Source organism: Schistocerca serialis, chromosome 4 (assembly GCF_023864345.2).
Source record: "Schistocerca serialis cubense isolate TAMUIC-IGC-003099 chromosome 4, iqSchSeri2.2, whole genome shotgun sequence".
NCBI classification, from domain to species: Eukaryota; Metazoa; Arthropoda; class Insecta; order Orthoptera; family Acrididae; genus Schistocerca; species Schistocerca serialis.
Genome location: NC_064641.1, coordinates 190989830 through 191061918, shown reverse-complemented (window position 1 = coordinate 191061918; position 72089 = coordinate 190989830). Strand labels below are relative to the sequence as shown.

The 72089-nt window shown below is 43.2% G+C and overlaps 1 non-coding gene across 1 annotated transcript; it reads left to right on the top strand.

Annotated features, from left to right (window-relative positions):
• Window positions 1–2096: 2096 nt before the first annotated feature.
• Window positions 2097–2171, top strand: Trnas-cga (transfer RNA serine (anticodon CGA)). Its single transcript has one exon. It is a non-coding gene; the product is annotated as a tRNA-Ser (tRNA).
• Window positions 2172–72089: the final 69918 nt, after the last annotated feature.

Sequence of the window (72089 nt, the reverse complement as noted above, 5' to 3'; positions counted from 1 at the left end):
ATTGTCATCGAAGGCAGCCGCCTGTGCTTTTCGCTAATTCTCTAAGATGGTTCACAGTTTGTTGTCTTTGCTAAAAAGTTGTCTTCGTAGCTAGTGGTTCATGTGAGCAGAAACGAAAATGAGAGAAAGCCGCGTTCGGGCTGTATGGTCAGTGACCAAACACTTTTAATCGAAAACGCTTCTTCACGTCCTCATTGGCCCTGTAGTGTGCGGACGAGAATTCTCAAAAAGAAGGATATGCATGACAGTTATGTTATGTGGGCTGCATGACATCAGGCGAGGTCTCTCACAGGCACTCATACTTGGCGGTAGACACTACCTATCTAGGCATCTGTACATGCTCACTGGGCGCTCGGAACTGTAAAGAGCGACGTGACGCGATCGACAGACATACTAGATACACTTCCCAACACATGTGTGTAAAACTTCGTCAGGATTTCACTGTGGATTCCTTTTCGGTCCTGCTTGGACCTTACTTTTTGAACAGCCTCGTAGTATTACTGTAACAAGAGCAGTATGTACGTCCCGCTGGTCACAAGTTATCAGTTTCATCTGCAGCATAGATTCTCTAATTACATACTTCCTCTATCAGAATTTTTCTTACATGCTAAATAATTTGCCAAAATGCTACAGGCTTCGACAGTTAATAAAATACTAATATTATTTTTAACCATTTAGATATTTAAGATTTATTGCATGACCATAAATATTTCTCCTCACTACTCTGGGTGAGTACGTCCTATTAGATCAGAAGAGAGATTCTACATTAAGGGGGGTAGGACATGAAACTGGCCGACCTTATTTTACAAATAAAGTCATAAAACTTTGTTAGCATGACCAGAAAGGATTCAGGATTCACACTCATATCAGAGGAAGTTCAAAAACATAACGAAACAAAATTGTTTTACATGTGAAATTTCATCATTTTTTCACTTGGTATTGGCTGCATTTGTTGCTGTAGGTACACTTTTCTTCATAAGTAAGAGAGATTCTTCGATGAATTTTGCACAGCATACAAATCATACCTACAGGTATATGAAACTCTAGAATTTCCCAAATCTGTTAAAAACTGTGGTAAAAATTGAGATAATTAACTATAAAATTCGAGTTTTCTCTAAATACGAAGTTTAAAACGTAACAGCCCATTCACTTTTTCCATAGATTACATAAACTCTAGAGTATCATACACCTGTAAGTATGGTTTGTAAGCCGTGCAAAATTCATCGAAGAATCTCTCTTACTTACGAAGAAAAGTGCACCTATAGCAACAAATGCAGCCAACAGTAAGTGAAAAAAAATCATGAAATTTCACATTTAAAAAATATTATTTTTTCGTGTTTTTGAACTTCCACTGCCATGAGTGTGAATCCTGAATCCTTCCTGGTCATGCTGACAAACTTTCATGAATTTATTTGTAAAAGTATAGACAGTGCAAATTAAAATGTCCTGTGGTGCCTGTCCTTCTCGAAGTCGGCCCGTTTGACGTCCTACCCCCCCTTAAAGCCACTAAACGAGCAAGACAATTGTAAAATAGGTGTGTGAGACAACACGTTATCCTTACAAACAGAATAAAAAATTTCGACAATCTCTCAACATAACTTTGTTAAATAGGGGCGTGAGGAGTTTTACATGCCAATGCTTGTCTCGTGGACCCTGTACATGAGTATTTACAGCTATGGATGTTTATATCGACATCTAAGAAATTTATGACTGGAATATGTATCGATTCCACATTTGGTATTATGACTGTCGTAGATCAGTGTGAAGTAAAATATGAAACTTCCTGGCAGATTAAAACTGTGTGTCGGGCCGAGACTCGAACTCGGGATCTTTGCCTTGCATGGGCAAGTGCTCTACCAACTGAGCTACCCAAGCACGACTCACGCCAGGAAGTTTCATATCAACGCACACTCCGCTGCAAAGTGAAAATGTCATTCTTGAAACGTCCCCTAAGCTATGGGTAAGCAATTTCTCCGCAATATCCTTTCTTTCAGGAGTGCTAGTTCTGCAAGGTTCACAGAATGGCTTCTGTAAAGTTTGGAAGGTAGAGACGAGGTACTGGCAGAAGTAAAGCTGTGAGAAAGGGGCGTGAGTTGTGCTTGGGTAGCTCAGTTGGTAGAGCACTTGCCCCCGAAAGGCAAAGGTCCCGAGTTCGAGTCTCGGTCCGGCACACAGTTTTAATCTGCCAGGAAGTTTCATATCAGCGCACTCTCCGCTGCAGAGTGAAAATCTCATTCTGGCAGTGTGAAGTAGTTTACACAGTGTCGTACCTCAGGGATGGAATCTGCGAACAGTAAAATCTTTGGGAGAAGGGGATTGGTGTAAACTGGCACTACTTCGAGAAACAAGCGAATATTCGAGACAAAGCTATAGAGTCTTTCATTGTCAAGGCGAATACTTTTCTCCTTGTCTTAATATTTTTCAGTAGCGATTATGTTTTGTGCAGATCCTCATCACCAGCTGCGCCTCTCTCTTGTCAGGAGAGCGCCGACCCTGCGTCGTAAACAGCTAGCTTTCTATTCTTAATGTGGCCTAGTCAGCCAGTTACGACTTGTAACGCGCACTGTGCAAACACAGCAGAGTGGGCAGGTTTGTCGACGCCCTCAGCGGCGTTATAATTCAAAGCGCAGACCGGCAGGAGGTGTTCCCCCGTAATTACATTTTTGAAAGTCCACTCGTAGACTTGTAATGCCGTTAATTTTCAACGACGTAGTCCGTCATATTGAAAATAATATCTAGCTCGCTTCTTAATGTTTCAATCGAGAACCAATTAAGTCAATTAGGCAATTTACCAGCCGAGAGCGTGTAACTGCCCCTAACCCTGATTAAAATATCAGGGCGTAGCCTCCCATTGGCATTCAGTTAGGAATAATGAGCCTCAACCGGAAAGAAATGTGGACTTGTCCGTTCTCCCATTTACTATCGGGCCGAGTTACCAGTGACATAAATATTTAACAGTAGCGCATCTACTAGCAACAGAATTAAAGACACTACTTCAGTTTACCTTCGTTAAGACCGCCTTTTACGAAACATCAGAAGTGAGAGTAATAAATGAAAAGCACCAGTTTGCTTTTGTTCTACAATATTACTTTTATTGTTAACCAGTTTTCGGCTTACAAGGCCATCTTCAGACATTTACTGGGTATTATCACCAAAGAAGTTAAATGTTAGCAGACAACAATGGAAGAGAAGTAACACATCTAGACTGAAGTAGATACATACAGTAAGTAACATCTTTGCAATGAAAAAGTAAAAACTGAACAGTACATAAATAACAATGAAGTAGACAGGAAAATCAAAGCTTTGATTGTAATGTTAATGTTAAAATGCAGTACCACCACACTCTCAAACTGTAGGTTCCCTCAAACACCTCCATTTTCCTGCAGTTATTAATTTCTGTTTATCTTATTGATATTGCTTAAGTTCCCAATGTATTCTGTATTTACCCTGACAACTGTCTCTTCTTTTAATTGGTTGCGTATCACTCTCCATGTTTCATATCTCCTGATGAAGCCTTGTCTAGTACTAATTTTATTTTACTTTATTAGTTTTGTTTATTAATAAAAACTGTTATGTAGGCATGCTATTCCTATTTTGTGCTAAGGGTTTTCCTGTCTACTCCATTGTTATTTATGTACTGTTCAGTTTTTACTTTTTCATTGCAAATATGTTACTTACTGTATGTATCTACTTCAGTCTATATGTGTTACTTCTCTTCCAATGTTGTCTGCTGACATTTAACTTCTTTCGTGATAATACTCAGTAAATGTCTGAAGATGGCCTTGTAAGCCGAAAACCGGTTAACAATAAAAGTAATATTGTAGAACAAAAGCAAACTGGTGTTTTTCATTTATTATAAAGTTGTTCTACCAAGAACCGACGGAAGATTCTGTTAATATGAGTGAGAATAATGTTCATTTGATCTTACAAAAGTTCCAGACGTTACCTCAGGTTTCTGTTTGTATAAGAATAAGATTTACTTTCGTTTAGAACAGTTTACAACACTCTAAGGTAAAGAAACGAATTTTTGGACGAACAACAACACCTAAAAGGATTTCACATCTTCGTTCAGTAACACACAGCCAAAGTTCAAATCGCAAAGAAAATGTAAAAAATATAAACTTTACAAAACTACTATGAAGTGACAGTATTACTTCTACTCGTATATTAATCAGCCAGAACATTACCACCAACTACCTAATAGGCAGTATGTTCACCTTTGGCACGGATAACAGTGGCGACGCGATGTGGCATGGAAGCAAGGAGGTGCTGGAGGGAGTTGGCACCGCCTCTGCATACGCAAGTCACCTAATACCCGTAAATTCCTGGGAGGGTGGCGATGTGCCCTGACGCCACGTTTAATCACACCCCCAGATGTGTTCGATTGGGTTCAGATCTGGCGAGTCGAGGGATGAGCCAACGCCACCTAGAGAGAAGGCCTCAGCGCTCCCCGCGAACAGCATGACGGGTATCCAAGAGTGGTCATAACAAAAGGAAGCGACAAGTGTCTTATAAGGTTGTGCTGAGCATCGGAGTATGTGAATGCAGCACAACGTAACTACCAACGGAGTATGTGAATGCAGCACAACGTAACTGTTTTAGAACGTTTTTAACGTTATTCATGTGATGCACAGTTCGAATTTGTGTTAGTAAGAGACAAAATGCCGTACAGATGTTGTGTGACCGGGTGTAAAGGCAATTACCCGACGGGACCGATAGTGCAAGTTTTTCCATTTCCAAAGGAAGAAAAATTATTTGAAAAATGAAAATGGGCTATCCCAAGGGAAAATTTAACAATCAGCAGAAGAACAAAGGTAAGTCATTTAAGTTCATTTACGATTATAATGTAGTACAAAGTAAACAATGTGAGCCATAACCTTAAATTTACACATCCCTGCCACTTACTGGGTTAATTTTTTGAGAGTGTTGCATTATTATTGTTATTAACGCCATTAATATACCTTAAATTCTGTAAGGGGAAATTAAACACCATTCATAAAGTGTGTCCATTGAAATTTTGATTTTCTATATTGTCGCTCAATTCACAGAAGTGACAGGACACTAAACGCCAATTTCTCTTTGATTATGAACGTAACACTAATACTTACTTACTTGTTTTTATTTCCTGTTCAGTTTTAGTTGTTTGCTTTCCATGAAAGAGAAGCCTGATGGAACAAGAGCGAATCATTATGTGCTTCCGCGTTTTCCACGTAATATGTTTAAAGAGATTGTTTTGTTATTGATTTAGAGTACACATCTTTAAACCTTAGAAGAAACTGAATAAAGTGGTACAAATTTCAGGTCTGCAAGTCAAATGGTTTTGGGATTGTGCCTTTTTAAGGTTTCAGAGCAAGACAAAAATGGCAGAATTTTGGTCATTTTAAAAATCAATAACTCTAAAATAAAAAGCATAAAAAATTTTCAATTTTGGATTTTTCATCATTTTGATAGAATACAATGAAATATGCAAAATTCTGAATCATCAATGCTAAATCAAATTTTGTACTGATGGATTTCACATGTAAAAATCTGATGTTTCATTATTAAAAATGCTAATTTGTGTGTAGTTAAAAACATGTTATAGGCCTCATGAAGCCATCAATCCCGTTAGAAGTTTGGGATTTGCAGTGTAGAAACAAGTAAGTTTTAATGTATTAGCGTGTGAAATAATCAATATAAGAGAAATTTTGTTGAAATAGCGATGTACGACACTAGAAATATAATATGTAGCCAGAGAAAAGCGTTTCTAGAAGTGCCTGCCAGTAGAAGCTGCTCTTGGATGGAAGGAACTTGTATGACTGCTCTTGGCAGGCGAGCTGCTCAGCGCACAGGCCTTCTCTCTAGGTGGTGTTGGATGAGCCCAACAACTGGAACTCGCCATGTGTTCCTCGAACCGCTCCATCTCACTTCTGACCTTGTGACACAGCGGATTGTCTTGTTGAAAAATGCCACTGTCGCAGGGAAACATGATAGTTACGAAGAGTTGTACGTGGTCTGCAACCAGTGTACGCTCTTCTTTGGCTATCAAGCTGCTTTGCACGGGTTCCGCTGGACCCGTGGATGTCCACTAGAGTGTAATGAAGCCGCCGTCAGCTTGCCTCCGTCGCGCAGTACAGATGTTAAGGAGGTGTTCTTTATAAGATGACGGATTTGCACCCTCCCATCGGCATGATGATGAAGTTATCGGGATTCATCAGACAATGGAACGTTCTGCCACTGACTACTGCCAACGTCCAATGTTGATGGTCATGTGCCCATTTCTGTGGTAGTTGTCGATATCAGGGTGTTAACATTGGCACACGCATGGGTTCTGCGGAGGCCCATCGTTAGGAGTGTTCGGTCGACTGTGTGTTAAGACACACATCGTAAGTGAGAGTAATGTTCATTTGATCTTACAAAAGTTCCAGTCGTTAACTCAGATTTCTATTTGTAAATCAGACTAAGAACAGCCGACCAGTTGCAAAGGATAAAGTAATCTTTACCTAGGTTTCAATAGATATAAATCTATCTTCTTCAGAAGACGGCAGTATTATAATAACATGAAGTGATATGTCATCGTTTAGGCAAACATCTGCATAGTTACATTAATCATGTAAAATATAGCCCTGAAAACAGGGTTTGTCAAACAAATAAAATAGGTACATAGAAGTTGCAGAGCGCCTAAGCGCTGCAACTTCTATGTACCTATTTTATTTGTTTGACAAACCCTGTTTTCAGGGCTATATTTTACATGATTAATGTAACTATGCAGATGTTTGCCTAAACGATGACATATCACTTCATGTTATTATAATACTGCCGTCTTCTGAAGAAGATAGATTTATATCTATTGAAACCTAGGTAAAGATTACTTTATCCTTTGCAACTGGTCGGCTGTTCTTAGTCTGATTTACGTGGAACCGTTGCTGTAGCGCAGCTATGTTTAAAGTACTGATTTCTATTTGTGTAAAGTTAAGATTTACTTTCGTTTAGAACAGTTTACAACACACTTAGATGAAGAAACAAGTTTTTTGACATACAACAACAGCCGGCCGTTGTGGCCGTGCGGTTCTGGGCGCTACAGTCTGGAGCCGAGCGACCGCTACGGACGCAGGTTCGAATCCTGCCTCGGGCATGGATATGTGTGATGTCCTTAGGTTAGTTAGGTTTAATTAGTTCTAAGTTCTAGGCGACTGATGACCTAAGAAGTTAAGTCGCATAGTGCTCAGAGCCATTTGAACCAAACAACAACACGTAAAAGGATTTCAAATTCTTGTTTCAATAATACACAGCCAAAGTTCAAATCGAAAAGAAAATACGTTTGTTGGGTGAAATGTGTTATAGATTAAGACAGATATAGACATTAAAACTAGATAAATGCAAATTCGGGTTTAAACAACTCAAATTAGTCCATACTGTCTCAGAAGAAGGAATCTTGCCTGGTGAAGAAAAACTTGAACCCATTGCAAAATTTCCTACCCCCAAGACTAAGAAATAACTTAAATCATTCTATGGAATTTGTGGCTACTACCGGAAGTTTGTCAGCAGTCAAACCTTAAATGCGCCATATTTGAACAACTTGCTGAAGAAGAACATCATTTGGGTATGGGATAAGGATTGTCAGGAGGTATTCGACAACATCAAAAAATAGATGTGCAATAGTAAAACGTTATACAGACCTGATCTTACAGAGCCATTTTGCATCATGACCGACAGCAGTGGCTACGGACTGAGAGCTCATTTGTTCCAAGAAAAGATTGTAGATGGTGTGATAGATCAATAGATTTTGCCAGTAGAACTTTACAAAAGCATGAGAAGTCATATACTGTCACCGAAAAAGAATTGTTAGCAGTCTATTTGGCTTTCATCAAATTCAATAATTACTTATTAGGACATCAAGTAGTAGTATACACAGACCATAAGGCTTTAATCTATATGTAAGAGTGTACTTCGCATCACAGCAGGACAACAAGGTGGGCACTATTCCTTCAGCAGTTCAACTATACACTAAAGTATATAAAACGTGAAGAAAGTCTAATTGATGATGCTCTATCAAGATTTCCAATGGGAAGAGGAGGTGAAAATAACAGTGATGAGTGTGAAAGGGAATTTCGGATTACGTATCTAAAAGAGGTGGAAGATGAGAAAGAAATCAGGAAAATTTGTAATGACATTTGTAGGTATCAGAACCATTATTCCAACTGGAAGTTAGTTAAAAGTTATCTGGTTAAGAGAGGATACGATAAAGTAGAGCAGTAGCTATTGTGCACAAGGGTATACTTTTCAGATCTCTGCCCAACGTTAAAGTCTGTCCAGCCTACGACGTACGACATATGCAACGAGGGGCGGCCGCCCAACCCCACGACGTCTGGACGTGCTTTCACCTTGATTTCACCATGTGTTGAGGAGACTCACCACATCACTCCTCAAACACCCGCAAGTCATGAAGTTTCCAAAACGCTCGTGCCGAGCCTCCAGGCCGTCACAATCTGCCCTCGGTCAAAATCAGATAGATCGCGCGCCTTGCCCATTCTACACACGGGCAGCACGCTACTGATACTACATGCACCGTGCGTGTGTCTGACTAGCAGTCATTCCTCGTTGGGTAACGCTGCTGTCGCCTGGACGTGTTTATATCGATAGTAGGTCAGTGGTCATAGTGTTCTGGCTAGAAGAGCTGAGTTTTTAACCTTTGAAAGCATCGATCCACATTGATTTCTCCGTGTCTTATACAATGTGTGCGAGGTGCCAGGGCTAGCAGTGTGTTTAACACTAAATTCTTCTAGAATCTTCATATGTAAATGATGCTGTAAGCTCCCCCCCCCCCCCCCCCTATTCTAACTCCGACTTTTGGTGTTGCACATGGATTAAAAAGAAACGCGAACTGACTGTAATCGACCCTGCAAGTGGAGTAGAAAAGAGTTTGGCACCTGCAATAATTTAATTTGATAAATAAGTTAAATAAAGGAAAGTTTCATCAACGTAGTAAGAAATGAAAGGGTTGCTCTACCGACTAACAGGTTGAAAGTTCTGTCCAAAATAACAGTATGATTTATTATGACTAAACTCAATAAACAAAACCCATGAAACATCCACAATACATCAAATTGGCTCAAATTGGATACTCAAATAAACGCTGTGACGGTGAAGTTGTCCCTAAACTAGATTGTGACATTTATTACGAAGTGGTATGTGGAGCCAATTCCTTGCAACTCAAAAACTTGAGAGAAACACACAGCCAACACAACATTAATTGCTGCTACAGTAGTGAGAGCCTCATTCTGCCAAAGGCCTTGTCAAAGAGGGCGGAGGAGCGGATAGAGGTTCAGGGCACTCTCTTGTCCGAGGGGTGAGAAATTACCCCTAAAGGCGGAAGAATCAGCAATGATCAACGACATGAGGAGGCAGAAGGCAATGGAAACCACTGCATTAAAGAAACATAACGTGTATCCACAGGACATGTGGCCTGTAATTGAAGAAGTGTCATGATATCTCCATTGGCAAAAAATTCCGAAATAGTCCCCCATTCGGATCTCCGGGAGGGGACTGCCAAGGGGGAGGTTACCATGAGAAAAAGATTGAATAATCAACGAAAGGATAACGTTCTACGAGTCGGGGCGTGGAATGTCAGAAGCTTGAACGTGGTAGGGAAACTAGAAAATCTGAAAATGGAAATGCAAAGGCTCAGTCTAGATATAGTAGGGGTCAGTGAAGTGAAGTGGAAGGAAGACAAGGATTTCTGGTCAGATGAGTATCGGGTAATATCAACAGCAGCAGAAAATGGTGTAAGAGGTGCAGGATTCGTTATGAATAGGAAGGTAGGGCAGAGGGTGTGTTACTGTGAACAGTTCAGTGACCGGGTTGTTCTAATCAGAATCGACAGCAGACCAACACCGACAACGATAGTTCAAGTATACATGCCGACGTCGCAAGCTGAAGATGAACAGATAGAGAAAGTGAATGAGGATATTGAAAGGGTAATGCTGTATGTAAAGGGGGACGAAAATCTAATAGTCATGGGCGACTGGAATGCAGTTGTAGGGGAAGGAGTAGAAGAAAAGGTTACAGGAGAATATGGGGTTGGGACAAGGAATTAAAGAGGAGAAAGACTAATTGAGTTCTGTAACTAGTTTCAGCTAGTAATAGTGAATACCCTGTTCAAGAATCACAAGAGGAGGAGGTATACTTGGAAGCGGCCGGGAGATACGGGAAGATTTCAATTGGATTACATCATGGTCAGACATGGATTCCGAAATCAGATACTGGATTGTAAGGCGTACCCAAGAGCAGATATAGACCCAGATCACAATATAGTATGGATGAAGAATAGGCTGAAGTTCAAGACATTAGTCAGGAAAAATCAATACGCAAAGAAGTGGGATACGGAAGTACTAAGGAATGACGAGATACGTTTGAAGTTCTCTAACGCTATAGATACAGCAATAAGGAATAGCGCAGTAGGCAGTACAGTTGAAGAGGAATGGATATCTCTAAAAAGGGCCATCACAGAAGTTGGGAAGGAAAACATAGGTACAAAGAAGGTAGCTGCGAAGAAACCATGGGTAACAGAAGAAATACTTCAGTTGATTAATGAAAGGAGGAAGTACAAACATGTCCCGGGAAAATCAGGAATACAGGAATTCAAGTCGCTGAGGAATGTAATAAATAGGAAGTGCAGGGAAGCTAAGACGAAATGGCTGCGGGAAAAATGTGAAGACATCGAAAAAGATATGATTGTCCGAAGGACAGACTCAGCACACAGGAAAGTCAAAATAACCTTTGGTGACATTAAAAGCAACGGTGGTAACACTAAGAGTGCAACGGGAATTCCACTGTTAAATGCAGAGGAGAGAGCAGATAGGTGGAAAGAATACATTGAAAGCCTCTATGAGGGTGAAGATTTGTCTGATGTGATAGAAGAAGAAACAGGAGTCGATTTAGAAGAGATAGGGGATCCAGTATTAGAATCGGAATTTAAAAGAGCTTTGGAGGACTTACGGTTAAATAAGGCAGAAGGGATAGATAACATTCCATCAGTATTTCTAAAATCATTGGGGGAAGTGGCAAAAAAACGACTATTCACGTTGGTGTGAAGAATATATGAGTCTGGCGATATACCATCTGACTTTCGGAATAGCATAATCCACACAATTCCGAAGACGGCAAGAGCTGACAAGTACGAGAATTATCGCACAATCAGCTTAACAGCTCATGCATCGAAGCTGCTTACAAGAATAATATACAGAAGAATGGAAAAGAAAATTGAGAATGCGGTAGGTGACGATCAGTTTGGCTTTAGGAAAAGTAAACGGACGAGAGAGGCAATTCTGACGTTACGGCTAATAATGGAAGCAAAGCTAAAGAAAAATCAAGACACTTTCATAGGATTTGTCGACGTGGAAAAAGCGTTCGACAATATAAAATGGTGCAAGCTGTTCGAGATTCTGAAAAAAGTAGGGGTAAGTTACAGGGAGAGACGGGTCATATACAATATGTACAACAACCAAGAGGGAATAATAAGAGTGGACGATCAAGAACGAAGTGCTCGTATTAAGAAGGGTGTAAGACAAGGCTGTACCCTTTCGCCCCTTCTCTTCAATCTGTACATCGAGGAAGCAATGGTGGAAACAAAAAAAAGGTTCAGGAGTGAAATTAAAATACAAGGTGAAAGGATATCAATGATACGATTCGCTGAAGACATTGCTATCCTGAGTGAAAGTGAAGAAGAATTAAATGGTCTGCTGAACGGAATGAACAGTCTAATGAGTACACAGTATGGTTTGAGAGTAAATCGGAGAAAGACGAAGGTAATGAGAAGTAGTAGAAATGAGAGCAGCGAGAACCTTAACATCAGGATTGATGGTCACGAAGTCAATGAAGTTAAGGAATTCTGCTACCTAGGCAGTAAAATAACCAATGACGGACGGAGCAAGGAGGACATCAAAAGCAGACTCGCTATGGCAAAAAAGGCATTTCTGGCCAAGAGAAGTCTACTAATACCAAATACCGGCCTTAATTTGAGGAAGAAATTTCTGAGGATGTACGTCTGGAGTACAGCATTGTATGGTAGTGAAACATGGACTGTGGGAAAACCGGAACAGAAGAGAATCGAAGCATTTGAGATGTGGTGCTATAGACGAATGTTGAAAATTATGTGGACTGATAAGGTAAGGAATGAGGAGGCTCTAAGCAGAATCGGAGAGGAAAGGAATATGTGGAAAACACTGATAAGAAGAAGGGACAGGATGATAGGACATCTGCTAAGACATGAGGGAATGACTTCCATGGAACTAGAGGGAGCTGTAGAGGGCAAAACCTGTAGAGGAAGACAGAGATTGGAATACATCAAGCAAATAATTGAGGACGTAGGTTGCAAGTGCTACTCTGAGATGAAGAGGTTAGCACAGCCAACCCAACATTAATTGCTGCTACAGTAGTGAGAACTCAGACAAGAACACCCAAGACAGAACAAAGTTACAAAAAGACGAACATGCGCGGTCTGCCGAGCTCTGATTATCACCTAGGAAAATCCCTAATCTTCCAGTGCTGCGGACATACATTACCAAGCTGTCTTCTTAACTGTAAGAACACGATCTGGCGTACCGGAGGCGATGGGTGGTTGCTTCGACGTCCCGTCGTGGTGATGATAATGTTGCGAGTATAGCCCGAAACAAATTATCCTGGTCTGGTTATTCCAGACTAAAGACTTCCTAGCAATACAAATGCGCCTCTGAGGGAGACGGAGAAGGCTCGCCACACAATCACTGACGGTACAGTGATTGATTTTAACAAGCGAAGTCACACAGTAACTCCTATATAGTCAACTTTAGCCAAAACTGCTCAAGACAGACAACATAGGCCGCTTGTACGCAGAACGCTCAATTGCCAACTGTACTCGGAAAGTTATGTTGAAGTCGAAACTTCAGCAACTTCGTCAAACATTTACAATCAAATTAAAATGTATTCGACAGCCAACGGAAGCAGGCTGTCCAGAGCAGCGAGAGCTCAGTCTTGTAACCTACTCCGACCAAAAGACGAGAGTCGACTCTCTCAAGAGCACCCATACAAGCCGAACATAGAACATTCCCGCCCCCACGAAAGTGGCCGTGGTTAAACGTTCCAATCAGCAACTCGAAAACCGGCGACAATTCCAGTCTATTGCCGAAGCACTACCTTTCCACCAATGGAGATTCTTGCCGCCAATTTCTGCGCCGAGTTTGCTACATCACGGAGCTATGCGCTGAGCAAGCCAATCACAGTTATGATTTTGTAGAAAACGCGGGAATTTTCCCGCCAAGACTGCCTGGGAACACAAGTCATTCCCACGCCTCGCTGGTAGACCGCCAGAAACGGTTTTCACTAAGTTTCCTCGAAGTAACGGAATCTCTAGCCCAGCCGCCCCTTCAGGCTCCTCTGGGCGTGTCGCGCCGCTCTTATGCCAATGTTGGCGTCTGAAAAGCATCCACTCGACTTCCTCACACCCGTCGGCTTAACCTTTTCAAGCTCAGCAGAACTCACCTGTCACCGGACCACCCGGGTGACGAGAGACGCTGCATGGGAAGTCCGCGTGTGAAGGAATAGCAACTTTTCACCACATGCAGTAAGAGAGGAAAATCGAATTACTCAGATTAAGATACAAATATGAGAGGGGGCTCTTGCCACCTCTCATGTGTTTGGGAGACGAAGTTGATAGTAACATTAGTGAAGAAACTATCAGGTGACTTAGGGAAGCTTCTGCCCTTTCGATGTACTCTCTTCTGTACCACAGTTGCTATGTTGTTGTTGTTGTTGTTGTTGCGGTCTTCAGTTGGAAGACTAGTTTTATGCAGCTCTCGATGCTTGTCTATCCTGTTTAAACCTCTTCATGTCAGTAAACGTACTGCATCTAACATTCACTTGAACCTGCATACTGTTATTTATCTCTGGCCTTCCTCAACAAATTTTACGCCACACATGACCTCTTGTGTCCTTCGAATCGAACCCGTTTTATAGTTAAGTTGAGCCATAGACTAATTTCATCCCCTATTTGATTCTGTATCTCTTTAATAATGCCCGATCTGTCCATCTAATGATCAACATTATTCTGTAGGATCACATTTCAAAGATTTCTGTTCACTTTTCGCCTGAACTGCTTATCATTCACGTTCACTTCTATACAAGGCTAATGTCCAGAAAATACTTCCTAACACTTAAACTTATATTCGAAGCTAAAATTTCTCGTTTTCAGAAAATTATTTCTTGCTAGTGACATTCTGCATTTTATATCCATCCTATTTCAGCCATTATTAGTTTTGCATCCACAACAGCAGAACTCAGTCCTACTTTCAGTTTCTCATTTCCTACATTGATTCTCATAGCGTCAAGTGATTTAATTAGAATACATTCCATTAATCCTGATTAACTTTTGATAATATTCATTTTGTAACCTGTTTTCAGGAGAAAACTTTCGACAACGTTTTATTCTTAACACAGGGAAATTTGTTGCCATGGATGCGGGTAAAATACTGCTTCAGAACGAATGCTGCAATAAATTCATCAACACATCACAGGTGCAATGTAGATGAATCTGGCTTCCATAGCCATGGCTGCTAAGTCACTGAAGACTAAGGACTCTTATGGTTATGATAGAGTACCTAGCAGAATATTAAAGTAGTGTGCTGCACATGTTAGCCCTATAGTTAGCCATATTTGTAATTTTTCCTTTAAGAATGGTCAGTAGTAAAGCCGCTTTATAAAAAGGGAGAAAGGGATAACGTATACAATTTTAGACCTATTTCTATGCCATCAGTGTTTGCTATAGTTTATGAAAAGGCTGTGTATGTAAGGATGCCATCAGTGTTTGCTATAGTTTATGAAAAGGCTGTGTATGTAAGGATAATTGGCATTCTATTTTCACATAATTTGTTATCAAAGGTAAAGTGCGGTTTTAGAAGTGGTTTAACAACTAAAAATTTTGTATTCTATTATCTCTTAACATACTGGATAGATTAAACAAAACGTTTCGAACGCTAGGTTTTTTTTTATTTAACTAAGGCGTATGATTGTGTTGATCACAAAATATGGCTCCAGAAATTGGATCATTATGGAATATGGAGAGTAGCTCACAACTGGTTCACCCCTTACTTTAATAACAGACTGTACAAGGTCATTCTACACAGTATTGAGAATGCCTATGATGTGAAGTCTAAGTGGGGCACGGTTAAATGCAGGGTGCCACGAGGACTAGTACTGAGGCCATTCCCGTTCCTTATTTATGTAAATGATATGCCCTCTATAATTACAGTGATTCCAAAGTATTTCTGTTTGCTGATGACACTAGCGTGGTAGGAAAGGATGATGTGTGCAACGTTAGTACTGCTTCAAATAATGCAGTTCGGGATATAAGTTCATGGCTTGTAGAAAGTGAACTAGTGCTAATCACACTAAGACTCAGTTTTTACAGTTTCTAACGCACAATTCAACAAAATCCGACGTTTTAATTCCACAGCGTGGGCATACGATTAGTTAAACTAGACAATTCAATTTTCTAGGTGTTCAGGTAGATAGTAAACAGTCGTGGAAAGTTTATGTTCGGGATTTTTACAAAAGACTGAATGCTACCATTTTTTCTCCTCGCACGGTATCTGAAGTTAGTGATAGTTCGACACGAAAAGTACTTTGCTTATTTTCATTCGCTTACGACGTATGGTATTATATTTTGAGGTAACTCTTCGCATTCTCAAAGGATATTTTTGGTTCAGAAACTGGCGGTTCGTGCAATAAGTGGTATAAGTTCGCGAACCTCTTGTCGACTCCTTAGGACTAGTTTGGGTATTCTTACATTGACCTCTCAATACATGTCTTTTTTACTGCCGTTTCGATTTTAACAATACCAGCTTATTCCCAAGAATTCGTAGCTTTCACTCAGTTAATACGAGGCAGCAATCCAATCCGCATTAGTACCGCACTGCCTTGACTCTTATACAGAAAGGCGTGCAGTACACTGCTTCATCCATTTTCAATAAGCTGCCACAATAATTCAAAAATCTTAGCAGTAATCCACTCGCTTTCAAATGGACACTGGAGAGTTTCCTCATGGGTCACTCCTTCTATGGAAGAAAAGTTCCTTGAAAAATTAAGCTGATTCCTTCGTTATATTGTCGATTGCTTTTACATAAACTTACGGCTTGTATTTTTTGGGTTCATAAACATTTTATTTTATCTGTTATTATTTTTATGTTGTAATTCCGTGTACTGACACGCTCCATGACCTTGGAGATTTGCTTCTCAATTTGGTCCTACGGAATTAGACATGTAAAATAAGAAATAAAATGTTTGTTTTATTTGGGTTTAATTAATGAACGTTGCAGCTAGACAGAACGTAATGATACAAGAAAGGAATGTGAATCACAGACGTTTTTAATAACAGAAGGAAAGTAATCGCTCACAGTGGAGTCACATCTCTTGCCTGAGAACAGATTGCGAATGTGCTTGGGAGGGATGATTCTGATTCGTTAGACGTCTCGCTTTCGCACCATGCCGTGTGCCACGGAATAAATAGGTAGTTATGATCGTAGCCATGTGAAAAAGGGGAGGAAAAATTTTGTTAATTTTATGAGCTCACGTAAAACCTGAACCGACTATATCTGCATCGTAGGAATTGCGGGTTAAAGTTCGTGAGGTGTGAGGCAAGAACGACTGTGTGGTAGCCCACGAAAATGTCGCAAGTATATGTTGCAAGGAGCAACATGTTGCAATGCAAGCTTTTGGAATTTGGCGGTGTATGTACTGTCCACAAAGTTTCGTGACGGGATTAATAAAATGTAGAGAAAAGTTAAGATGACGATTCAGGTGTTCTAATCTGTCCCATCTTCAATGCAGTGGGTAGTACTTTCATAACAATGATGTATAATTATCAGAAAAGTCCTTGTTTGATATTTTGTTCAACTCGTGCAGCACAGTGGCTTCACTGTCGGTCAAAGTATTGTCACTTCAAGTGAATTTCTACACTTTGTCTTAGGTTCGTGCTGATAACAGCACTTCTCCTCGCTTTTCCAGAGAATAGATACCGGTGTTTTGTATTTCAATCAGGTCATAGCTTGTGTCCACGCGTCGTTAGTATTGTTCGGGGTCAATATGTGCATGACGAACTTTGCACACACGCACACACTTCTCTCTTCTTCAGAACATTCCGGGAAACGTCTTGAACGCTTGATTTAGAGATTTCCAGTTCGTTGCTCCACTGCAATGTGCTATCGATTGGCCGCCATGAATAAAATCAGTCTCTGACGGTACATCAGAAGATTTTGCTACGTTAAGAACGAGTGCTGAGTTATAAATGCAAAATGTTATGGATACGAGGCGAGAATGAGCTACACACACAGGGACCTTCACTTCGCACTTGCAACTACGTCCTCAATTATTTGCTGGATGTATTCCAGTCTCTGTCTTCTTCTACAGTTTTTACCCTCCGCAAGTCTCTCTACTACCACAGAAGTTATTCACTGATACCTTAACATATGTCTTACCATCTACTCCCTTCTCCTTCTTTCTTTGCTGATTCTGCGGAGAATGCGCTAATTTCTTATTTTATTAGTCAACCTAATTTTCAACATCCTCCACGATTAACTACCATACAACATTGTGCTCTACACTTACATTCTAAGAAATTTCTTCCTCCAACTGAGGACGACGTTTTATAGTAATAGAATATTTTCGGGCAGAAACGGCCTCTTAACCTGTGGTAGTCTGCTTATGATTCGTCCTTGCTTTGTTTTGGAAGCAAAATAACACAAGATGCACAGAGCAAGAATGAAGCAAGACGACGTTTAACAAGCTAAGTTGGTGCAAGATGGTCAACTTGAGCACTGCCTGTACCTAGTGCTCCGAGGTCGCCTGACCCCAGTCTTCCCGATTTTTCTTTCCGGACCGAGCGGCGTAGTCCAGTGGTTATCAAACTGGAGTCGCGTTCGGGAGGACGACGGTTCAAACCAGGGTCCGGCCGTCCTTATTTAGTTTTTCCGTGATATCCCTAAATTGCGTAAGGCAAATGTCGGGATTGTTCCTTCGAAGGGGCACGGCCAATTTCCTTCTCCACCCTTCCCTAATTCCAGGCTGCCTTCCGTCTCTATTGACCTCACTGTCGACGGGACGCTAAACACTAATCTCCTCCCCCTCTACCTTCTTTTCTTTCCGCGGCCAAGTGTACAGTTTTCGTTAGAATAAATGAGTGACATGCTCTAGCGTGTCTGAAAGAATTCGTAACTCACTGCAGAGACGAGTGCAGTACTGCATCCAAATGCGAGGACGAACATGGAGCAGGCCAGGGTGGCCGAGCGGTTCTAGGCGCTACAGTCTGGAACCGCGCGACCGCTACGTTCGCAGGTTCGAATCCTGCCTCGGGCGTGGATGTTTGTGATGTCCTTAGGTTAGTTAGGTTTAAGTAGTTCTAAGTTCTAGTGGACTGATGACCTCAGAAGTTAAGTCCCATAGTGCTCAGAGCCATTTTTTGAACCTACGAACGTGGAACACTTCTTATAAGAAGTTACTAGTGTCCAGTAAGTTGTAACATATAACTTCTTGAAGCAGTATAATATGGGGGTTGGATAAAAAGCAGTAGCAACACAGGTGCAACATGAAGGACATGCTTCAAATAGCATGCGCGCCGTCTATAGCGGACAGTAGGTCAGTTGAAGTAATGCAGAGAGCGGCGACAGCTGTGTTTGAGTCAGCTGCAGTGTGTTTGTCTGAAAGCGCGGGAGGCCAGTTGAAGTGACCGAACAGTATGTTCAAGAAACACGACCAACGTGCGTTGATCAAGAGTGAACTGACACGTGGTTGGAGCGCACAGCAATGTTCTCATGGACTATGTGAGGAGTGTGCTCATGTAGCACTGCTGTATCATACGGTGGCGACATGGCTGAAGGTATTTCTGGACGGCAGAGATGTCACTTAAGAATGTCTCCGTTCAGGACAACAGACCCCCCCCCCCCATCCCACTCCCCCCGAACGGACAAAATAACAACTGAACTCCTCGCCCTTATACTGGAAGTGAATCGCCGACGGACTGCGTGTTAGTTAACCGAAGTGGTAGCTATATGCCACAAAAAATAGCTCTACATTTTTCACGAAATTCTTTGGTTAAAAAACCTCCAGCGGGTTGGGTACTCTGTGCAATGGCCGAGGTGCAACAACGGCACCTTTATACACTTGCTTGAGCTGTGTAGTCGCTACCACAGGGAGGGTGAAATCCTTGGAAGAATCGTCACTATGGACGAAACCTTGGCTCGGTCGTACTAACAACAATTAAAGCGGCAATCCAATGAATGGAAGCGCTCCGGTTCTTCTCACACACAGAACGTGCATCTTGAACCTGCTATTACTAAAGTGATGGTTATTATGGCTTACGATGTCAATGGGTCAACCTTGCGTCGCGTTGCTCTGCAGGGCAGACGGTCACTGCAACCTACTACTGCAGTTCCTTCCTTCCGACTTCGTCTTCGTTCCGCACTGTGAAGAATGTGACGACACCTTCTGGCACTGCATTGCATTATCCTTCATGACAATTCACAGTGCCACACGATGAACCCCATGAAGGAACTCCCGCGTTCTTGGGGATTGGAGATACTGAAACATCACCGTATTCGTCCGATATGAGTCCGTGAGATTACGACCTGTTCGCCAGAATGAAGGAACCTCTTCGTGGCACGCACTACAAGACAAGAGAACTCATCCCTGCCGTAGGAAAGTTGCACAGGTCACATCAATATTCAAGAAAGGTAGTAGGAGTAATCCACTAAATTACAGGCCCTTATCGTCAACGTCGATATGCAGCAGGATTTTAGAACATATATTGTGTTCGAACATTATGAATTACCACGAAGAAAACGGTCTATTGACACACAGTCAACAAGAGTTTAGAAAACATCGTTCTTGTGAAACACAACTAGCTCTTTATTCACATGAAGTGCTGAGTGCTATTGACAAGGTTTTTCAGATCGATTCCGTATTTCTGGATTTCCGGAAGGCTTTTGACACTGCACCACACAACTATCTCGTAGTGAAATTGCGTGCTTATGGAATATCGTCTCAGTTATATGACTGGATATGTGATTTCCTGTCAGAGAGGTCACAGTTCGTAATAACTGACGGAAAATCGTCGAGTAAAACAGAAGTGATTTCTGGCGTTCCCTACGGTAGTGTTATAGGCCCTTTGCTGTTCCTTATCTATATAAACGATTTGGGAGACAATCTGAGAACCCGTCTTCGGTTGTTTGAAGATCACACTGTCGTTTATCGACTAACAAAGTCATCAGAAGATCAAAACAAACTGCAAAAAGATTTAGAAGAAATATCAGAATGGTGCGAAAAGTGGCAGTTGACCTTAAATAACGAAAAGTGTGAGGTCATCCACATGAGTGCTAAAATGAATTCGTTAAACTTCGGTTACACGATAAATCAGTCTAATCTAAAAGCCGTAAATTCAACTAAAGACCTAGGTATTACAATTACGAACAACTTAAATTGGAAGGAACAATGTTGTGGGGAAGGCTAACCAAAGACTTCGTTTTATTGGCAGGACACTTAGAAAATGTAACAGACCTACTAAGGAGACTGCCTACACTACGTTTGTCCGTCCTCTTTTAGAATACTGCAGCGCGGTGTGGGATCCTTACCAGATAGGACTGACGGAGTACATCGAAAAAGTTCAAAGGAAGGCAGCACGTTTTGTATTATCGCGAAATATGGGAGAGAGTGTCATAGAAATGATACAGGATTTGGGCTGGACGCCATTAAAAGAAAGGCGTTTTTCGTTTCAACGGAATCTTCTCACGAAATTCCAATCACCAACTTTCTCCTCTGAATGCGAAAAAATTTTTGTTGACACCGACTTACATAGGGAGGAAAGATCACCACGATAAAATAAGGGAAATCAGAGCTCGTACGGTAAGATGCAGGTGTTCATTCTCTCCGCGAGCTATACGAGATTGGGATAATAGTGAATTATGAATGTGGTTCAACGAACCCTATGTCAGGCACTTAAGTGTGATTTGCAGAGTATCCATGTAGACGTAGATGTAGATGTAGGGAGGTTCTGCGAGACGTTGACAAAGATGGACGCACTGTTGTTGTACGACGCCTTCCATGTGTCTGGCGAGCGTGATCGAGGTACGAGGTGGTTATATCGATGGCATGTAAAGTGAAGAACACCTGTCAATAAAGTCCGGTATGCTTTACAACCACATTGCCACTACTTTTTATGCAGCCCATGTTTACTTTGTTAAGGTAGATCATGGATAACATTTAAGCTCCTAATGGGGACTTCACCAAAGAGTTTATAACTAAAATACTTTTGTACTAATTGTGTCCCAGTTAACGACGACCAAAAAAAGGGCGAATGGGGGAAAAAATTCTTGTAGTCGCTGATTCTTGTACAGTGGTAGGAAGGAGTGTCATTAACAACATACTGAAAACCGTAACTGGTGGGGTGTGATTGTGGGGGTGGAGTGGCGTTTAAATGTTGCTTTTTGTGTTTTCCTTGAAACACTCTCTGACCGCGGCCTCTAGCGAAAATATTTCCGGTTACAAAATTAAATAGCTTAATTTTCCTACAAAAACGTTCCTGGTCATATCTTCTCTAGGAGTATTAGTTCCCTCGTTGTAGGGGATTTAAAAAATTACAGATTATTAAAAAATTAATGTTAATTTTTAAATTAAATGGATTAAGTGTAAATATTAAATATGTGTACCACCTATAAGTTCAATACAGCCGTATTAAGCTGTAAACTCATCCAGGGGTGAAACAGGTAACAGGGTGGAGGTCGTGTTGACGGGCTGGGTAGACGGTAGAAGCTTGAGGAAAGGTAGTTCGCTGAATTGCGGTCATGCACTTACCTCCTCCGAGGCTCTGCAAACTGAAGACCGAGCAGGCGACTCCCCACTGTCTCTACAATATGCATCTGTAGAGTATTTCGCGAAGTTATACCGACACTTCCACAGCTCGCCTTATGGGTCACAGGTGACGCAGTGCACGAACATAGCCAGAGGTATCTGTTTCCCACAAAGTGCGTTAACACTACATGGAATACGAATGTGACGTAATATTAATATGGACAGATTCTACGTAAATCTTTGCCCATTGTTCTACAATGTTAGTGGGGAAATTTTTTCTTAGTCACCCTGTATCACATATGTAGCACTCTTCCGGGAAAGGCGGGGAAAGGCGGCTAATTGCTTTTCAGTTTACAAACAGACTATACTTCCAGAGTATTTCGTGCTCACTTCTCTTATATGAGTTATCAAAATCACCGAACTCATGTACACATAATGCAGCTATTTTCTGATTATTAAATGAGTATATTTTTTGCAGTTTTTACCTGAGCTTTTATGTAAAATATATTCCTATAAATAATGGCTATTAAGTTTTTCATTTGCAAGTATGATGTTGTCACTGAGCTATGTGGTACTCTTGAGGAAAAGACGATTCACAAATAAGGTACCTAGCTGCTACCTGTCGCTAACAGCGTAATGCAAAGCCGTATAGTCATACGTTGAATTAATGAATGACCGGAAAGTTACTATACGTCTCAAAGCATTAATTGTGTTACTGGTATACTGCATAAATCTCTTCCATTCAGGACATGCTGGCACTTGTAAAGCGGACTGCACTAACAACTTACGACATTTCCACAGCAATCTTTCAAGGTGGGTGTGAATATGTCTGATGAAATGGGACTGATCACATTTAGTTCTAGAACAGTAATCTGCTCTACCTGAAGTTCCATAACATCCAACGAGGAAGACCTAGAGTGCGAAGTCGCAAAAGGCAAGTGATGATTGTGGCGTTGACGCCCCACATATTGTCTGCTATGCAACCATATACTGGCTGCTAATGGCAACAGGGGCGGGGCTGGAGATATCCAATAGTGAACACAGAATGAGGCCACAGAGCTTAGTTGAACTCCTTAGTCTACGAGTTACAACGGTGCTACAGTGCTAGTGGTGTTGATAAGAAGCAGTGAAATGGCAACGACAAACAAAGCAAACGTAGCATTATATTCGAAACAACAGTTGCCGAAGTTGACATTCCGTCAGAAAGGAACCCAAGAAATTTCGCAGAAAGAAGTAGCAGATGAAATATTAGCATTTCTGCAAGATGAGTCAGTGGAACGGGTGGTGTCGTGAGAACTTCACTGTGCAGACAATGCATATGAGGGGTACAATGATGACGATACATGCTTAATAAGTGAAAGTGTAATTGAAACAGATATCGAGCCATGTAGTTCATCATCGTTGTCGGACAGCGAGCTCCAAATCCCGTCTCCAGTTAAACGTAGTAAAGGACAATCATTGTCTAAGGGACGGGTTCTTAACGTAATGACTTACATGGCAGATCATCCACAGAAAAGTAAAAAAACAATTATCAACACATTTCGAGTACGTCCGCAGCAATATGACCGTGTAATGCATAAGAAAATCTAATGTTTGAGCGTTTCAAGGACGTTAGATACAAATTACAGGATGTGCATCATAGTGACGTACTGCGATATGCACGTGAAATTGCGCGCGATATATATTACTGTAATTTAAAGGGAAGGACTGGTTGGTCGCATAAAAAAGGTAACGAAATTTTAAACAAAGCTTCAACTAAAAACTGTGGAATCGCCTTGAAAATATATAAATGAAAGAAACAAACTTATCCCATCGTTCAGTAAGGAATTTGTTTTCTACTCCGACCAGTGGGGATTTGAAAAGGAAATGCACATGAAATGCCTTGCCCAACCGGTTAGCCGTGCGGTCTAATGCACGACTTTCTGGAGTGGGAAGGAGCGTCTGGTTCAAATGTTTCAAATGGCTCGAAGCACTATGTGACTTAACATCTGAGGTCATCAGTCCCCTAGACTTAGATATAATTAAACCTAACTAACGTAAGGAGGTCACACAAAGCCATGCCCGAGGCAGGATTCGAACCTACGACCGTAGCAGCAGCGCGGTTCTGGACTGAAGCGCTTAGAGCCGCTCGGTCATAGCGTCCGGCTACAGCGCCTCGTCCCTGGCACGAATCCACCTGGCGGACTTGTGTCGAGGCCCGGTGTGCTGGCCAGTCTGTGGACAGTTTTTAGGCGGTTTTCCATCTACCTCGGCGAATGCGGGCTGGTTCCCCTTCTTCTGCCTCAGTTACACTATGTCGGCGATCGCTGCGCAAACAAGTTCTCCACGTACGCGTGCACCACCATTACTCTACCACGTACACTCGTCTGGTGTGAGACGTTCCCTGGGGGGTCCACCGGGGGCCGAACCGCTCAATAACCCTGAAAGAGTGGTTCGGTGTGGGGCGGCGGAGGGGTGAAGTGGACAGCGGTAGTCGCCCTGGGGTTATGGACCACTGCGGCTGCGGCGGGGACGGAGCCTTTCCGTCATTTATCGGCCGCCGGTTAACATACAATACAATACAACATCAGTACCTTAACGCATTCGTATACAATTAAGCCGTCTGTTAATCTGGATGGTAAATTGGCTAGAAAGTTATTTACTGTGCAGCGAGAAGTTGAAGGTGCTCTGTACCCTACAATTGTTTCTCGTGTGCGTGGTTTTGCAAGTGAGAAAACGGGCGTGAGGGATCTACAACTATGTTATGAGCACTGATTTTGGCCAACAGCTGATCGACAAAACTTGCATTTGCTTGAGTCCTGGTCTTGGTGTAAAAAACGTACGCCCTTAGTGCAAACTATCAATCCTGAAAAGTGTATAACATTGCAACTCATAGCGCATGGAGCCACTGGACAAATTCAGTCTCTGGATGTGTGTTTTCTCCGTGCCTATTAGGCATATTACCGCACTGTTTTCAGCTGCGCCTTAAAGAATAGCCAGTTTTACGATGAGCTCCACGACAGACGGTTTCACATTCGGTTACATGCCATCACATTCCATCAGTTGTCATCATCCCGTTACACCATCGGGATTCTATATTCATTCTTTAAGTGTCGTTACTTAGCTGTACGTCCTGCACCGTTTGTAGCTCCCAAGGAGTTCCCCTTAGATATGGATGGTACGAAGCTTTCTGATCACTGTGACGCGCCATTTATCATTCAGTATTCACGGGGCAAGTTAGTGATTTGTTTCAAACGTTTCTTGAATGTCGGCAACGTCCATTTTCTGAAACGTGATGCATACATCCTGTAGAAGGCTGATGGCTGATCTCTGCATTTCCAGGACACTCTTTATCTGTCACCCTCCTGTGCACATGGCGAATCATTAGCAGCTCATATTTTCCCTGTCATAATTGCTAACACAAAACTTCCAAATGATCCTTACTAAAGACTGAAATTGTTATCTTGTAATCAAGGAGTTCCTTGTAAATGACCTACTTCTATTGCGGAGATGGCCAATTTAAGCCACTGGGCCTCTTCTGTTGTGATACATTTTATACCCTTGATGGCATGAATAGTTTTCCAGCCATTGATAGTACAGACGTCGTCGAATAAATACTTACAGCGTGTTACACTTACGGCAGGTTCCTCAGTGTTGGAGACAGCTGACAGTTTAAGCTGTTGAGCTTTGTTAAATAATTGCTCATTTAACTACTGCAAATAAGTAGTCGCTTAATAAACTCAAAATACCTTTATTATGTATGCACGAACTCACTGAAGTTATTCCGTGTACTCACATAAGAAAGGAAGACGGGAAAGTATGAGGAGGTGTAGTCAGTATGCAAACTGAAAAGTGAACAGCTTTCATGGTGGGTGAAGTAGCCTTTCCCGGAAGAAAATTTCACCATAAACAATAACAAGTACTGTGGTATCGACAGCTACGATGCCACGGCGTAGTTGCAAGTTCTTAGGTTGGCACTACGAGAGCTCACGATCCACACCGACGACAGCGCCCTCTAGCCGGCGCTGTGCAGCTCCACGAGCACCGCTCCAGACTCAGCCCATTTGATCACGAGTCGACGACCAAGCAACATTGTTTCTGTTTCATGGTGGGCGAGCCACTACAGATTTTGCCTCTGTAACTTCTGTTAGCTTTGATACATCCGGCTTCGCACCTACGTGCTCCTCAGTACGAAATTATGTATTCACGCTATAATTGTCTTGAGATATAGTAAAACCACTTTTAGACTTATTGCAGTACCGAGAGTTCTACCTCACCTGCTCCTCCTAGCTTCCTAAATTCGGTCTACCCTCTAAATTACAGGAGCAGACCCACGCGCCGCCTTCCAGGCGCGATACATGAAGTACTTTAATCAGACAAGTAAAAAGTGTATGTAATTAAAAGAAAATAAACTCACAAGTACAGCATACACAGGATAACTGAGAATCAATGTCCCCTCTTGTAGTGTAGAACAGTGTGTAGAGATTTACGTAGATCTGTCGATATGCGTTTCTTGCACTATGTCACCAGTGATTCACGAGGCGAGCTGTGAAAGGTTTGCTATAATAACACACTATAGTTGCTTCTTGTGTTTTAGTGGGGTAGAGAGAGGGGACTCCCCTGCTTCTTCCTCAGTTTGCAGAGTTACGAAGGAGGAATGTGCATGATCTCAATCTGGCGACCTAAGTGCCCTCACGGGTCTAGTTTCCTAAACCTATCCCTCCCATCCCTCTCCCCCCTCCCCGCCAACGCCACTGTTATCACACGCCACCATCCTGTTCAACTCAGAGAACACAATTCATCACTTAATACGGCTCTACTGTACTTAGATGTAGTACAAAAATTTAATGTTTGTCCGTAAATCACTTCATTTAAAAACAAACGGTAATTTTATACCATTACAACAGCATTATTAATCCTACATTTTTGGACATGCCTGATGGCTGACTGCAGCCATCATAAATAAACTTCCAATAAACGATGTATGCAGGCAATCTGTTGCATAATGTTTATTGTAATAAACCTTGACTAGGTGTCAACACCGCTGGGGGTACCTTCTTTGGAAGGAATAAATTAACATTACTTACATTATATTAACGTTATAAGCATACATTATGAGCTAAAACCGTATTTGTCTTGTGTGTTTTAGCCCATAATGTAAGCTGATAGTGTTAACATAATGTAAGTTTATTCCTTCTGATGGAGCTACCCCCAGTTTACTGAAACGTTATGCAACCGATTGGCTGCATGCATTTTCATTGATAACTTTGTAATAATCTGCGATTTTTCCATCCCCTGGAAAGCGGAAACTATTCGTCCTAGAGAAAAAAAGGATCAGGGCCTGCTTTATAGCAAATTTAATGTAACTTAATTCTATATTGGGAAACACTTTGGCTAGAAGCAGTGATTTTCGAGTTATTCAAGAGAAATATACAAAAGTGACCTATAAACGCCGCTCTACCCCCACGCTAACATACACTCCTGGAAATAGAAATAAGAACACCGTGAATTCATTGTCCCAGGAAGGGGAAACTTTATTGACACATTCCTGGGGTCAGATACATCACATGATCACACTGACAGAACCACAGGCACATAGACAAAGGCAACAGAGCATGCACAATGTCGGCACTAGTACAGTGTATATCCACCTTTCGCAGCAATGCAGGCTGCTATTCTCCCATGGAGACGATCGTAGAGATGCTGGATGTAGTCCTGTGGAACGGCTTGCCATGCCATTTCCACCTGGCGCCTCAGTTGGACCAGCGTTCGTGCTGGACGTGCAGACCGCGTGAGACGACGCTTCATCCAGTCCCAAACATGCTCAATGGGGGACAGATCCGGAGATCTTGCTCGCCAGGGTAGTTGACTTACACCTTCTAGAGCTCGTTGGGTGGCACGGGATACATGCGGACGTGCATTGTCCTGTTGGAACAGCAAGTTCCCTTGCCGGTCTAGGAATGGTAGAACGATGGGTTCGATGACGGTTTGGATGTACCGTGCACTATTCAGTGTCCCCTCAACGATCACCAGTGGTGTACGGCCAGTGTAGGAGATCGCTCCCCACACCATGATGCCGGGTGTTGGCCCTGTGTGCCTCGGTCGTATGCAGTCCTGATTGTGGCGCTCACCTGCACGGCGCCAAACACGCATACGACCAGCATTGGCACCAAGGCAGAAGCGACTCTCATCGCTGAAGACGACACGTCTCCATTCGTCCCTCCATTCACGCCTGTCGCGACACCACTGGAGGCGAGCTGCACGATGTTGGGGCGTGAGCGGAAGGCGGCCTAACGGTGTGCGGGACCGTAGCCCAGCTTCATGGAGACGGTTGCGAATGGTCCTCGCCGATACCCCAGGAGCAACAGTGTCCCTAATTTGCTGGGAAGTGGCGGTGCGGTCCCCTACGGCACTGCGTAGGATCCTACGGTCTTGGCGTGCATCCGTGCGTCGCTGCGGTCCGGTCCCAGGTCGACGGGCACGTGCACCTTCCGCCGACCACTGGCGACAACATCGATGTACTGTGGAGACCTCACGCCCCACGTGTTGAGCAATTCGGCGGTACGTCCACCCGGCCTCCCGCATGCCCACTATACGCCCTCGCTCAAAGTCCGTCAACTGCACATACGGTTCACGTCCACGCTGTCGCGGCATGCTACCAGTGTTAAAGACTGCGATGGAGCTCCGTATGCCACGGCAAACTGGCTGACACTGACGGCGGCGGTGCACAAATGCTGCGCAGCTAGCGCCATTCGACGGCCAACACCACGGTTCCTGGTGTGTCCGCTGTGCCGTGCGTGTGATCATTGCTTGTACAGCCCTCTCGCAGTGTCCGGAGCATGTATGGTGGGTCTGACACACCGGTGTCAATGTGTTCTTTTTTCCATTTCCAGGAGTGTACATCGGCCAGAATTTTTAGTATGTTTCATATAGCACTCCCTCCTACCACTGTACAAAATTTTGCTACTACATGAGCTTTTTACCCCTAATTTTCCTTCTTTGAGTGGGCTACTAGGATATTTCTGCTGAAATTGGTGGCGGCTGGTAGCCACACGTTCGAAGTTGTCCAGCCAACGTTTAGTAAGCAGGCCCGTGTTCACCAGAACGTTTTTGCTTTTTATACAGTATTTTTTCATCCACTTTGATAAGTATTTTGACATGAACTATAAAAAGTATCTCAATCAGACAAGTAAAAGGTGTATGTAATTAAAAAGAAGTGAATGCATACACAACACACACACGCACACACGCACACACACACACACACACACACACACACACACACACACACACACACACACACACGCACATCACTCATAATGGCAGGAAATATTAGCAATGTAAACGTAATCTCTGTAACGACCTATATCTGTGAGAAATATGTCATTGTCTCGAGCATTTCTTCTATGTAATCCTACAGCACGAGTCAAGCTTTAGTTTATAACGATAGTTGACGGAGGAGGGGACGACTATTCAAGTGCTAATCGCGATTTCGTTTGTCGATACGAAAGGCCACCAACAGTCCCACCGTCGGGAAAGAAACCGAACGTAATGCAGTACTTCAGCCCTTGTGTGGCGGGTATCTGTTCGTCTAATCTCGCCGAAATGGACTCGCGAAATGAGCCTTGTATTTTCGGTTACCGAAAGTCGTTTGAGCGCTAGTCGGATGGAAGAACGAACGATCGATGAATTCGGTTAAGCCGGTCACGGCAGGCCCCGGTGCCCATCAAAGCTCTCGTCCCGGTAATTTAGCAGAGGAAGAAGACGGGCTGCCGCCGCCAGTGAGAACTTGGGCTCGCACACTGCGGGCGTTCCCAGCCAGCAAGGGACGCCGTCCCCCTAATTTACTTCACTCCGCCGTTCAAGGCCGTTCTTTTACAAAGAGAAACAGAACATCGAATCCTTAACAACATAGCACACAGTTAACGTATCCCATATGGAATTACAGTTACACATGCCTTCGTACTACACACTAACTGAGTACATGGTGGAGGAAATAAAGTTGGTCTGGAACATGTTTACGAAACTGACTGGAAGCTGACCACTGTTACCACTAACAGGAGAACTGCCTATCACAGTAAGCGCTGAAAACCGTGATTTCGGTGCATCAGTCACTTTCTGTTGCATGTCTGTGCATGTGCATCTCCGGCAAGCCTTGTCCCGAGATCTTCGGTGTATCATTACGTTTGAGTGAGAGATGAGCAGACGTGTTGAGTGCAACACAAAATGGTACCCACGATGAAACACCTCGTATTGAATGCTGAGCGTTATGCGGAGGACAATTGGTGAAAAATTTGCAATGTCAATAAAGTTCACCAGCAGCTGTATACTGTAAGATATTTTATTCTATTCTGAAAGCAACCAGTTTCGGCATTTCATTATGCCATCTTCAGGCCCCATAGGCTAGTACCCAAATAAACTAACTTGTCGTATAGCGCCGTAAATTATTGGATATCGTGAATTCCAATAGTTATACAATTGCTTCATACGCCGTAAATTACTGGATATCGTGAGTTCCAGTCGTTACACAACTGCTTAATACGAAAACGTGACAGCAACTAAGTTGTGTAACAATTGGAATTCACGATATCCAGTAATTTATGTCGCTGTATGTGACAAGTTCGTTTATTTGGATAGAAGCGAATGGGGCCTGAAGATGGAAAAATGAAATGCCGAAACTGGTTGCTTTCAGAATAGAATGTTGTTGTTGTGGCCTTTAGTCCTGAGACTGGTTAGATGCAGCTCTCCATGCTACTCTATCCTGTGCAAGCTTCTTCATCTCCCAATACCTGCTGCAGCCTACATCCTTCTGAAACTGCTTAGTTTATTCATCTCTTGGTCTCCTTCTACGATTTTTACCCTCCACGCTGCCCTCCAATACTAAGCTGGTGATCCCTTGATGCCTCAGAACATATCCTACCAACCGATCCCTTCTTCTACTCAAGTTGTGCCACAAACTCCTCCCCAATTATATTCAGTACCTCTTCATTAGTTATGTGAACTACCCATCTAATCTTCAGCATTCTTCTGTAGCACCACTTTTCGAAAGCTTCTATTCTCTTCTTGTCCAAACTATTTATCGTCCATGTTCCACTTCCATACATGGCTACACTCCATACAAATACTTTTAGAAAAGACTTCCTGACACTTAAATCTGTGCTCACTGTTAACAAATTTCTCTTCTTCAGAAACGCTTTCCTTGCCATTGCCAGTCTACATTTTATATACTCTCTACTTCGACCATCATCAGTTATTTTGCTCCCCAAATAGCAAAACTCCTTTACTACTTTAAGTGTCTCATTTCCTAATGTAATTCCCTCAGCATCACACGACTTAATTCGACTACATTCCATTATCCTCATTTTGCTTTTGTTGATGTTCATCTTATATCCTTCTTTCAAGACACGGTCCATTCCCTTCAGCTGCTCTTCCAAGTCCTTTGCTGTCTCTGACAGAATTACAATGTCATCGGCGAACCTCAAAGAATAGAATAAAATATCTTAAAGTATACGGCTGTCAGAGACAGCAAAGGACTTGGAAGAGCAGTTGAACGGAATGGACAGTGTCTTGAAGGGAGGGTACAAGATTAACATCAACAAAAGCAAAACGAGGATAATGGAATGTAGTCGAATTAAGTCGTGTGATGCTGAGGGAATTACATTAGGAACTGAGACACTTAAAGTAGTAAAGGAGTTTTCTTCCAGAGACATGGAGATGGAAAACGAGCCCCTGACGGACTGCCAGGCGCACCAGACCGAATATGGAACACCCAGAAGTGGGTCTGGTGGGCGCGGACCGCAGAGGGAACATCCAGAGCCGCAGCGGACGAAAAACGGAGCGGCAACGGTCCAACAGGTCGTGGTGATCGGGCGCGGACCGCAGGGGGAACGCTTGGTACCCCAGACCGTAGATGAAACCCCCAGGAGCGGGTTTGGTGGGCGCGGACCGCAGAGGGAGCACCTAGAACCGCAGCGGACAGAAAACGGAGCAGCAACGCTCCAGCAGGTCGCAGGGAATGGGCGCGGACCACAGAGGAAGCGCGTGCAGCCGTTGGTGGAGGGGGAAGGCCATAGGCATAAATACTGGACCAGGTGCACTCGAGGAGCAGCAGGCAGGGCAGGCAGACTGCAGCGGCGTGAGCTGGCGAGGTGAGCGCATCGCTGCCATTGCGCGCTTCGCTTACTCGGCCGTTGAGAGCTCGAGAAGAGGTTTTCTGTGCTGTGGGTGCCGCGGATAGCAAATTGTCGTGCGTTGTTTTGACAACGCGTGCAAATTGTCGTGTTCCGCGCCTCGCAGCATGGGGAAGAAGGGTGCGCAGAGGAAACCTGCCGCTACGAAGGGTCCTTCGCTTGTGCAACTCACTGAGTCTGCCGACCGTGCAAGGAACTCCAGAGAAGACGAGTCGCGGCCTGTCCCCCCTTTGTACGTCAAGTGCAAAGGCGGGTGGACAGCGCTGTTCGACACCATGACGAACTGCGCTCGGAACGAGGTGGTCTACGAGTCTGTCGATACAGACTCGCTGATCTGCGTTCGAGCCGCAAACGTGGCCGACCACAGGGCGATCAAGGTCGCAGTGGCCGACCACATCATCGACGCGCCGCCGGCGCGTGAGAAGGCACCTTCCGTAGGAAGGATGAAGACGACTAAGGCACTCCTCAGGGGGTTGCCTTGGTGCTGTGACGAGGCAGCGGTCCGGGAAGGGCTGCTGCGAGCCGGGTTTGGTAATGCAGCCGCAAGGCTGCACAACCCGACCAACAGGAAGAGGGCACCGCTCTATGCCGTGACCGTGCAAACGGTCGACGGCGGGAGCGACATCCTCGACTTGCGGAAGTTGCTGGGCTTCCCGGTTACGACGGAGGCTCTCCCGACCGCCATGGATCCTCAGCCCCAGTGCTTCAGGTGCCAGGGCGAGGGCCATGTTGCGAAGCATTGCCGCAACGCGGCGCGGTGCGTCAAGTGCTCAGGTGAGCACGACAGCCGCGCCTGCGACTGCGGCAGCAACGCTCTGCCGAATTGTGTCCGGTGTGGCGGCCCGCACGTCGCCAGTTGGCGCGGTTGTGCGGCTTTCTCTAGCCGCAGCCGTGCCGGGGGCGGCGAAGCGTAGGGCGGAGAACAGCCCGGTGCAGCTGAGGGACGGCGCAGCAGCAGATCCACCTGCTAGGGGCGGGGCCGGCCGCTCGGAAACGGGCAGCCAGGACGCAGCTCGCCCTCCCGCGAAGAGATGTGACCTCGAGCTCGGCATCGCCGTGAAGGAGGCCACTGCAGCCCTCAAAGCCGTCATGGCGGCGGATAGGGCTGCCTTCGCAGCCGCCGTGGCTGCAGAGAAGGAAGAGGCCTTGAGGCAACTGCGAGCAGTCTTCGCCCAAGGTCTCAGTGCAGTCGTACCTGCGAGCACTCCTGCGACCTCGCAGAAGGACGTTCGCACGCCTATCCCAGCGGTTGCCCCAGCAGCACCGCAGGTGAAAGGTGCAAAGAAGAAAACCGCCAGGGCAGTCTTCATCGCGCAAGCGTCGCCGCGCTGCCGCGCCGAACTTTTATGTTACAGGGAGTAAGCCACTGCGGCCGGCCCAGGAGACAACGAGGGAGCCCAGCCACAGCACCGGACTGACCCAGCTAACGACCACGCAGTACATAGGTAACGTTGCACGATACCTCACGCTAACCCCCCCTCACCTTGCATGCTCTGTCGCAGCTAGCAAACCGCTACTGCCCTTACTACCCGTCCTACTGTCGCAGAGGTTTTTTTCCCTTGGCGCTGGCCTTGGCACTTTTTTTCCTCTGCTCTTACAACCGCTACCCTTCGATCGTTTTCGACCACTTCTATCTCCTGATGGACCATGTTAATGAGTAGTCTTACCCAGACGCATGGATAACATCACAGCCTGCATCCTGTGACGCCTGATTCAAAACTAACGTGCATACGGAGGTGACAGTAGAACTTTTGTGTTGGTCACCACGTTGGTGCGGGCGTGGAGGGGCCCCATCCTTTAGAAATAACTCGAGGAGCAGTCTCAGGTCGCACCTGATGAAGGTTACGAGCTACGTGACCGAAATATCGTGCAATTACGACGCTGATATCCGGCAGAACACCCGATAACCCAAGATGTCATTAGATCACCGGGAAAGCCTGAAGAGTTACAAATGATTACAGTGTCAAAAAATTGGATGATTGATTCAAGAGAAAGAGCTTCACAAATTGAGCAAGTCAATAATGCGTTGGTCCAGTTCTGGCCCTTACACTTAATACACAATTTTCATCGAGGAAGACACTGCCTTGGCTATAAATACCAGTTTCTGGCAACACTTCCCAAACTTAAGTGGACAGAATTACACTACAAGGAAATTAAATAGCACTTATGACAGATACAAGGTTACAGAACTAACGGCCAGCACCCAGGCAGATGACTTTGTAATTGGTGAAAGTTCTTTTTGATTTACCGGAATTAGTAACTATTTTGGAGGATCTTAATCTTAAATACCGAGAACTTTATGAGGAAACTGCCAACAAAAAGTAAGGCTTAGTCTGTGATCAATGCTAGACAGTGTTGCTTAGATTTACTTAATTGGGATTTAGAAGTAATCAGGTGCATTAAATCATATGCAGTTCATTGAAGTATAAAACACCAAAGCAAGTCAAATGCTAAATTACAGAGGTTATAGGAAAGTAAAGTGCAGCAATAGCCATCAAATGACAGAGGCAAACAACTATGCCTGGTCGGCACAAGATAATTGTTGGACATGTTGTAACACGCCCGGGAGTACAAATGGGGGTGAGAGTCCTTATACTGACTTCTCGTTCCGTGACCGTGCGCCCTGTTCACACCACATTCCTGGTAATCCCACGGCAGTCGTACTGTTCTGCTCCACACTGCTGCTGGCTTGCCTGAAATCATCTATCGAAAAAATGCAAGCGGGTTTAGGGGAGCCATTCAACGTTTAAACACAATACTGTCCTATGTCTGGTATTCTGAGACGATATGGAAATCACAGGTTTCACTTTTTACACTCTAAATCGTGAATGTTTATCCCAATTAACAATCTTGATGATTAACAGTCCAAAATATAATTCAGACGAGCGTACCCGTAACCGACACGACGCGGGTGACTGTTGACGATGCAGAAGCCGAACGATCGAACGAAAGTTCTTACGCTCGTCACACATACAGATACCTGATAATAGTCCTCCTTGTCACTAGTGATGATATAACACTGTTCGTAAAGTTAATTTTTCAGTTTTCAGTTCTCACTTGTACAAGCATGCGTGTAACCGTCGCGGCGCGGCTGATTGTTAATAATGCGGAAACGCGATGATCGAACGCACGTCCTCACGCTCGCTACAGGACACTGGCACTTGACTGCACTCTTTTATGGTAACTAATTTCTACTGATTCACATCAGTTCATTCTGGCAGACCGAACACGGCGCGGATGATTGACACTGTGCGACACGCAACGAGAGGATACATTATCGGCGGTACTACTCATTTTGAATTACTTCTTGACGCACTTTCCTCTGCATTACTTCCATATTTAGTCACTTTTCTGTAATAGCACTTGTAGCAACACTTCAACCTGAATACTAACAATGTTTCTACATGCAGAGCTACACACTTCACAACATAACAGTTTCGTGTCCCGTGCTCCACTCACTACAGACACGGCTGCCCGCAAAGATACTCCACAACTAAGCCAGCGATATGACAATACGCTTACAATGTGGCTACTTGGGAAAGTAACAAATTACAAATAAAGTGGACTGATTATAATCAGCTGGACGTCCTCTTGAGGGACATCGTGCAAACTCCTGGCCAACTGGCGCATTAGATCGTCAAAATCTCCAGATGGTTGGCGGTCTCTGCCCATAATTTTCCAAAGTTCTTAAATGGGAAGAGATCCTGCGGCTTTGCTGGACAATATAAGGGTTGGCAAGCACAAAGACAAGCAGTAGAAAGTCTCGCCGTCGACTGGCTGGCATTGCTGAAACGTGAGCCCAGGATGGCTTGCCACGAAGGGCAACAAAACGGGGCGTTGAATACCGTCGAAGTACCGCTCTGCTGTAAGGGGTGGCGCGGATGACAACCAAAGGGGTCGTGCTCTGAAATTAAATGGCGCTTCAGACCATCACTCTTGGTTGTCGGGCTGTGTGGCGGACGGCAATCAGGTTAGGCGCTACAGTCTGGAACCGCGCGACCGCTACGGTCGCTGGTTCGAATCGTGCCTCCGGCATGGATGTGTGTGATGTCCTTAGGTTAGTTGTAATTAAGTAGTTCTAAGTTCTAGGGGACTGATGACCTCATAAGTTAAGTCCCATAGTGCTCAGAGCCATTTTGAACAATCAGGTTAGTATCCCACTACTACCCGGGGCATCTCCAGACACGTCTTCGGCCTGGAATCTCACTGACTCCAATTGAATTGTCTTCAGCGGTGTCCCTTTTCGCCGTCCCATTCGGATAATTCCTTTGTTTTTATATATTAGTGCGTATAACAGATCTCGCCAATAATGACGCGTTGGTGACAGTATATATTCACAGAAGTTAAGTAAAAATAAGTAAATACGACGAAATTCAATACGATGTCTCCATTGTTATTCGTTTGTCGACTACTACCGGCTTTTGTGGTCACAGCAACAGTTATGGAAGATAATTCACACTGATAACCCTTCCCGATAATCTTCGAGTGGCACTAACTTCTCCCGTGCGGACAACAGACACTGTCTGAGTCGAAACTGTGCAGTCTGTCCTGTCTGAGGCAAGCGTGTGGACGTGAGGCGCGACGTCACGTTAAAGATATGAACAGCTAATGTACATCTACAGCTGCATGGATACTCTCCAAATCACATTTAAGTGCCTGGCAGAGGGTTCATAGGAACACCTTAACAATTCTCTATCATTCCAATCTTGTTTAGTGCGAGGAAAGAAAGAACACCCATATCTTCCTGCACGAGCTTTGATTACCCTCCTCCGTTGGTGGAGGGGGAAGGCCATAGGCATAAATACTGGACCAGGTCCACTTGAGGAGCAGTCTCAGGTCGCACCTGATGAAGGTTACGAGCTACGTGACCGAAATATCGTGCAAGTACGACGCTGATATCCGGCAGAACACCCGATAACCCAAGATGACTGTAATCATTTGTTTATCTGTACATATGCATTAGATCTAACGGTTTCCGTCCAATTTGTATAATTCCTTCATGATGCGTCTTTTCTCTTTTTTTTTTGTCTTAGAGTGTATCTAAAAGTCAGTTAATGACACATGAGTGACAAAAGACTTCAGGATATCCTAAGGTGAAAGTGTAAAATGAAATCCTAAAATGAAAGTAAAAAGGTGCTCGAGTTCACCATAGTGTATTGCGTGCAGTCCTAAAGCATCCACTACAGACTTACCAGTGCAGCACAACGAAACGGCGTCAAGTAAACGCTGATCCACTCGCCAATGGAAATAATATGCAGTGCCACCCCTCCAGCAAGACCGAGTTCAGCGTTCCCTGATTTAGCCAGCCGACCATTGCTGGTCGACCCAGTTTGGTCGCAGACTTCGAGAGCATCAGGACTGAGTATTAGGAAGACGATACTTAGCCTGCATTTTGCGAGTAGTAATAGAGAACAATAATTGCTTGTAGGAGGCACAAGCAGAGCCTCAAGTGAAGTTATATTTTCGTTTTTCAAATAAAGAGTTATATTAATAATCAAGAGTTTTGTAGAGGTGATTTGGTTCCCTGGCACCGGCCGTAGAAACATCTCTCCTTCTTTCTGTGTGTCAGACCTCATTGCGACAGTATCTGATAGAACATAGTGGATGGATGGATGCAAACGAAGGCAAAAGGAATAGGTTTATGCCCTGCTATATTCTAATATTTTTTATTGTGTTAGCAGAAGAGCTAACACCGTGTTACGAGTGGAGGCCGAAATGCACGCGTTTTAGCTCACGCATGCTGGCGTGAGGAGGGAAGAACTATACTGACGTGAGGTCTGGAACATAACAAGGAATGAGAATTCAGAAAGCGGACGTAATTAGTTTCATACTTTCATCCATTAACGATGAACGTCGCTCTTGACGGTACATGAGTCACAATATTATCTGTTAAGTAACTGAATATGGCGCCTTGCTAGGTCGTAGCAAATGACGTAGCTTAAGGGTATACTAAACTGTCGTCTCGGCAAAAGAGAGCGTAAGTAGTCGGTGAACCATCGCTAGCAAAGTCGGTTGTATAGTCTGTCGGTAAACTGAAGAGCGAGCAAGCGAGTCCCCACTCTGCCTACCCTGCTACGTCACAGGGCGCTTCTACAGGCTGTTTCACAACGTAGTACCGGCCCTGCGGCGGTGCGCGCTTCATATCTGTGGCGACGCCGCGTACAGATACGTCCCGGCTGTGTTTATTTTTAGACAAATGCATTAAGAGTATAAGGAAAACAAAAGACGATAGCTTCTTCGAAACAAAACATTATAGAGTAAATAGTATTAACATAAGAACGGAAGTCAGTATTCTACTACAAACATAGAACCGAATGCCTCTTCATGTGAATGTATGTTCCTCTATTCGTAAGACGAACCAGATATAGTGCAATCAATCTGTAGAATTTAAGGCTTGTTCTTACTTTGTGTTTCTACTAAAATGTAGAAGTTTTCTTTAAAGGGTCTGCATTGGAACTTAACAATTCTTGCAACACGAAGAGTGTTTAAAAAGTAAGCAGAAATTTATAATTCCATGTTTTGTATTAGTTCGATTTGCACTGCTTTTTTTGCCACTCTCTTCGTAAACATGTCTGAAAAGTATCTGTGCAATGTTTTGCATATTGGGTATTTACCCAGTTCTCAGTTGTCAAATGGTTCAAATGGCTCTGAGCACTATGGGACTCAACATCTTAGGTCATAAGTCCCCTAGAACTTAGAACCACTTAAACCTAACTAACCTAAGGACATCACACACACCCATGCCCGAGGCAGGATTCGAACCTGCGACCGTAGCAGTCCCGCGGTTCCGAACTGCAGCGCCAGAACCGCTAGACCACCGCGGCCGGCTCTCAGTTGTCAAAAAAGTTATATGTGTTTTGGTAGCATCAACTATTAGTTGTTTTGTATAAAAATAGATTAGAGAATCTGTACTAAATTTTGTTATAAGAATGGAATAAAGTGTATCAAATTTTTAGGAATGTTAAATATTGCTTTTGGTGAGTCTCTTATGAGTAAACCCAGAACATACAAGTGGTATAAACATTTCAAAGCAGGCCTTAAAGGACAGCAGTTTTACAAGAATGGGTGAGATTAAAAATGCAGTCAAAAGGCCTATGAACTATCCCGAGGAAATAATCCCTAAAGTGTTTTGGGAATTGGAAAAAGCACTGGCATAAGTGTATAGCATGTACTGGGGAATATTTTGAATAGGATAACATTGTTGTAGATTAACAAGTAAAGTTCTTACCAAAAAATAAAAATTAATATGTGAACGCACCTTGTATGTCAAGCTTTTTACATAGAAGTCCAGAATCGGATACGTGTCTCGAAAGAAATTTCAGTAGTGTTTAGATTAGCTATTGCACACATGTTTTAAGCAATATTCCTTAGAATCATGTGAATGGTAACCGAGATAGAGTTTTAGTGACAGAGTATATTCAAATGCTGCTGTTCTCTAGGCATTAAATGTATTACCTGATTGAATCACGTTCTGCTAGCGAAACGTTAATTGATTTTACCATGAAGCTCTCAAGTTATTCCTGGTTTTGTACAACAAGTGATAATGGTATTTATTGCTTTGGACAACATTTGACTCTATTTATCTTGGAAAATCTTTTACTACCATGTACTACATTTCTACCAAAAGAAATTTCATAGTGTATGAGCAGAATCAGGCTTGAAAGAACACACAACATATTTTTCAAAAAAATATTCATTGCCTGTTTACATACATCGTATTTTAGAGGTCATCATCAACATTGTCACTATCATTACCGTCGTCGTCGTCGTCGTCCTCGTCGTCATCACTTTCTAAATTAATAACTATAGCGTCTATTATGTCTTCCATAACCCCATCCTTAACCCAGTATTCTCTTTCAAGTTTCTCCACATGGAGGCAGTATGCACTCCAGTCATCTTGACTTATCGTTTCAAAACCTGTAACAATTGGGACAAGTTTTTGTATACGCTCTCTTTCGGTTACGGCAAAATTTAGTTCGGAATAAAACATGGAAGCTCAGAAAATGTCTACATACCTTCTTTCACCAACTGCAGCAACTTCGTCATGCAAATATCTCCAAGAATATTTCTTCCTCTGACGAAATTCTTGAGCTTTGGCCACGCCATTTCAATTGGATTTAAGTCACAGTTGTATGGTGGAAGTCGCAGCACAGTGTGTCCATGGGCTTCAAGTATTTTATTAATTTCAAATACTTTGTCTTCCGGCTTATGTTGTTTAATTAAATCAAATAATTTTGTTTTTCTCATTGTCAACTCAGCTTCCACCTTATTTTTTAATAACCATTCAATCATTTCGCTTTTATTCGAGGACCTAGTTGGAGCTTTGTTGTGTTCCTTGTTGTGATATGAAGCGTTGTCCATAACAATAACACAGTTCGGTGGCAGATTCGGAATTACTTTATTCGATATCCAATTAGAAAAATTTTCGTAGTTCATTTGCCCATGGTAGTCTCCTGTTGCACAACCCGCTTTATGAATCAACTGTGCGTTGGGTAAGAACCCATCTTTTGATCCAATATTCACCACTATAATCCTATTGCTTCCGCTAACATTGTCCATAATGCCCTCAACGCCAGGGCCCTGCCAACATTTTCTGTAAGTAATGTTGTTGTCCACCCAAGTTTCATCAATATAAAAGAATTTTCTGCCTAGCTCCCTTAATTTCCTCACTTGGATCAGATACTTACATCGCCAGTCAATTATATCCGTTCTTTCTACGAGAATCTTTCGTTTACTTACAGATCTTTTCCAGGTAAATCCCATTTCACGCAATGTCTTCTGTAAAACATCTTTCTGCCAAGGAAAATGTATTTTTTGTTTCACGGCAGTAAGCAATTTCCGTAATGTCGGCACTATTTTTTGGTTTATGTAAAAGTCCTCCATCGTTTGTCGAATGACTGATTTTGTGAAACTGTCTATGACGATGGGTTTCCTCCCTAAATTATCAGTTTTCCTTCGCGGCGATTCCAGTAAACCATGCGGCTTGTTTTCACGTTCCTTCCTTATGCGTCCTATTGTGGCGAGGCTGACGTTTGCATAAACTGCAGCCCTTTGATTGGGGCTGTTAATGTTAACCAACAGTTCTTTTTGTGTTGCCTCCTTAACACACGCTGTAATAACGTTAGAGACGATCGAACGCTCGTTACTCCGCAAATACCTCCTCTTCTTCGTATTCTGCACATTTTCTTGCAATGCAGGGCGATTATCCATCACTTCGGGATACTGAAGTATATCAGTGAGTACACAAAGTCAACTGACTGACGCTGGCAACAAAGATTCCACAAACAGAAACGACGTATATCAGTATATCACTGCACGCTGAACTACACCGCTAGACGGGTAACAGGGCAACTGATTTTGGGTGGCCCTGTAGGCCAGTGGCAGCGTTCTTCCGAGAAAGGGCACTTCCCCCACCAAAGGCGCTGCTCGCTCTTGAGTTTACAGACAGACTATACAACTGGGGCGAGTGCTAGGGAGTCTCTCTAGACCTGCCGTGTGGCGGCGCTCGGTCTGCAATCACTGATAGTGGCGACACGCGGGTCCGACGTATACTAACGGACCGCGGCCGATTTAAAGGCTACCACCTAGCAAGTGTGGTGTCTGGCGGTGACACCACATGTTTAACCACTTTTTTGTTTGTAATAGTTTCTGGAACTTCCTGACTAGTTTTATATATTATGCTCTGAAATTTCTTCCTTTCTTTTTTCTCTTTCTTCTTTGTTTCTTCTTTATGTCAGAGAAGCACTTACAACCTACGTTCTCAACTACTTGGTGGCTGTCTTCCCCTACAGCTTTTTCCCTCCACAGTTCCCTCTAGAACAATGGAAGTTATTCCCTGATGTCTTAACAGATGTCCTACCATCCTGTTCCTTCTTCTTGTTAGTGTTTTCCATACATTTCTTTCTTTTCCGATTCTGTGCAGAACCGCCTCATTCCTTACCTTATCGGTTCACCTATTCTTCAACGTTCTTCTGTAGCACCCCACCTCAAATGCTTTGATTCTCTTCTGTTGAAGTTTTCGCCGAGTCCGTGTTTCACTACCATACAATGCTGTGCTCCAAACGTATATTCTCAGAAATTACTTCCTGAAATTAGGGCCTATCTTTGATGCTACGAAATTTTTTTTGGCCACTTTTGATGTCCCCCTTGCTCCGTCCGTCATTGGTTGTTTTGCTGCATAGATAGCAGAATTCCTTAACTTCATCTGGTTCGAGACCAACAACCCTGATACTAAGTTTATCATTGTTTCACGTTGCTACTTCTCATTGCATTAGACTTTCTTCGATTTCCTCTCAGTCCATATACTGCACTCATTAGACAGTTCATTCCATTCAGATGATCCTGTAATTCTTCTTCACATTGACTCAGGATAACAATGTCATCAGCGAATCCTAACATTGATATCCTTTCACCCCGAATTTTAATCCCCCTCTTGAAACTTTCTTCTGTTTCCGTCATTGCTTCTTAAACGTATAGACTGAACAGTAGCGGTGAAAGACTACACCCCTTTCTTACACCCTTTTTAATCGTTCTTGGTCTTCCACTCTTATTATTCCCTCTTGGCTCTTGTGCATGTTGCCTATGACCGGTTTCCCTATAGCTTACCCTTGTTCTCCTCAGAAGTTCGAACATCTTACACCATTTTACATTGTCGAATGCTTTTCCCACGTCTACAATTTCTATGAAATTCTCGATTTTTCTTAGCTCTGCTTCCACTAAAACCGCTACGTCTGCCTCTTCAGTGCCTTTACCTTTCCTAAAGCCAAATTGATCGTCATCTAACACACCCTCAATTTTTTTCTATTTTTCCGTGACTTTTTCTTGTCAGCAACTTGGCTGCATGAGCTATTAAGGCGATCTTGCCATAATTCTTGCACTTTTCGGCTCTTACAATCTTCGGTAGTGTGTGGATGATGTTTCTCCGAATGCCAGGCCACATATCGCCAGTCAAAGACACTCTACACACCAACGTGAACAGTCGTTTTTTTGGCACTTCGCCCGATCATTTTAGAAATTCTGGTGGACTTTTATCTGTCCCTTGTGACTTATCTGGTCTTCAGTCTTCCAAAGGTGTTTTAAATTCTGATTCTAATACTGGATCCGCTATCTTTTCTATATCAACTCATGTTTATTCTTCTGTCAAATCAGATATTTCTTCCCCTCATAGATTCCTTCAATGTAGTCTCTCCACCTATCCGCTGTCTCCTATGCATTTAACAGTGGAATGCCCGTTGCATTCCTAATGTTATCACCCTTTTCTTTTGATTTCATCGAAGGTTGTGGTTCTTGAAGAGAATACTCGCTTACCAGAAGTGAAATTTATTGCAGACCTGAATTAGTTTTTCTCCTCCCTGATTCCTAGTACTAAGTTCATATTCTCCCGTAACCCTTTCTTCTGCACCTTCCCCTACAGCCGTATTCCAGTCCCTCACGACTGTTAGATTTTCATCTCCCTTTACGTACTAAATTACCGGTGCAATATCCTCATAAGACTTCTCTGTCTCATAGCCTACAACTGTCGACGTCTACTTGATACCAGAACTATCGTTGCCGGCGTCGGTTTGCTGTCGATTCTGACGACAACAACCCCGTCTCTGAACAGTTGACAATATCTCACGCTCCACTGTGCCTTCCTGTTCACAACGAATCCGGCTTCCGTTATATCATTCTCAGCTGCTCTTGATATTACCCTACAGTCATCGGACCAGAAAGCCTTGTCTCCCTTCCATTGCACTTCGCTGTTCCCCACGAAACCTAGTTTAAGCCTTTGCGTTCCTATATTCAGATTTTCAAGCTTTCCTGTTACAACTTCTGACATTCCACGCCTCGACTTGTAGAGCGTTATCTTTTCGTTGGTTATTGAATCTATTTGTCACGATCACTTTCCGCTTGGCAGACCCCTCCTATAGATTCGAATGGTGGACTATTCCCGCAGCTTTTGTTAATGGAGGGATCATAATGACACTTTTCAATTACAGGCCACTTGTCCTGTGGATAAATGTTACGTGTCTTTAATGCAGTGGTTTCCATTGCCTTGTGCATCCTCATGTCGTTGATCATTGCTGATTATTCCACCTTTAGAGGCAGTTTCCCACCCCAAGAGCAACATATTATCCTGAACCTCTGTCCACTCCTCCGCCCTCAAATAAGGCCGTTGGCAGAATGAGCAAGACTTATGCCGGAAGACTTCGGCCGCAAATGCTGTTCTGTAATATTCGCTATTGTATACGAGTACATAATAGCGCAGTCAAGTGCGTTTAGCGATTCTACACCCACAGTTTCTGGAGTATGTGTGCTGTCACTGCAGTTTCTGTACTCAAGTATTGAGGGCACATAATAATCTGTAAATATATGCGGAAGACATTTGTACAATGGATTTTGACGATCAATGAGTCAACAGACACAGTATAAATAATGTCAATACATCAGAAGACTTTATGATTTATCCATTTGTTAACTGGGTTGCTTGTTGTTCCTGCTGTATTGGTGTCAAAATGAAACGCACGAATTCATGCGACTTCTGACACTTTTATCTTAGAATCTCCTGAAGACCTTTGTCATTAATTGACACTCTGTTGTAAGTAGCAATTCCCAAGATTCCGAAGATTGTAAGAGCCGTCAAGTGTGAGAATTATTGTACAGTCAGCTTACTATATCAAGCATCCAAGTTGTTGACAAGAATGATATACAGAAGAATGGAAAACAAATTTGAGAATCTAATAGATGACAATCTGTTTGACTTCAGGAATGGTAAAAGCACCACAGATGTAGTTCTGACTTTGCGGTTGATATTGGAAGCAGGGCTGAAGAAAAATCAAGACACGTTCGTAACATTTATCGACATGGAAAACGCATTCGGCAATGTGAAATATTGAAAGATGTGCGAAATTCTGAGAAAAGTAGAAGAAAGACGCGTAATATACAAAATATATAAGAACCAAGAGGAAGCAATAAGATGGGAGACGAAGAACGAATTACTCAGATTAAAAGGGTGTAAGACAGGGCTGTACTCTTTCGTCGCTACTGTTCAATCTCGAAAAAGCAATGACGGAAATAAAAGAAAGGTTCAAGAGTGGGATTAAAATTCAGGGTGGAAGGATATCATTGTTAGGATTCGCTGATGACGTTGCTTTCCTGAATGAAAGTGAAGAAGAATTATAAGATCTTTTGGATGGAATGAGCAGTCTAATTGGTACAGAATATGGATTGAGAGTAAGTCGAAGAAAGATTGAAGTAATGAGGAGTAGTACAAATAAGAACAGCGAGAAACTTAACGTCAGTGTTGGTGACCACGAAGTATATGAAGTTAAGCAATTTTGCCATCTACGCAGCAAAATAACCAATGACGGACGGATCAAGGACATAAAAAGCGTACTAGCTCTGGCAAAAGGACATTCCTGCCCAAGAGAAGTGTACTAGTACCAAAATAGGTCATAATTCGAGGAAGAAATTACTGAGAGCGAGACAGATTAGGTGGATTAAGAAGGTGAGAAATGTGGAGGTTCTCCAGAAAGTCTGCGATGAAAAGAATATATGGAAAACGCTGACAAGAAGATGGGACAGGACACCCGTTAAGACATCAGAGAATAATTTCCATGATAGTAGAGTGACTTATAGAGGGTAAAAACTGTGGGGGAACGCAGAAATTGGAATATATCCAGCAAATAATTGAGGATGCAGGTTGCAAGTGCTACTCTGATATGAAGAGGTGGAAACAGAAGAGGAATTCGTTACAGGCCACATCAAACCAGTCAGAAGACTGATGATTCAAAAAAAAGAAATCAAGTGACAGTAGGTTGTTCCTTACAAAAACATTCCCTATGATCACAATACCTCTATCTTTAGAGAGGAGACCTTGTAACTACCGAGTCAGCTTCGAGTAAAACCCCCACCTCACAACAAATCTTACTTCTCCCCCCCCCCCCCCCACACACACACACACTTCTGTAAATCTGGAGGCGACCTCAACAGTCGATAGATATGAGTCGACAAACGTGCTGGGCACGTACATATCATTTTGACGTCACCTAGAGATGTGGCAGGAGCCCCGTCTCATATTTCTATCTTAATCTGAGTAATTCGATTTTCTCTCTAATTGCATGTGGTGAAAAGTTGCTATTCCTTCACACGTGGACTTCCCACGCAGCGTCCCTCATCACCCGCGTGGTCCGGTGACAGGAGAGCTCTGCTGAGCGTGAAAGGGTTAAGCCGACGGGTGTGAGGGAGTCGAGTGGATGCTTTCCAGACGCCGACATTGTCATAAGAGCGGGAGCGACACGCCGAAAGGAGCCAGAAGGGGCGACTGGGCTAGAGATTCCGTTACTTCCCAGAAACTTAGCGAAAACACTTTCTGGCGGGCTACCAGCGAGGCGTGGGAATGACTTGTGTTCCCAGGCAGTCTTGGCGGGCAAATTCCCGCGTTTTCTGCAAAATCGTCACTGTGATTGGCTTGCTCAGGGCATAGCTACGTGACGTAGCAAAATCGGCGCAGAAATTGGCGGCAATAATCTCCATTGGTTGAAAGGTAGTGCTTCGGCAATAGAGTGGAATTGCCCGCCGGTTTTCGAGTTGCTGATTGGAACGTTTAACCACGATCACTGTCGTGGTGTCGGGAATGTTCTGTGTTCAGCTTGTGCGGGTGCTCTTGAAGGGGTCGGCTCTCGCCTTTCGGTCGGAGTAGGTCACAAGACTGAGCTCTCGCTGCTCTGGACAGCCTGCTTCCGTTGGCTGTCTAATAAACTTTTATTTGATTGTAACTTTTTGACCAAGTTGCTGAAGTTTCGACTTCAACGTAACTTTCCGAGTACAGTTGGCAACTGAGCGTTCTGCATACAAGCGGCCTATGTTCTCTGTCTTGAGCAGTTTTGGCTAAAGTTGACTGTATCGGAGTTACTGTGTGACTTCGCTTGTTAAAATCAATCACTGTACCGTCAGTGATTGTGTGGCGAGCCTTCTTCGTCTCCCTCAGAGGCGCATTTGTATTGCTAGGAAGTCTTTAGTCTGGAACAACCAGACCAGGATAATTTGTTTCGGGCTATACTCGCGACATTATCATCACCACGATGGGACGTCGAAGCAACCAGCCATCGCTTGCAGTACGCCAGATCGTGTCCTTGCAGTTAAGAAGACAGCTTGGTAATGTATGTCCGCAGCACCGGCAGATTAGGGAATTTGTTCTGTGATAATCAGAGCTCAGCAGAGTTCTCCGTTCCTGTCTTTTCTAACGTGGTTCTGTCTTGGATGTTCATCGTCTGAGTTCTCACTATTGTAGCAGCAATTAATGTTGGGTTGGATGGGTGTTTCTCTTAAGATTTGATTTGCAAGGGATTGGCTCCACATACCACTTCGACATAAATGTCACAATCTAGTTTATGGACAACTTTACCTTCACAGCATTTATTTGAGTATCCAATTTGATGTATTGTAAATGTTTCATGTGTTTTGTTTATGATTTTGAGTTTAGTCATAATAAATCAAATTGTTATTTTGGACAGAACTTTCATTCTGTTAATCGGTAGAGCAATCCTTTCATTTCTCACTACGTTACTGAAACTTTCCTTTATTTAATTAATGTCTATCAAATTAAATTACTGCAGGTGCCAAACTCTTTTCTACTCCACTTGCAGGGCCGATTACAGTCAGTTCGCGTTTTTTCTTAATCCATGTGCAACAGCAAAAGTAGGAGTTAGAAAAGGGGGGGGGGGGGCTTAGAGCATCATTTCCATGTGAAGATTCGACAAGAATTTAGTGTTCAATACACTGCTAGCCCCGGCACCTCGCAACCTGCCAGCGAGCTTCGAATGAAACTACCTTCTTCCATCGGCAGCAGCCGTTCTGGAGTTCCAAGAGATCCAAAAGCAGAAGAATGACCTGATTACGGTGAGCAATAAGCTAACGTCAGTATAGCTTCGTGTGTTCTACATTTTTCTCAAATTCGTCCCCTTCCTCATCAACCACCAGATTTTCCATTCTTCTGCAGCCAATTCGTTTGCGTATTAAGCAATAACATAAGAGAACTTCACGAAAGGACTTCCCAGATACCAGAATCATCTCGCTCTGGATAGGGTGAAACTCCTAAAACTTGCAAATAATGCGGAAAGTTCTATTAATGAACGCTCATCACAGAAATGGTTGGTAGTCAGGGGCTCTTATTGTTAGCCAATCAACAGAAAAAAATGGTTCAAATGGCTCTGAGCACTATGGGACTTAACTTCTGAGGTCATCATTCCCCTAGAACTTAGAACTACTTAAACATAACTAACCTAAGGACATCAATCACATCCATGCCCGAGGCAGGATTCGAACCTGCGACCGTAGCGGTCACGCGGTTCCAGACTGAAGCGCCTAGAACCGCACGGCCACTCTGGCCGGCCCAATCAACAGATTTTAATAATACTTAGTAAATGTAGTTTGCGTAAACATACACTTTTTAAATAGAACAGTGTTTATTGGGATTAGCAAATTGAAAGTAGGGAAATTAGAATGTCAGTGGTGTTTGTTGCGGGATTCTAGCGCGAGTCGTTTACGAGATATCGTATTTTGAAACTTTCCCACGCGGGCACTTGTACAGTAGCTGCGGTAGCTCACACTAAAGAACAACACAAGTGCGTTCTCTAGTTATATGGATTTTGATCAGTAACGAGACAATTGACAATGACAGGTTGTGTTCAGAATGACCACCAGAAGCGGCAATACACCCTGTGGAACGACTGCAGCACACCTGCTAGCATTTCAGAAAAGAAAGATACGTCGTTGCAGATCATTGGATGTAGTTATTATGTTCTTGTAGGCAGCGTCTTTCACGTTTTCCTACAAAAGAAGTCTAGTTGTCAAGAGCGGGGAACGGGCTGACCAAGGTACATGTCCTGTTTCCAATCCAACAATTTGGAAACAATTCGTGAAGACATGCTATAGCACTACTTGCACTGTGTGCTGGATAGTGGATGTTAGTACCACATATTCCTCCTCTTCTGTAGAAGAAGGTCTTCTAGGATCCTTCTATTGCTTCGTCTAGGAGTTACATTACCATTCTCACGTAATGGCTGAAGAGGTTGATAAATACGATTTTGCCGAGATGGTTGACATCTGTTGGGATATCTTGACGCATACGCTGTACAAGAATGAACTGAATACTTCCCACATTCTCCATACACCGTAAGCATTTCGCCATTTTACCCATTGGTAAATCCCATAGTCCACTCACGACCTACTGCCTGGACTGTCACACACTGACTAGCAAGTTGCAGAGCTCTCAAGGAACTCACAAACTCGCCAGCCGCGTTGGCCGAATGGTTCTAGGCGCTACAGTCTGGAACCGCGCGACTACTACGGCCGCAGGTTCGAATCCTGCCTCTGGCATGGATGTGTGTGATGTCCTTAGATTAGTTAGGTTTAAGTAGTTCTAAGTTATAGGGGGCTGATGACCACAGATGTTAAGTCCCTTAATGCTCAGAGCCATTTGAACCATTTTTGAACTCACAAACTCGCTGAAAGCAAACAGATGACATTGTACCTAGCAACTATGCAGTTTGAATGGAACAAAAAAGAGTCGGCGAGGAAACTTTTCAAAATGCGACTGGCACTAGAATCCTGCAATAAACACAACTGACATTCCTTTTTACCATACTTTTAATTTGTCAATATTAAAAGGCACTGTTCCACTTAAAAAGTGTGTGTCTGCGTCGAAAACACTCTCTAAGTATTACTGAAACCTGTTGACTGGCTAACAATACGAGTCCCTGAGTATCAATCCGTGTGAGAACCGGGCATCAACAGCAGTTATAATTTCCACAACATGTGCGGTGAAAGTTTTTGGTGATTCAACCTGTATACGGAACTGTCAGAATGGCCGCTTGCAGCGCTACCGTGTAAACAATGGTAGTTGCCGACGAAAAAGCGACGTGAGGAGAGACGCGGTAACCAGTTAGCAGAGAGGCTCCCCCTGGATTGCCGCCGCCGGCCTGGCGCCTGGACGGCCATTAAGGCGGGTCTGTCTGCAATCACAGCTCTCGGCGCCCACTTCCTCCACCTCTGCTTGTATTCCGCCTTAGCCCATGATTGGCCACACCGGGCAACCGCCTCCCGGCGTCTCTGATGCCCGCCGCAGACCGCGGACATATTTACAGTCCGTTTCAGAGCAAATTACCGCCAAGCGGCAGCGCGAATTGCTTGTGACTGAAAAGAAACAGCAGATAGTCGTTTTGCAGATCATCTTTCCAGCTATAACAGTTGGTGAACTGAAGTTTTCTAAAGAAATACCACAGGTAGAAGAAACTGCGTGACTTAAACGGAAGTTGGTAGGGGTGTTTCTAAATCTGAAAGATGATGTCTATTCAAATTTCGCACACGCTCGTAGCGTCACTATTAGGATGAAAATAAGGCTTGCTTTAAATAAGCGCTGTAACGGTCGTGAACGTTAGTTGCCTTTGATACTGGACGCGGTGAATTACCGTCAGTCAAGAATGCCTTTAAGGCGACAGAGACCACATTATCAGCACCAAACTGAGTTTCAAAGACGTCGTGTAAAGGGCTACGAGAAGCTGGATGTTCCTTCTGCGATATTGCAGAAAGATTTGGCAGAAGTGTAACCACCGTAAACAATTGCTGGCAGCGGTAGTTACAACAGCGTACGGTCACAAGAAGACCGGGCTCCGGACGGCCATGTGGCACTACGGAGAGGGAAGAACATCGGGTTCTGAGAATGACTCTGGCGCATCGCACTTCATTTGGTATTTGAACAGCAGTTGGCACCACAGTGACGTTGCGAAGTATTATAAATCGCGTAGCTTAAGGACAGCTCCGAGCCAGACACCGCCTAGTGTGCAATCCGCTGGTCCCAAACTACCTGTATTTGCTACCTCAACAGTGTCAAGCGAAAGGTCATTGGAGGGCAGGATAGAGATGTGTTTTCTGATGAAAGCTGGTTCTGTCTCGGGGCCAAGGTTGAGATTGCTTTGATTAGAAGGAGCCCAGTTGAGGATTTGCAAAATGCTTCAAATGGCTCTGAGCCCTATGGGACTTAACATCTGAGGTCATCAGTCCCCTAGAACTTAGAACTACTTAAACCTAACTAACCTAAGAACATCACACACAGCCATGCCCGAGGCAGGATTCGAACCTGCGACCGTAGCGGTCGCCCGGTTCCATACTGAAGCGCCTAGAACCGAGGATTTGCACCCAACCTGTCTGCGGTCTTCACATACCTAGAGTTCTGGTCTGGGGTGTGATTTCGTATGATAGCAGGAAATCTCTTGCGGTTATCCTACGTACCTTGACTGAAAATCTGTACGTCAATCTGCTCTTTCAACCTGTTGGGCTGCCCTCACGAACAGCATCCCAGGAAGTGTATTCCTGCAGAATAGCGCTCGCTCACACACCGCTGCTGTAGCCCACATGCTCCACAGAGTGTCGAAATGTTACCTTGGCCGGAGGGATCACCAGATCTGTCTCCTGTCGAGCACATGTTAGGCATCATCGGAAGACAACTTCAGCATCATCCACAAAGAGCATTAATAGCCCCTTGTATTGACCGAATAAGTGCAACTAGCATGAAACACCATCCTGCTGCGCTAGTATTAGTCTTATTCGTAGAAAAGGGGAATTTTTGTTAAAATTCAGTAACGGCATGGTTGGGCGATGAAGTCTGGGGCCGCTGGCAGTGTGTAGTAATAGTCAGCAGCCAGTAGGCCAGACAGGGTAAACATGGAATGGAGCTGCGATGGCGTTATTGCATGCACGATGTATTTTCAGTGGTGCAACAACGAGTAAGAAAACCTCAGCGTTGCTTGAAGTTATGGTGATGTATGGGGCGAGGCAGTAGGCCAGAGCCAGGAGGGTGATGCGTAAATGGCTGACGTTTGGGAATTTACCTCTGTCCCTGTCTGACACTATGTCAGATGTGAGGGGAAAAGCAGTATAAATAGACTGGCAATGTTAGCTAGAGATGAGTGTGTGCCAGGTCAGTTGAGAGATGGGTCGGACGTGTGCTCATAAGGGCCAGTCTGGCAGCGATGTTCTAAATATTCTATGTAAATCTGTTCTTTATTTCTGTGTACTTGTTCGAGTCGTGCACGTCCATATTGCGGAGTGAGTGGTAGACGGGCTATGGGTGTGCGTGCCGTAGTCCCACTGCTAAAGGACCATCCCACCTCGCTTAAAGCCATAATCTGATCGCTTTCAAACTGGCTCATTTAGCTGTAGGAAGCACGCGTGTGTCTATGTGGCACGGTTGCCTGCTTCCTTCACACATCTGCACCACACTCTTCTGGCTGTGAACATTCCCGATTAAAAGGTAGACGCAGATGGCGTTCAGGTAGCTATGCCACTACGGTATCATAACAAGACGTAACATCGGTTGATACGTTCCTATATTGCCCCTAGTTGTCATAAATTTGCTTCCCTTACAATATTTTGCAGGCATCCGGTCACCATTACGTTAAAGACTAAACGTATCTCCTTCTTGTAATTTTGTACAGAAATCATGGCACAGCCAGCGGTTGACTATCGTTGCATGAAAAGGGATAATAAAATTCACTCATGGCAGCTTGCATCTCTTTACACGTAAATTCATGTCGTTTCCTCCAGCTTAAATAAAATTATAATGTATTTAGTTTTGACATAAAATCCTGAATAATACGGGAATTAGCTGAAAAAAGTTCTAAAATTCATTGTCCGGTGCATGTAGCTGGCTGCCCAGTCATAACAACCCGGAGACCAAGTAAAGCTTGGTTAGCGGATCTTCACGTGGATGTTAAAAATGCTGAAATAAAAACTTTAGTCTGAGTTTGAAAATATAATATATTAAAAGGATAACGTACACGGAAACGAAATTTTAAAACTGTGCTTCAGTTTATAGTGACTGGCCTGCTCTCTGATTATAAAAGAAGGAACCACCCACTGTGAGATAAATTAAAATAACCTAGCCAGTAGTTTTATCAGGCTTCCGCACAACACAAAATGCCTTAAAACCTTTTCCGCACTCGACTCATTGTTAATTAAGCGGTGAACAAATCATTATGTAGAAAAATGGCAGACCACATGTCGGAATATAAAACGCAAGCAATCAAAATGGGGTGCACCGACATCGATATGCCACAAAAACGGAACAGATGGTGGGTCGTACTGTCAGAGACCAGTATCTTATCGACTGTAAGAGAATTTGTTAGGTTTAGAAACATTTGACGACCGATAGACGCTGCATACTGACCCCGTTATTTAGAAATGCATGTTATGCCAATCTAGTCCTTCAAAATCAGGTGGTATGGGAGTTTGATCCGATATATAGCTATGATCCGACAAGTGAATATTTATGTTCACTTATAATTAAACTTTATATTTCAACTGAATTAATTACGGTACGTCTCTAGCCAATAAATTTCCTTTTAAGCTGCATATTTACAAGTCATAATACGACAACTTCGTGAAACGGTGCCGCTCAAACTTCTGCCTTGTAATTTAGAGCGCTGCAGAAGAGACTTAGAATACTGGTCTGCTGTTAGGTCGTAGCACAGCGATAATGCTTGTACAGATGAAACTGTTTTGAGTGAATAGAAGAGTGATGTGTCTCGTCCAAAAATCAGTCGAGATGTGCCTAGTAGCTGTTTGATGTTATATTAAAACTAGATTTCCGTTCATGGCGTCATGAAGGGAAGTTGGAATGCCATAACAGCTAGTTGTAATAGTATGAAATCCACTTCTTATTCGGTTGAACTTGTCAAATGACAGGACTGCTGATTTACTTATAGCTTTCTGTGCGGAATACCAGTATCTCTATTTCGGGTTGATATTGCCGAATACACTCGTACAGCCATCCTCAGAGTAGAGCCCAAATAAAAGGCGTTCGATCGTCTGAGTACTCTTTATTTATTCTCATATAACACGTTTTGTTCAACCATGGGTTTTTGGAGAGTTAGTCTGAGGACCAACACTTTGCGGAGTCGGAATACTTCCCAGTCGACGGTCTGAATTTTTTAAAATAATATGCGATATTCTGTACGCCATTTTGAACCACCCTGTGGTTTGACAGGAGTACCAGAATTTAGATAGCAACGTGTATTCTGTCTGTGATTAATAGGTCTCATGGTCTTTTTCTGAGATGAAGAGAGTAGTACAGTAGACAAAATCGGGGAGAGCACATCAAATCAATTGGAAAGCAATGAAAAAAAAACTTTTCTCCAACATTTCTTTCTTCGCGCGTGCCAGTCTTTGGTCATACTGTATAACCTTAATACCAAGGTAAAGAACTCGTTTTCCTGCCTTTATAACTGTGCCATGTAGCCTTGCTCCTTTCTATTAAATTTTCACATGTAGCCTTCTAAATGTTCCTTACATGTAAGTTTAAGCCCTATATAGTGTGTCAACCATAGCATTGTTACCTGTTCTGTTGCTTTAATTGTTGAGTCAAAATTTGGCTTGAACAAAAAGAAGTAGATTAATTACGTAAAACATATGTGAATGAGTATACAACGTTAAAGTAGCCCATACACTGAATGTCTAGTGACACGAACAAACGAGTCTGTTTCCTAGTGTGAGATAAATTTAACCATTGGAACTAAAGCTTCTGCTACTTTTCTAAGGAGATGATGTTGCGATCCGCTGGCAGCTGACATTATTTGGTGGCCTGACCCGCTGACTTTGGCATTCAAGAGCTTCAGGGTCAAGCGATAGAGTTAGTCAAATGACTCAACGGCGTAGATTGCAATCCTTATGGGGGAAGTTAGGGACCTTCGCTAAAAAATTGTTTCCCACGTCTTCATCTCCGTACATTTATCTCTAATAAATCAATTACCCGATGTTTTCGCATTTCCTGTAAGATGTAAAAATTATTTATTCAAGTAATTCACGCGCATGACTTACCAGATTAAGACTACTTCGCAGGACATATAAACTGAATATGAAGGTGAGAGTAATAATTGTGGACTGCTTTTTTTTATTATTACATAATTTGGACAGTTATAGACCGCTTAGAACCTAAAACACAGGCGCAATCTTTTTATTCTCATCTTTCCAGAACTTATTCATGTGTTGGCTGACGACCTGCCTTTATTCATTGGGCATCACGCTCGAAGGTTGTGAATTTTGTTGTTAGGAAATTTTGCAGTTCTGGTCAGTAACGTGAAACGTTCGCTGTCCTATATGGTGTCTTATGTGACTTTAAGTTTTTCCAAGTCCCATCAAGTCTCTTCCAGCCATTCCTGGATGTTTCTTTTATTTTGAAATGAAATTAAAAATTTTCTTTGTTGGGCTATTGTCATTCATTCTGCAACTATGACTATAAAACTTTAATCTCCTCTTTCTTAGTGTGTCTGTTATTGTTTCTATGTTTCCGTATAGATATTCATTTCTCCTCTTCTACAAAATCAAATGGTTCAAATGGCTCTGAGCACTACGGGACTTAAAAGTCTTTTCGGGTTTGCTGCCGGATCCTAAAATCAACTTGACTCGATATTTCGGCGATCCAACTGTTCGCCATCTTCAGGAAATGCTGCTTCTGCTGATGAGTCTCGCTGAGAACTGACACAAGATTGCAATTCGACGTCCTATATAGGCCACCGTTCAGTACACGGCGCATGCGCCGCCCATCACGGTTTCTGACTTCCAAAACAGGGAGGTGGCGCCGCCCTTAGTGAAACACTGCTGGCAACGATATATCGCAATCAAGGCCGCATCGAAGAACGTTCAGTTTTGATGCGAGATAATACAGGATTCCACGTTTTGCTAAGAGGAAACCTATTGTCCCTGTTTATTAAATTATCAGCCAACCTAATTTCGATTGCCTCTTTATACACACTATTCCAAAAACCGGAAATGTTGGCAATTATAACAGTTTTCTCAAATTTCATTTTATGTCTCTCATTCAGGCAGTGTTCTGCTACGGCCGATTTTTCCGGCTGTTGTAGCCTCGTGTGACGGCGATGTTCCACACACCTGTCATTCACTGTGCGAATAGAACGGCCAACGTAAGCTTTCCCACATTGACACGGGATTTTGTACACCCCGGGTTTCTTAAGTCCCAAATCATCCTTCACAGAGCCGAGCAGAGCCCTAATCTTAGAGGGTGGACGGAACACACTCTTAATGTTAAAACTCCTTAAAATTCGTCCAATCTTAAACGATAAGCCTCCAGCATAAGGAAGAAAGGCCACAGACCTATGTTCCTCTTCGGACACCTCCGGAGACGGTCCAAATTCCATAGCCCGACGAATCTGTTTCTCGGTGTATCCATTTTTCTTAAAAACAGTCATCAAATGCTCAAGTTCTTGGGTTAAGCTGTCTGCGTCGGAAATGGCATATGCTCTCCGTACCAAAGTCCTAAGGACGCCACTACGTTGGTGTGGTGGATGACAACTCTTAGGGTGCAGATACAAATCTGTGTGTGTCGGCTTTCGGTGAACGCTGTGTCCCAAAGTTCCATCTGGTTTTTTATAAACCATAACGTCTAAAAATGGAAGCATCCCATCATTTTCAACCTCCGTAGTAAATTTGATACGGGGATGAAGACAGTTGAAGTGGTCCAAAAACCTGTTAAGAGAATCACGTCGTATGGCCGCATGGACGTTGATTTTAGGATCCGGCAGCAAACCCGAAAAGACTTTCAAGACTTATTACGCCGGGAAAGCCTACGTAGTCACACTACGGGACTTAACTTTTGAGGTCATCTGTCCCCTAGAACTTAGAACTATTTAAACCTAACTAACCTAAGGACATCACACACATCCAAGCCCGAGGCAGGATTCGAACCTGCGACCGTAGCGGTCGCGCGGCTCCAGACTGTAGCGCCTAGAACCGCTCGGCCACCCCGGCCGGCCCTCTTCGACAGTTGTCATATTTGTTCTCTTGTGGCCCTAAATTTTTTCTGAGCACTTTCCTTTCTTTCTTTTCCAGTTCTTCTACTCCAACTCTCTTATTCACTGATAGGCATTCAGACCCATAAATGCCTCCGGTTTGATTACTGTTGCGTAGTATTTAATTTTTGCATGGAATGACACTTATCTTTTATTATGTGGGTTATAGGTGAGTTTGTATGCTAAAACCATGTTCTTGATCTTTCTTTACGTCTGATGTAAGATTGTATCCATTCTCCAAAATACTTAAACTGATGAACTTTTCTGATGCGTCTGTACTGTGAGTGTGTATATTTTCTCTCATGTGTTTATGCTTCGTATATTCCGTTCTCTCATATGATATTTGTAATCCGGTTTTAGCTACAGTTAAGTGTTTCTATCATTACCTTTGTATCTGTTTTGTCCTTAGAAATTACTGCAATGTCGCCAGCATAAGCAAGACATTTTACTTCAAAATGTGGACTGTTAAGAAGGACAATATCCTTTAACATTTGGTGTACTGTACGGTTGCACCTTATCACGACTGTTGTTTGGGTTAACTTCTACGCTGAAGAAACAAGGGAAAAAGTCCGAGAAAAAAGAAATGTTTCACTGAATAGGTAACACGGCTGTAGTTCACAGACGATATAGCCCTTCAACTTAATAACCAGGGTTGGAACTTCAATAGTGGCAACTATTTATTTACAGCTCGTTCAAAATAGATACGTGTTTCAAAGTTTTCGCGACCTCCCCGATTTTGTCTGTTATACCACTCTCTTCATCTCACAAACAGACAGCATGACACCTATTAATCACGGATTCGGATTAGTCTTCGGCGTGTCGTAGAGGGATATGTCCTAAGTATCCGGCAGGCGGCTTTTCATGCAACGGCTCCTAGATTCATAGAAAATCAAATTTGAAGCTTTATGCTTATCTTCTATAGCTGTAACGTCTCTTATGCCGGGGATATGGGTTCAAATCCAGCAGAAACCTTTAATCAGATGTGTAGTATCATTAGATACTACACATCAAGCAAATCAGTCAAAAATATAGTAATTTTCTTCGCAATAATGCCATTAATAAATCAGTCATTGCAGCAGTCTTACTTCAAATGTGTGTTCTGTTCCTATTTTTTAGAAGATATTACAGAATAGTCTTACTCTCTGACGCTTGCATCGCCTACTGTGTTAGAACAGAATTCTGGATGGCCTTTATGAAAAAAGCAACGGAAACGTAAATACGTAGAACACCACGCTAATTTAATGAAAGCTACTTAGTTACAGGGCTACGGATTTTTCAGAAGCAATACTGGAAGACATAGCTCTTTTAAATTCAAAACGACTGTCCTCTCTTTGATCAAATTCGATGCAAACCACGCGGTTTTGACCATTCCTGTAAAAGTAAGTGTACTACATTGATGCAGAATTAAAAAATTCGTTTCTATAGAACCCTCCTTCTAAGAAGTTTCACTGATAGTGTTTACCGAGTTAGAAACATTTTCAATATTTTCTTGGATATTCAAACAAGTCTGTAGAAATAAACATCACAGGACTGGCAAAGTGCAGTACATTTGGGCGAGATAATTTTTCGGTGCAGATGAATGCCCTTTCTTTCATCTACGATGATTTGATCCTATAGTGCCTTTCACTCTGCTCTCCCCAGGAATCAAACAAACGTTGTCCAAATATTTGGAATTGTAACTACGAACCAAAAACTGAATTCACAGTTGAAGAAAGTTTGCTGTAATTATTGGTGAATTAAAGAAATTACTAAGATGAAAATGAGTATTTGGAATAATTTTGTGTGACATATACTATACACTGATACTTTCTACGATGAAATTGAAAAATAGAACAATGTAACACGGGCAAGATTCTGACCTGTACCGCCAGGGTAATAGCGGTGAACAGCCGCCGGTGCCCTACTTCCGCGTGATCGTCAGGATTAACGTTACATATGTAGAAGATACATACAAAATTTCAACATCAATTTTCTCGGAAACTAGGGGCCGTCGGACGAAAAACCGCTATCCAGGTATACAGCACAGATTCCTGTACAACATACCTAAAACTCATCAAAATCCGTTATTAACAGGTCTCTTGCTCCCCTTGTCCGAATAACACTTACACCCAACGTCCTTAATCATTTGTTATGTGTATTCGAATAGCGGTGTTCCCCTAGTTTTCGCTGTCCACAGCTACCTGACTTTCCGTATTCATACGTGTCATTTCGTCTTGATCCTTCTTCTAGTAAGTGCTTAAAACATATTCCTCTCGTCACTGCACAGCGGAGAAGTTCTTCATGTCTTATTTCATCAGTTCACTTAATTGTCTGCATACTGCTGCAAGAAAACATCTCCAAACTTCGAGTCTATTTTTCTGATTTTTAGAAAGCCCGTAATTCTCTTCCGCACAGCAGAGTGCTCCAAACGTACATTCTCCGAAATCCCTTCCTGAGATTAAGGCCTGTGTTTGATATTACCAGAACAATGATTTCCTTGTCGGTGCTATCCCTCCTGGATATTCAAAGTACTCCACTTCTGTACTATATGTTACCAGAATTATGATGTTACGCTTGTTGTTAAACTCGACTCTGCTGCTTCTCAGTACTTCTGACTTTCTTTAGTTCACTCTCCGTCCACATTGTGTACTCAGTAGCCTGCAGATTCCGTGAAACAAGTACTGCAGTCCTTCTCCACTTCGACACAGGAAAATAGCGTCATTAACGAATATTACCACTGACTTCGTTTTCGTCTCTAGTGCCAACCTCTTCACCTCAGAGTAACACTTGCAACATACGTCCACCATTATTTGCTGGATGTATCCCAATCTCTGTCTTGTTCTACCGTTTTTACCCTGTAAAGCTCCCTGATGTGTTAACTGATGTCCTATCATCCTACCACATCTTCTTTCAGTGTTTTCTCTGAATGTTTTCCTCATTCCTTAGCTTGTCAGTTCACTTAGTTTTCAACATTCTTCTAGAGTACCGCATCTCAAACGCTGGTTTGCTGACAGTTTATGTTTCACTATCTTACAATGCTCCAAAGTTCAAAACCATCGTACAATATGCGTTAGATGAGTATGTGCCAAGCAAGATCGTAAGAGATGGAAAAGAGCCACCATGGTACAACAACCGAGTTAGAGAACTGCTGCGGAAACAAAGGGAATTTCACAGCAAACATCAACATAGCCAAAGCCTTGCAGACAAACAAAAATTACAAGAAGCGAAATGTAGTGTGAGGAGGCCTATGCGAGAGGCGTTCAATGAATTCGAAAGTAAAGTTCTATGTACAGACTTGGCAGAAAATCCTAAGAAATTTTGGTCTTACGTCAAAGCAGTAGGTGGATCAAAACAAAACGTCTAGACACTTTGTGACCAAAATGGTACTGAAACAGAGGATGACAGACTAAAGGCCGAAATACTAAATGTCTTTTTCCAAAGTTGTTTCACAGAGGAAGACTGCACTGTAGTTCCTTCTCTAGATTGTCGTACAGATGACAAAATGGTAGATATAGAAATAGACGACAGAGGGATAGAGAAACAATTAAAATCGCTCAAAAGAGGAAAGGCCGCGGGACATGATGGGATACCAGTTCGATTTTACACATAGTACGCGAAGGAACTTGCCCCCCTTCTTGCAGCAGTGTACCGTAGGTCTCTAGAAGAGTGTAGCGTTCCAAAGGATTGTTAAAGGGCACAGGTCATCCCCGTTTTCAAGAAGGGATGTCGAGCAGATGTGCAGAACTATAGACCTATATCTCTAACGTCGATCAGTTGTAGAATTTTGGAACACGTATTATGTTCGAGTATAATGACTTTTCTGGAGACTAGAAATATATTCTGTAGGAATCAGCATGGGTTTCGAAAAAGACTGTCATGTGAAACCCAGGTCGCGCTATTCGTCCACGAGACTCAGAGGGCCATAGATACGGGTTCACAGGTAGATGCCGTGTTTCTTGACTTCTGCAAGGCGTTCGATACCGTTCCCCACAGTCGTTTAATAAACAAAGTAAGAGCATATGGACTATCAGACCAATTGTGTGATTGGATTGAAGAGTTCGTAGATAACAGAACGCAGCATGTCATTCTCAAAGGAGGGGAAGTCTTCCGAAGTGAGTGTGATTTCAGGTGTGCCGCAGGGGAGTGTCATAGGACCGTTGCTATTCACAATATACATAAATGACCTTGTGGACGACATCGCAAGTTCACTGAGACTTTTTGCAGATGTTGCTGTGGTGTATCGAGAGGTTGTAACAATGGTGCAGCGAATTGACACATGGTGCAGGGAATGGCAATTGAATCTCAATGTAGACAATTGTAATGTGCTGCGAATACATAGAAAGATAGATCCCTTATCATTTAGCTACAAAATAGCAGGTCAGCAAATGGAAACAGTTAATTCCATAAATTATCTGGGAGTACGCATTAGGAGTGATTTAAAATGGAATGATCATGTAAAGTTGATCGTCGGTAAAGCAGACGCCAGACTGAGATTCATTGGAAGAATGCTAAGGAAATGCAATCCGAAAACAAAGGATGTAGGTTACAGTACGCTTGTTCGCCCACTACTTGAATACTGCTCAGCGGTGTGGGATCTGTACCAGATAGGGCAGATAGAAGAGATAGAGAAGATCCAACAGAGAGCAGCGCGCTTCGTTACAGGATCAGTTAGTAATCGCGAAAGCGTTACAGAGATGATAGACAAATTCCAGTGGAAGACTCTCCAGGAGAGACGCTCAGTAGCTCGGTACGGGCTTTTGTTAAAGTTTCGAGAACATACCTTCACCGAAGAGTCAAGCAGTATATTGCTCCCTCCTACGTATATCTCGCGAAGAGACCATGAGGATAAAATCAGAGAGATTAGAGCCCACGCAGAAGCATACCGACAATCCTTCTTTCCACGAACAATACGAGACTGGAATAGAAGGGAGAGCCGATAGAGGTACTCCGGGTATCCTCCTCCACACACCGTCAGGTGGCTTGCGGAGTAAGGATGTAGATGTAGAGTAGAAACGTACAGTCATCGATTTTTTCTTCGAATTGAGGCCTGTATTTGATAGTAGTAAGTAGTAGGCAACAGGGGTGAGACGCAATTTTGTCAGTGCAGGTTGCTTACATAAGGGGCAAGTATACATACCGGGGCAAACCTAGTCTTTTGCTACAGGCCAGCCCTAACCTACTGTTCTCTTTTGATTGACAGGTCCTTAACCTATTGTTCTACACCATTTTTGATATGAAAACTATTTAAATTGTTACATCTCATTGGTTTATGACCTTAACTATTTTTTTGCTAAGTGGGTTATGACCTTGTGGGGTTGATTTATTACCCCCTACATAGAACCTGTCCTTCTGAGAAACTTTCCCTTTCCCCTCCCCGTCTCTGTCCTCCTCCCCAACCTCTCATGAAACCTCCAACTTCTCCCTCGACAATACAAGTACACTTTCAGGCCACAGTTATTCGAATAGCTCTCTCCCAGTTTGATTTACTAATTGATTAAATTGAGGAATTAATTAACCCCTCCCCTGTGAGGAAATCCCTCAGTCCTCCTCTCCCATCCCCTCCCCCTCACGTGGAAATTTGAGGCTCTGTACTGCATAGGAAAGCTCTCACGACAGATAGCAGAGGGTAAATTGTTTGTTTTTAAATTCAATTCACTGGGGGTTGGATCTCTCTTGCTCACCATTCTTTGCTGTTTGGGAAGATGCAAGTCGAAAGGAATTAATTAAATAGATGTTTCTTCTAAATTTTGATCACTCAAGCAATACCACCAACGTAACTCACCACACTGTTAAAAATCTTTTGCACCGACTGCTGGGCAATGCACACCCAAACTCTGACTGCTTCACTGGACGAGCCACTTCACACATTCCCACATGCACATGCTGCACTATGCCCACTCAGGCTTCATGACTGCTATCGACCACTGCACTGCCAGCCACCTTGTGTGATGCGCAGACTGGAAGTGGCGTTAATCCTAGAACAAAGCGTCAGGTGGCGGCAACCTTTTGATAATTGAAACCTGAGAAATTCCCATCGAAACACATGCTCTCCCTCTCTCTCTCTTCATCTCCCCACTCTCTCTCTCTCTCTCTCTCTCTCTCTGTTATGTGCATACTTCCTATTTGTGTGAACCAACGTATGCAAATGCCCACCCCTCCACCCTTCCATCCCCCTCCCATGTCCCATCACCAGTCATGCAGACGTGGTGTTGGAAATCAGTACATCCATTTGTTCTCACGCTTCAACTGCTGTGGAAAAGTGGTATATTTGGCGGGATTCAATCCCACAACTGCCCAGGTTCCAAAGCGAACTGGTTTTTTTTCCCTTGTCCCCTGCAGGTGGAAGCTGTCACACTTAGATCATTTGGTAGAAGGTCCATTACATTGTAGATAGCTGAAAACTTCAAATTTCAGCTCAGTTGGTTGCCATGTCCGTAGACAATTTGTGGGAGGGGTTGCATTAATGTGCGTTCTTGCAGTACCACAATTGGAAAAAATAAATTGATCAATCAGGAATTCGATGTTTGGGTTGGGTTTTTAAAACACTAAAGAATTCCCAAATTGGTTCTTTCGAATACATTTGGAAGGAGGTGCAAGGGCCTACTGCGTGATATGATAGAGATCCAATCTATAGTAGTAATAATTGTCGTGGCTAGATGCCTGAGATCGCTGAAAACATACATAGATCCCACTCACCTCTCAGATGTCCACACGCAGCGCGCCCATCCCGTCCTCCACCGCCAGCGCCAAAACTCAGAGGCCAAAGAAAACTGCCACTTTGGTGGACCCGTGTGTATGCCAGAGTGCACCACCCTGGCCGTGGAAGGTACCCGGGGATGGCTGGAGCGGTAGGAATTCGGATGCTATCAATGTGTCAAGCGCCAACACTTGACAGCGATCAATACTGAAACGCTCAGTCTTCCACGGAGAATACATGCAACACACACGATCTCGGAGACAGCCCAACATATACTGAGTATTATTTCGCTGTTCAGCTATCCAGAGGACGCAGCCACTGGGATTTGTTCCTGCAGCTGTGGAAAAGAAGAGACAAGCCGGCCGGCCGGAACATTTCTTTGTACCCGCCGCTCGCGAGAGCCCTAAGCCGGAAATGCCCAATCGTTCCAGCCACATGCTAGTTCCACCCCGCTCCCCGCACGCCAAACGGTCTTCCTGGGAAACCAGCCACATATTTATCACCGTAATTACAATTAAATATTACGATTGCAACCCCAAACTGATGACATTCGACAGTGAGCGAAGTATGGGAAATATCTCCTGACAGCTGCGGCTCTGGAAATATCAGCATCAATATCCCTCTCATGACTGTTTTTGTTCTGGAGTCAAGCAGTGCGGGACAAGCTTTGTACAAACTTTATTGTCCCTCAACGTATTCTCGACAATATGTTGAACATTTTGATTCAGAGATGTTGCTCCGTTTCGATTTGTGACACAACTTTGACATACTACGGTCGCATGTCCACCAATCAACACTGCTTGCCCACAACTGGTCGAATGCTTGTCTCTTGTTCAAGCTGCCGCCCTAGTTATTGCACTGATGTCGCTTATACGACAGAGGTAAAGTCAGTCTCGGAACGTTCCTGACGGATGAGTTATACAATATTACTTTTGAAACCACGAAACTAGGCGGATTGTGGTTTATCGCAACCGGAAAAGGTGTGATTCTATCCTTAACTAATTTGTCAGATCTGCGGCAATCCGAGTAATTTACATATTCATATTCGATTCGATGACATCATTTTTTTAACTTTTTCTGAAATGAACCAAGTGTTGAGTGTTTTCTATATTTTTTTTTAATTTTTTGTTTTGTTTTGCTGGCAATACATGAAGAATATTTCATGTTCTTATAGCATGTTTTTCTAAGGTGAGGCCTTACTACAATCTTCTCTATGAAAATAATTCTTACTACTGGTCTCAGAATTGGTAACTTGGCCGTTTAATGATCAAAACTGATTATGTGATTTTTAGGTAACACAGATATTCATTTGTGTAATATCCTGTCGACGTCCTAATTTTAAATGTTTTAAAAGTGTTCCTGCGTCATTCGCTGCAGTTAAACCATTTAATTCAGTGAACTCGATTTTTAAATTTTTAGGGGATTGTTTTATAAACTTTATTCCCTGAACTTCTCACTACACTCTACCAGGCCATGCATGTTTGCATAATAAGTGTATAGTAGTTATCTGATGACTATAATGTCAATCTTTTTTCTGCTGTTCAACGTATTTTTTTGCAACCTTAAGTCATCTTAGCATATTCCTAGAACGTTAGTGTAAGATGATCGCTGTATGGTATAATACCCTAATTCTACTTTTACACTAGTTCTGGCGTTTTTTCTTGAATCTCTAATGTATTATCTCGTGATACAGTAATCTTCCGACTGGAAGAATAAACACCACCTGATCAGCATTACCGCGTCATCCCTATTTAACGCGGAATTGATCACTAGATGTTGCAAAAGGCAGACCTGCTACTACAAAAGGAGGCGGTGAGTATTGTGTTGCCAGTAGAAAAGCAGTAAAAGTGGGGTGGCTCGGTCAGGCGCGCAAATTGACGTCCAGCCTGTAGTCCTTGGCTGTCACCTGAGTAACTAATCCATGAGGGACATTTAAACCCCTCTAAAGATGCAGAGGTCGGCGTTTGGTGATGTGACTGTGAAGTGGGAAAAGGAATAAACCATGCTAAACCAAGCCCAATTCTTCCACAGACAGTCGGACACTTCATTGAATGTAACCGCAGCTGAATTCAAGCCATCAGAAGGCGAAGGGTACACAAACGCCATATCGTTGCCGACTAATAGGTGTCTGGGTAATTGTGATCAGACGATACACTATGTGATCAAAAGTATCCGAACACCTGGCTGAAAATGACTGACAAGTTCGTGGGCCCCTCCATCGGTAATTCTGGAATTCAGTATGGTGTTGGCCCACCCTTAGCCTTGATGACAGCTTCCGTTCTTGCAAGCATACGTTCAGTCAGGTGCTGGAAGATTTCTTGGGGAATGGAAGCCCTTTCTTCAGGAAGTGCTGCTCTGTGGAGAGGTATCGACGTCGGTCGGTGAGGCCTGGCACGAAGTCGGCGTTCCAAAACATCCCAAAAGTGTTCTATAGGATTCAGGTCAGGACTCTGTGCAGGCCAGTCCATTACAGGGGTGACATTGTCATGTAACCACTCCGCCACAGGCCGTGCATTATGAACAGGTCTTCGAACGTGTTGAAAGATGCAATCGACATCCCCGAATTGCTCTTCAACAGTGGGAAGTAAGAAGGTGCTTAAAACATCAATGTAGGCCTGTGCTGTGACAGTGCCATGCAAAACAACAACGTGTGCAAGTTCCCTCCATGAAAAACACGACCACACCATAACACCACCGCCTACGAGTTTTACTGTTGGTACTACACACTCTGGCAGATGACGTTCACCGGGTATTCACCATACCCACACTCCGCCATCGGATCGCCACATTGTGTACCGTGATTCGTCACTCAACACAGCATTTTTCCACTGTTCAATCTTGCAATGTTTACACTCCTTACACCAAGCGAGGTATCGTTTGGCATTTACTAGCGTTATGTGTGGCTTATTAGCAGCTGCTCGACAATGAAATCCAAGTTTCTCACCTCCCGCCTAACTGTCATAGTACTTCAGTGGATCCTGAAGCAGTCTGGAATTCCTGTGTGATGGTCTGCATAGATGTCTGCCTATTACACACTACGACCCTCTTCAACTGCCGGTGGTCTCTATCAGTCAACGAACGAGTTCGGCGTGTACGTTTTTGTGCTGTACTTGTCCCTTCCGGTTTACACTTCACTACCACATCGGAAAAAATGGACGTAGGGACGTTTAGGAGTGTGGTAATCTCGAGTACAGACGTATGACACAAGTGAAACCCAAACACCGGGTATTCACCATACCCACACTCCGCCATCGGATCGCCACATTGTGTACCGTGATTCGTCACTCAACACAGCATTTTTCCACTGTTCAATCTTGCAATGTTTACACTCCTTACACCAAGCGAGGTATCGTTTGGCATTTACTAGCGTTATGTGTGGCTTATTAGCAGCTGCTCGACAATGAAATCCAAGTTTCTCACCTCCCGCCTAACTGTCATAGTACTTCAGTGGATCCTGAAGCAGTCTGGAATTCCTGTGTGATGGTCTGCATAGATGTCTGCCTATTACACACTACGACCCTCTTCAACTGTCGGTGGTCTCTATCAGTCAACGAACGAGTTCGGCGTGTACGTTTTTGTGCTGTACTTGTCCCTTCCCGTTTACACTTCACTACCACATCGGAAATAATGGACGTAGGGACGTTTAGGAGTGTGGTAATCTCGAGTACAGACGTATGACACAAGTGAAACCCAAACACCTGACCACGTTGGAAGTCCGTGAGTTTCGCGGAGCGCCCCATTCTGCTCTCTCACGACGTCTGATGACTACTGAGGTCGCCGATATGGAGTACCTGGCAGAAGGTGGCGGCACAGTGCACCTAATACGAAAAACTTATGTGTCTGGGGGTGCCTGGATACTTTGGATCACATAGTGTATAGGTGTTTTAATCATAACTTTTTTCAAAAATAATGCTAATTTGAACGCTACTCACAAATAGAAATCTTTGCACAGTAGGCACGTCAGGAGAATGTAACCCAACTGTGTACAAACACATGTGTTACAAAATGAAGAACTGGGAGGCAAGACAACCGATACGTGCACGTAATCTACAGAATATCAGATATGTGCTCCTATCAGTCATTTGGTATTCAGTCTGAAAGCAGATGGCTGCATAAAGTCTGTCTCAGAGATTATGCTTCTTGTTTAAGGTTCATCTTTATGAGCTTCAGACCCTGCAGGAATCGGAGAATGATCACCGATTAAGATTAGCAATGTACTAACAGGCGAAGACGATCGTGAAAGAGGAAAACGCATTTGTGGACAAACAGTAGATACAGATGAGATCCTTTTTCGTCTTACAGATTACATGAGTAAGAGGATTTGCTGATATTGAAGAGGAAATAACCCTACCAAAGACCACGAGCCCATTATTTTGTTGAAGTGGGAGATTATTGTTGCCCCTTTATCTGTCCTCCCGGACTATAAATGATTTTTAAAGTAATGCATCTTTTGCAAAACATCATATCTTCGATTTTTTCCTTTGGTTAACCAGAAATAAGATAAATGTCGTCACAACAATGGAGAAATGTTATGCTATTACCACTTGCTCACTTGTTCGTCTTGTTGTTTTGCCTGGTGTGGTGGTATTTTGAATGTTTTACATGAGTACTACAGTGAGAAACTAAGACGATAATACCCGATTGCACTTGGTTGCGTGCGTACGTGTGTGTGTGTGTGTGTGTGTGTGTGTGTGTGTGTGTGTGTGTGTGTGTGCGCGTATGTAAATATGCAAAAGAAAGAGAGAGGAGTAATGGGATAAATGCCTGCAGATATTTTCGCTAGGAGACGATTTTTTGTCATTATGTTTTCTTGGCAGATGTGTCTTTCTAAAATACATTATGTGTTGTAAATTATAAATGGTGCCTTGCTTCACATCATTCTGTATTCGTTCACTAATTTCATTCCTTTTAAGTGGTTTTTGTTTATGGAATTTCTTTTAATTTTGTGCGGAGACTATTACCTTCTCTGCTATAGTGTAGTGCACACTACTATTTTTGAAGGTTTTTGGTGCTTAGGACAACATGTTTAAATTTAATATATGTCTTTTAATGCCAGATGCATACGTAAATTACGTCTCCGCTATATGGTCAGTAGCAACTTTCCTTTTCGCAATATTGTTACATTTTAGTCAATGTTACATGCCCACTTGCAAGAAATTGCAGCGAACGCCGGATGTTTCCGTATATGTAACTGTATCCACCCTGAGACCCATAAATAATTATAGCTACTAACTTTTAATAGTGATCTCCATCCACAAACAGAGAGCCCACGATGGGGTTCATCCATCTGTGGCGTACTTACCAACATGATTTCTCGACTGCATTGAGAACAGAATATTTAATGAAAATACAGACAGGTCCAGAACAACACAAAGTTATATACAGTTATGTAGACAGGTAGATGGCATTTTCTGTTTAGTAGATTAATCCACCGCCAGCTGTAAACGACAGCCGGCCAGAGTGACCGAGCGGTTCTGGGCGCTACAGTCTAGAACCATGCGACCGCTACGGTTGCAGGCTCGAATTCTGCCTCGGGCTTGGATGTGTGTGACGTCTTTAGGTTAGTTAGGTTTAAGTAGTTCTAAATTCTAGGGGACTGATAACCTCAGCAGTTAAGTCCCATAGTGCTCAGAGCCATTTGAACCATTTTTATGTAAACGGCATCAACAATAATTCTGTATTTTTGGGCAACACCTATTCCTGTAAGGGTGTTATATACTGAGGATAATAATAAACTGAGGATAATAAATCTGGGTCCTGAAGTCAAAATAAGATCGTTTATATTACTAAAACGGTTGTTTTTATTCCGTAAATCGTTTTAGTTAGAAATTTTGCACTTTATGTCTCACCCAGGTCGAGACCTGAAAGCACAGAGTTACGTCGTTCTAGTCGGCTGCTGGCCGATAGGAAGCACATCCTGAGAAGGGGCTGCCACTTCATAGCTTCTGGACGAACCTCGGAGGTTCTTCCAGCCACCATTAATTTAGGGAGCCGACAGTTTTGGTAGCTGCCTCTAACCTGGAGAACAGAGGCTACCTAGTGCGTATGAAGTAGCACCGCCTTTGTAAGACCTTAGCAGGTTCTTTGCTGGACAATAGACACAAAAGATTCGCAAAGGCTAAAAACCTGTGCAATAAAATTGTTGAGGCGAAAGGATGTTTACACAAAATGAGATCACAAAAGGAATACAGATTTGTTGAAGAAATTTGAAATGGAACCCATCAAACATTACATTCAGAACTTTCAAAACAATTGGATATAACGTCAACAGTGGATGACCTCAAAAGGAATCCCAAAACCCATGCTACCATCCCAACGACACCGATACAGGATAGGAATGGTCGGTGTTGTTCAAGAGCTGAGTGATGAAGAGCAAGCAGTCACAGTTCATCACATTTGCCAGTTCTCGAATACACTGGCGTGCGTCATTGTGGATTAATGCTTTTAAACGATCTCCGTCACATCCCGAAGATCTTCCTGAACGTAGAGTGTCAGTAATGTCAAAACAGTCCTCCTCAAAATGAGAAAACGATTTTCTTCCTGTGGTCTGTCTGAAGACACTACCCATATACACGGCGCAGATGACTCGGGCTGGCTCGGCAGCTGTCACCTCTGTATTGAACTCAGAAGAATGTGCCGGATATGTTCATATTTCTCAACTTGGCACTCCATTTTATAGCGCGTACAGCTCCCAGTCACTATCTCCAAGTGGCAAAAAGACAATGTAAATTCAAGTAACAGTGAACTACAAATAAAAAATGACAATCGATAAATAAACCCATTGTTGTTGTTGTGGTCTTCAGTCCTGAGACTGGTTTGATGCAGCTCTCTATGCTACTTTATACTGTGCAAGCTTCTTTATCTCCCAGTACATACTGCAACCTACATTCTCCTGAATCTGCTTAGTGTATTCATCTCTTGGCCTCCCTCTACGATTTTTACCCTCCACGCTGCCCTCCAGTACTAAATTGGTGATCCCTTGATGCCTCAGAACATGTCCTACCAACCGATCCCTTCCTCTAGACAAGTTGTACCACAAACTCCTCTTCACCCCAATTCTATTCAATACCTCCTCATTAGTTATGTGATCTATCCATCTAATCTTCAGCATTCTTCTGTAGCACCACATTTCGAAAGCTTCTATTCTCTTCTTGTCTAAACTATTTATCGTCCATGTTTCACTTCCATACAAATACTTTCAGAAACGACTTCCTGACACTTAAATCTATACTCGATATTAACAAATTTCTCTTCTTCACAAACGCTTTCCTTGCCATTGCCAGACTACATTTTATATCCTCTCTACTTCGACCATCATCAGTTATTTTGCTCCCCAAATAGCAAAACTCCTTTACTACTTTAAGTGACTCATTTTCAAACCTAATTTTCTCAGCATTACCCGACTTAATTTGACTACATTCCATTATCCTCGTTTTGCTTTTGTTAATGTTCATCTTCTACCCTCCTTTCAAGACACTGTCCATTCTGTTCAACTGCTCTTCCAAGTCCTTCGCTCTCTCTGACAGAATTACAATGTCATCGGCGAACCCCAAAGTTTTTATTTCTTCTCGATGGATTTTAATACCTACTCCGAACTTTTCTTTTGTTTCCTTTACTGCTTGCTCAATGTACAGATTGAATAGAATCGGGGAGAGGCTACAACCCTGTCTCACTCCCTTCCCAACCACTGCTTCCCATTCATGTCCCTCGACTCTTATAACTGCCATCTGGTTTCCAACCAAATTGTAAATAGCCATTCGCTCCCTGTATTTTACCCCTGCCACCTTCAGAATTTGAAAGAGAGTATTCCAGTCAACACTGTCAAAAGCTTTCTCTAAGTCTACAAATGCCAGAAACGTAGGTTTGCCTTTCCTTAATCTTTCTTCTAAGATAAGTCATAGGGTCAGTATTGCCTCACGTGTTCCAACATTTCTATGGAACCCAAACTGATCTTCCCGAGGTCGGCTTCTACCAATTTTTCCATTCGTGTGTAAAGAATTCGCGTTAGTGTTTTGCAGCTGGGCTTATTAAACTGATAGTTCGGTAATTTTCATACATGTCAACACCTGCTTTCTTTGGGATTGGAATTATTATATTCTTCTTAAAGTCTGAGGAAATTTCGCCTGTCTCATACATCTTGCTCACCAGACGGTAGAGTTTTCTCAGGACTGGCTCTCCCAAGGCTGTCAGTAATTTTAGTGGAATGTTGTCTACTCCCGGGGCCTTGTTTCGACTCAGGTCTTTCAGTGCTCTGTCAAACTCTTCACGCAGTATCGTATCTCCCATTTCATCTTCATCTACCTCCTCTCCCATTTCCGTAATATTGTCCTCAAGTAAATCGCCACTGTATAGATCCTCTATATATTCCTTCCACCTTTCTGCCTACCGAGCGAGGTGGCGCAGTGGTTAGCACATTGGGCTCGCATTCGGGAGGACGACGGTTCAATCCCGTCTCCGGCCATCCTGATTTAAGTTTTCCGTGATTTCCCTAAATCGTTTCAGGCAAATGCCGGGATGGTTCCTTTGAAAGGGCACGGCCGATTTCCTTCCCAA